The 60,948-nt window shown below is 35.1% G+C and overlaps 1 pseudogene; it reads right to left on the bottom strand.

The window, feature by feature from the left end:
- Positions 1–572: 572 nt before the first annotated feature.
- Positions 573–36,588, bottom strand: LOC126001818 (phosducin-like protein 3; annotated as a pseudogene).
- Between the last annotated feature and the right edge of the window lie 24,360 nt (positions 36,589–60,948).

The following is a 60,948-nucleotide window of genomic DNA, read 5'->3' as shown; positions in this document are numbered from 1 at the left end:
ATTAAGAAAAATCAAAATCTTGAGGAAAAAAAAAAGTGCTGCTTGAAGTAGAATTTATTCCCCAAGGGGATTAATTATCCTGAAATATAAACTTTCACTCTTATTATTTGTTAACGAATAACTATTAGCAAGGTCATTTTTGAGCAAATTTAATGTATATTTTATTCCACCATTTTTTTGTTTTTACCTTTTTATTAAAGAAATACTATCAATTTTAAAGCTTCCCCCAAATGTGATAGGATTCCCAGCAGTGATCAATTCTGAGCTCGATGAGATTTTATTTATTTATTTGTTTGTTTTTTGGGGGCTACACCTGATGACGCTCAGGGTTTACTCCTTGCTATGGGCTCAGAAATCGCTCCTGGCTTGGGGGACCATATGGGACGCCAGGGGATAAAACCGATATCTATCCTAGGCTAGTGCTTGCAAGGCAGACGCCTTACCTCTCGCGCCACGGCTCCGGCCCCTTAGTGAGCTTTTAAACGTGATTATAAAACCAAGGACTCAAGCTCCAGGTTCTTCTCACAATCCAATGCTCCATCAGCTGAGGAGCCACGTCTCCCAATGTGACCTTAGTCCTCAGAGTCGCTCCTTGCCTGCATGGGGACCGCAGCCCGCAGGGACCACAGCAGGACGTCCTCGATGTGCTTTTTAGGGTTCTCCTCCAAGTCTATCTTGACTGCCCCAGATTCAGACAACTTCCACTACAGCTCATCTCTCGTCAGATTCATGCCACTGAACATCAGCGGGCCCACGTACTGAGCCTTGATGTCCCCTTCCAGGTAAACAAACACTGTAGGCAGATTCTGGTCTGGTAATTGGGAGATGGTTTTGACAAACTTGACGTTGGGAAACTTTTGAGCAAGTTCACTGAAGTGATGATTGATTAGGGCACAGAGAGGAATCTCTTGTTTGTAAAAGGTGTAGGACAACCCACAAGCCCTTGCCAGCAATTGTGACTTCCTTTACATATCATTCTCGGAGATTTCCAAAACCTCTCCAAACTGATTCTTGAGTTGAGTTGTTTTCCACTCTACCAGTCTCTGTTGTCTATACATTTCAGTAGCATGTTCATCCTCCTCATTAAGTTGATCTTCATTATATTTGCGTTCATCCAAAGTCATATCTTCATGTTTTTACAATTGACTGCTAAGGGACTCGCTGTTCCTCTTCTGCCTCCTGTTCTGAGTCTTGCAGACTGTCTTTGGAGACGAGATTTGCTTTTTGCATAAAATATCATTCTACTCTTTGTCCACATTGGGGTCCTGCACTTGGCCTGGGAGAGGTGCCGCCTTTATTCTACCTTTGAATGAGGGAAGTTTTAGATAGTTTAATGTAAAACTTACTGCCTGTTCTCTTAAGTTATAGTTCTCTTAAGTTTTCTTAAGTTATTGCCTAGAATTTAGATCAAATATTTATTTGATGTGCAACAATTCTAGGTTTTGCAAACCAGGGTTTTTTACATGAGGAACAAATGGGGTTTAGAAAAGGCAATTCATCAAAAATCATCATCAACTCATCAAAAAATCATCACCAAAGAATGATTCATGCTCTCAGGAAAATGCTACCAGACACATCATTTGTGCCTTTTAATGGTATGGTCATTGGCACCAGATGGACAGAGCCTTTTCCTAAGACTGATACATGCATATTGATTGTTCCTTCAAAGTTGGGATCAACAGAAATGATCTTCAACTATAATTCCACAAAGGATTAAAATAGAGATAATCACACCTACCTCGTTCTCACCACAGCTACTCTTCTTTTTTTTTCCTTTGGTTTTTGGTTGGCAATTCTCAGAATTGACTCTTCCTTTTGAGTGCAGGGATCACTCCTCTTGGGTTCCAGGAACCATGAATAAAGCCTTGGATTAAATTTAGGTTAACTATGCACAAAGTAAGTGTCTTACCTGCTGTACTATCTTTATAGTACCCCTCTCCTACTACTTTTAACTTTATCAATGATCTGATATTTGTCTTATAATCAATCATATTCACAAATGCAGTTTACAGGTTCAAACTGTGCCAGCTCCATAGAATCACTCTTTTCAGGAACAAGATGTAAACTAAACCATGAAAGATTATGGCTATAGTTGCCATTGTAGCACAAAGCTGGCCATCTCAGGAGAGGGTGGGCCAAGCCCCTACCCTGCTGAAGCCATGCCTGCTGCATCTATCACCCAGAATAACTGTTTCTTCAATAACCTGCCTTCTCACTGAGCCTCTAGAGTTCCCTGTGGAGAAGCCAATCTGACCACATTTCAGGTATGCCAGTTGTTGCCTTCTTTGAGGAAAGTCGGGCAGCTCTAACTATGCTCACAAATGCAGTCATCATCTTTAAACTGGGAACTTCTTCCAGAAGACCTTAAAGCTGAGTATAGACCCCTAAAGAGCTTACTAAATCTTCTGACATTGTATTAATGCCTTCATTACTATTTCTTTCTTTCTTTCTTTCTTTCTTTCTTTCTTTCTTTCTTTCTTTCTTTCTTTCTTTCTTTCTTTCTTTCTTTCTTTCTTTCTTTCTTTCTTTCTTTCTTTCTTTCTTCTTTCTTTCTTTCTTTCTTTCTTCTTTCCTTCCTTCCTTCCATCCTTCCTTTCTTCCTTCCTTTCTTCCTTCCTTCCTTCTTTCCTTTCTTTCTTTCTTTCTTTCTTTCTTTCTCTTTCTTTCTTTCTTTCTTTCTTTCTTTCTTTCTTTCTTTCTTTCTTTCTTTCTTTCTTTCTTTCTTTCTTTCTTTCTTTCTTTCTTTCTTTCTTTCTTCCTTCCTTCTTTCTTTTCCTTCCTTCCTTCCTTCTTTCTTTCTTTCTTTCTTTCCTTCTTTCTTTCTTTCTTTCTTTCTTTCTTTCTTTCTTTCTTTCTTTCTTTCTTTCTTTCTTTCTTTCTTTCTTTCTTTCTTTCTTCTTTCCTTCCTTCCTTCCATCCTTCCTTCCTTCCTTCCTTTCTTCCTTCCTTCCTTCCTTCCTTCTTTCCTTTCTTTCTTTCTTCTTTCTTTCTTTCTTTCTTTCTTTCTTTCTTTCTTTCTTTCTTTCTTTCTTTCTTTCTTTCTTTCTTTCTTTCTTTCTTTCTTTCTTTCTTTCTTTCTTTCTTTCTTTCTTTTTTTCTTTCTTTCTTCTTTCCTTCCTTCTTTCTTTCTTTTCCTTCCTTCTTTTTTTTCTTCCTTCCTTCCTTTCTTTTTTTATCTTTATTTAAACACCGTGATTACAAACATGATTATAGTTGTATGGTTACAGTCATGTAAAGAACACCCCCCTTCACCAGTGCAACATTCCCTCCACCAATTTCCCAGATCTCCCTCCTCCCCACCCCCCTACACCTGTATTCGAGACAGGCTTTCTACTTCCCTCATTCATTCACATTGTTATGATAGTTTTCAGTGTAGTCATCTCTCCAACTGCACTCATCATTCTATGTGATGAGCTTCATGTCCTGAGCTGCACCTACCAGCCCTCATTTTTCTTTCTTTCTTTCTTTCTTTCTTTCTTTCTTTCTTTCTTTCTTTCTTTCTTTCTTTCTTTCTTTCTTTCTTTCTTTCTTTCTTTCTTTCTTTCTTTCTTTCTTTCTTTCTTTCTTTCTTTCTTTCTTTCTTTCTTTCTTTCTTTCTTTCTTTCTTTCTCTTTCTTCCTTTCTTCCTTCCTTCGTTCCTTCCTTCCTTCCTTCCTTCCTTCCTTCCTTCCTTCCTTCCTTCCTTTCTTTCTTTCTTTCTTTCTTTCTTTCTTTCTTTCTTTCTTTCTTTCTTTCTTTCTTTCTTTCTTTCTTTCTTTCTTTCTTTCTTTCTCTCTTTTCTTTCCTCTTCATTTCCACTTTATTTTTTCTTTTTATTTTTTCAATAACTGCTTTTACTTATCTGGAAATAAATGTATATAATAAACTATGTCAACTATGTGATGCATTTTTAAAATAAATAAAAATATTGGCTGTATTTCTTTTTTCTCAATGTCTCAGTACATGTATGCTGCTATAACAAACTACATTGCTAATAAATAACAGAAATAAATTTCTCATAATTCTGAGGACTGAAAAATCCAAAATTGAGGTATCCAAGTATGTTTGAGCTGAGGATTTACTTTCTGGTTCTAAGCTAGTGCTTTTTCACTAGTGCTCTATTACCTGTGGTAGAAAAGGACCTCTTTGGATCTTCTTTTGTAAAGCACTAATCCATTCATGAAGGCCCCACTTGTCTTTTTTTTTATCGAGGCACTTAAATTCCTAACTCTAATTAGCATTGTCATTTTGAGTCAGAATTTTATTTATTTAATTTATTTTTACTTAAGGAACTTAAATTTATTTATTTATTTTTATAAAATCTTTAAGCACCATGATTACAAGCATGATTGTTGTTGAGTTTCAGTCATAAATAGAAAGCCCCCTTTCACCAATGCAACATTCCTACCACCAATGCCCCCTTTCTTCCTTCCCCACCCCTGCCAGTATTCAAGACAGGCATTCTACTTCTCTCACTAATTAAGATTGTCATGATAGTTGTTAGTGTAGTTATTTCCCTAACTGCACGCATCACTCTTTGTGTTGAGCTTCATATTGTGAGCAGGTACTTCCAGTCTTCTCACTATTGTCTTTGGGCATTTTTACAAAAATATGTTTAATTTTTCTTAAAACTCATAGATGAGTGATACTATTCTGTGTATATATCTCTCTCCCTCTGACTTATTTCACTCATCATAATAGATTCTATGTACATCCAAGTATATGAAAATGTCATGACTTTATCTCTCCTGACGATTGCATATTATTTCATTGTGATAAGTACCACACAGTTTCTTTAGCCATTCATCGATTGAAAGACATCTTGGTTGTTTCCAGAGTCCAGCTATTGTAAATAGCGCTGCAATGAAGATAGGTGTGAGGAGGAATTTTTAAATTGTATTTTTGTTTTTCTAGGATATATCCTTAGAAGTGGTATTGCTGGATCATATGGGAGCTCAATTTCCAGTTTTTTGAGGAATCTATTGTTTTCCAAAAAGGATAGACAAGACAGCATTCCCACCAGAATTCCTTTCTCTCTACATCCCTACCAGCACTGATTGTTCTTGTTCTTTGTGATGTGTGCCATTCTCTGTGGTGTGAGATCATACCTCATTTTTGTATTGATATGTATCTCCCTGATGATTAGTGATGTGAAGCATTTTTTCATGTGTCTTTTGGCCATTTGTGTTTCTTCTTTGAGGAAGTGTCTTTTCATTTCTTCTCCCAATTTTTTTAAGGGTTAGATGCTTTTTTTCTTGTTCAGTTCTGTCAGTACCTTGTATATTTTTGATACTGAGCTCCTTATCTGATGGGATTTTGGTAAACAGTTTCTCTCATTCTGTGGGTGGCTTTTGTATCTTAGGCATTATTTCCTTTGAGTTGCAGAAGCTTCTCAGCTTAATATAGTCCCATCTGTTTATCTCTGTTTCCATTTATTTGGAGAGTGCTATTTCCTCCTTGAAAATGCCTTTAGTCTCAATGTCAAGGAGTTTTTTTTTTTTTTTTTACCTACATATTGTTCTATATACCATATGGTTTCTTGCCTGATATCCAGGTCTTTAATCCATTTGGATTTGCCTTTGTGTATGGTTATGCCTTTGTGTTAGATGGGGGTCTGAGTTTGCCTTTTTGCAGGTGGCTAACCGGTTGTGCCAACACCACTTGTTGAAGAGGCTTTCCTTGCTCTATTTTGGATTTTTTACCCCTTTATCAAAAATTAATTGGCTGTATGCCTGGAGAACATTCTCTGAACACTCAAGTCTATTCCACTAATCTGAGAATATGTCTTTATTCTAATATCATGCTGTTTTAATAACTATTGCTTTGTAATACAATTTAAAATTGGGGAAAGTAGTGGCTCCTCCCATATTCCTTTTTCCAAGGATTGTTTTAGCTATTCATGGGTGTTTATTGTCCCAAATGAATTTCAGGAGTGTTTGGTCCACTTCTTTTAAGAATGTCATGGGTATCTTTAGAAGGGTTGCATTAAAACTGTACAATGCTCTGGGGAGTATTGCCTTTTTAATGATATTAAGCCTGCCAATCCATGAGCAGGGTATCTGTCTCCATTTCCGTGTGTCCTCTTTTGTCTCTTGAAGTAGGCGTTTGTAGTTTTCTTTGTATAGGTCCTTTACATCTTTTGTCAAGTTGGCTCCAAGATATTTTAGTTTGTGTGACACTAATGTGAATGGAATTGTTTTTTAATATCCATTTTTGGATATTATTGGTGTATCATTATTGGTGTATAAGAAGGCCATTAATTTTTGTGTGTTAATTTTTAGCCTGCCACTTTGCTATATGAAATTATTGTTTCTAGAAGCTTTTCAGTAGATTTTTTCAAATATAGTATCATGTCATCTGCAAACAGTGAGAGCTTAACTTCTTCCTTTCCTATATGGATGCCCTTGATATCTTTTCTTACCTAATCGCTATGACAAGTACTTCCAGTACTATGTTGAATAGGAGTGGTAAGGAGGGCAGCCTTGTCTTGTGCCAGATTTTAATAATATTAATCCTGCCAATCAATGAGCAGGATATGAATCTTAATTTCTGTGTGTTCTCTCTTATTTCTTGAAGCAGGCTTTTGTAATTTTCTTTGTATAGGTCCTTCACCTCTTTAGTTGACCCCAAGATATTTGAGTCTGTGGGGTTCTGTGTAAATGGGATTGTTTTATTAATGTCTATTTCTTTTCTATCATTCTTATACAGCAGTATGTATAAGAAGGCCATTAACTTTTGCATGTTAATTTTTGGCAGAGTGTTTAGGGTTTTCTAAACATAGTATCATGCCATCTGCAAAGTGTGAGAGAAAGGTGGATCAAACACTCTGGAAAATAATTTGGAACAATAAAATCCCATGAATAGCTAAAGCAATACTTGGGAAAAGAAATATGGGAGACATCACTTTCCCCAATTTTAGACTGTACTACAATGCAATAGTTACCAAAACAGTAGGGTATTGGAATAAAGACAGATCCTCAGATCAGTGGAATAGACGAATATTCAGAGAATGTTCCCCAGACATACAATCAACTATTTTTTGATAAAGAGGCAAGAAATTCAAAATGGAGCAAGGAAAGCCTCTTTAATAAGTGGTGTTGGAACAATTGGTTAGCCACTTATGAAAAAGCAAACTCAGACCCCCTCTAACACCATGCACAAAGATCAAATGCAAATGGATTAAAGATCTTTATATCAGGCCTGAAACCATAAGGTATATAGAACAACAAATAGGTAAAACACTCTATGACATTGGGACTAAAAGCATCTTCAAGGAGGAAACAGCACTCTCCAAACAAGTGGAAGCAGAGATAAACTAATGGGACTATATTAAGCTGAGAAGCTTCTGCACCTGAAAGGAAATAATACCTAAGATACAAAAGCCACCCACAGAATGGGAGAAACTATTCACCAAATACCCATCAGACAAGGGGCTAATATAGAAAATATACAAGGTACTGACAGAACTTAATAAGAAAAAAACATATAGCCCCATCAAGAAATGGGGAGAAGAAATGAACAGACACTTCCTCAAAAAAAGAAATACAAATGGCCAAAAGACACATGAAAAAATGCTCCATATCACTAATCAGTTTAGGTCTCCTGCATTCAGTTGTGTTGGTGCTATAGTTCAGATAGTTCAGGTAAGCAGTAAAACACCTTTTCATCACCAGGGTGTCCAAGACCCTTGCTTCCTGTCTCGATTACCATAAATCTGCCTCTTCTTACTGTCCCCTTTCCAGTTTTTCCCTTCCCTATTCTCAATTCCATTGTTCAAGTTCCACAGCAATCTAGGTGCACCCTTCTTTTGATGCCTTGCTTCTTTCCCTTATCCTCTTACTGGACATGCTGCAGTCTTAATTTCTCTGGATACATGCCCACAAGAATGTGTAACATTGATTATAGTTGTAGCTACCAGGAATTTCAGTTTTCTCTGGTGTCCTTAGTTTAGTGCTCCCCTGTTATCTTTGAAGTTCCCTAATAACTTCTTTTTATATAGAGTTTTGCCTCACTGTTTATTTCTCTCTAAATTAATACTTCTATACTAGGGCTCTGTTAACTGGAGATAATGAGATGGATGGTAACAGTATCCAAGGATGTAATCTATAATATTATGATTAAATCTGACTTTTTTGGGGTGGACCTCTCAGGACTATGACCATCAGTAGTTCTTAGTTTGTTGCCCACTTTCTTAATACAGGAAGTGTAGCAAAGGTGGAATTGAGTAGTATAAGTCTAGGATGAAGTAGGAGAAGGCTCCAAATAGGACAAGACTCTGTCAATCTTTTCTTTTAATGAATAGATTATTAATTTAGACTAATTTCAAAACAATTAAATTTTCTCCTCCCTTCAGCCAGAACAGTAGGGGATTTTTCTTTCTCTTAAGAAACTGTAAGAACTTCGAGATAATAGCTTTTCAAGTTCCTTCTAAGACTATGGCCCCAGAACTTTTGGATTCAAACTATCCAATTCTTGGTCTCCAGGTATTGGTCAAAATTACTCATTAATTGTTCCTGTGTTGCTCATTCAGCAGTTCCTTTTTCAAATAAACTGTTCTTGGTCTTGATTTCCTGCAAGTTTGCTTTTCTCTGTAGACACTCAATTTAGGTGGGAGTTTGGCCTCTAATCTCAATCTCTAATAAACCCAACTGTTCGTTATTTTTTCTTGTTTTAAGGACAGTGTAGTGTCTTCCAAGGTATTTATGTTTTAAAAGCTGAAACTAGAAGTTGAATTTTAAATCATATCAAGTAATCCTAGAATAACATCTTGCACATTTGCATATTCAGTTTTTTTACTTTTGAAATATTTTTCTCTTCCATCACTTCGTGGACTACCTCAAGAACACCAATTTATCTATACAATAAATTGTCTTTATGAATATTGTTAACCTAAAAATTCAAAAAGCAATGAAAATGCAAAAAAAAAGCGATTCAAAAGTCACATTTCTGGATATGTGGATACAGGTAGAAAAACAAAATATGCCATGCAAATAGGTGGGGCATTAGGTAGAAAGCAAAGCGAAGAATAAGGGAAGTCTTGTTTGGTGTTGACAATTTTAAACAATGCTGGACTGTGATACAGGCATTCAGTGTTGCACTCAGGAACTGCAAGTAGGCTCACTGATCTGTGTCTGCTTAAATGGGCATGGGGCACTCAGCACAAAGTTCCCGTAAGATGGCAAAGTGATGAGGCAAGGGGGACATTGTAAAAAATCTGATTAATTTGCTCTAAAAAATGTGTAGACTGGGTAGTATTTGGCTTACAGGCCCCTTAATTCAGGAAAACTGTTTATCTGAGGAAAGAACAGGTTGGATTTCTTGGTTGGGATAAAGAGCTAATCCAATCCATCTACCTCTCTCCCCCACCTTTCTTTCTACACATGTATATAAAACAGTATATATATATACATGCTTGTAACTTGTAACTATTCCCTGTCTTTAGTGTAAACTATTTGTGACTATTTGCTTTCTTAGATGAGAGGAGTGGTAGGGTGAAAGAGAGAGGAGCAAGATGTATACTTTGATTTTTATTAACAGAGTTTTTTTTTTGGCTTTGATCTATTTGGAAGTTTGTCTAGCATATTTTTCTTAATGTGCTTTTACTCGACCTAGGGTCCCTTCCAATCCACAAGATATTTGGATCATTCCTCCTTTATAAAGTTATAATGCTAGTTTAGCTGGACTGTCTTTGATGAAAAGAAAGCAATCACTACATAACTCACCAGTCACCGGAATTTATTTTAGTTTCCTCTCAGATGTGGTTATGTTGCAGAAATACTCAAATTTAAAGACTTTTCCAATAATTGTGACACTTTTTAGCTACCATGGAAAAGTAAGCAGAGGTTTGAATAGTGGCATTTTTGTCATCTTTTATTTTTGTTATAGATGCTTAGTTTTGGATCATTCTTCCTTCTCATTGTTCTCTAAATCAGAACCATAGTTATTCTGGCCTTTCCTTCACCTTCTCTTCAGTCTTCTCTCTGTCTTGGGTTATCAACAAAGTTTTTGGAGTTTTTTTTTTTTTTTTAAGTCACTTTCTTCCCCAAGGTAGAACTTTTGCTTGTTATTTTGTGTTGGTGTGAGAATGAATGTGTATATGGGGTGTTTGGGGGAAAAGGTAATAAGTTAAAAAATTCTATTCTCAGGCCCAGAGAGATAGCACAGCGGTGTTTGCCTTGCAAGCAGCCGATCCAGACCAAAGGTGGTTGGTTCGAATCCCGGTGTCCCATATGGTCCCCCGTGCCTGCCAGGAGCTATTTCTGAGCAGACAGCCAGGAGTAACCCCTGAGCACCGCCGGGTGTGGCCCAAAAACCAAAAAAAAAGAAAAAAAAGAAAAAAAAAAAAAGAAAAAAAAATTTTATTCTCAAATATTTTTACCTTAGTTATGCCCTAAAACTTAGTATACACAGCTACATACCTTTTCTTATTAGAGTCTAATTTCTATTTTTTTGTTTAGCATTTTATTTCTATAATTTAGTTTCAGAGAAGAGTGTTTCTGTAACCCTACATTTTATTATGTTTTCTCATTATTCTTTTATTATAATTCAAATTTTGTGGTGATCAAGTATTCCATTGTTTATTTTGTTGCTTAGATAATGATGATGAGAATAATAGACACACTTTTTATTTTGATAGTGGTGGGGAGAACATTCAATTGGACCACCTGGTGGAACTTGTGGACTATTTCTAGCTCTGTGCTCAGAGATAATCCTGTGATTTGGAGCCTGAGACTCAGGCAGAGAGGAGTCAAACTGGAGCTGTATATGGAAGGAAAGTGTGTTAATTCTTATGTTATGTCTTCAGCCCAGGAGTGAACATTTTAATTTGAATTAGCTTTCATTAGATTGATTTAAATGACTAAAAAATGAAACTATGTGGGAGTTGTTAGTTTTTAATTTTAGTTATTTATGTCAATTTTGCTTAGGAATGTTTTAAGGCTCTATTCATGACCAATTAGTGGTACTTTATTTACCACCATTCATTTAATTCTCTTAGTGTATTCCATTCTATTAAATTTATTTTAAAGACATAAATAGTTACAAGAGTCTGTAAGAAATAAAAAAAAGGCTCTCTAAGGAATTCTATGTTTTTTTTAGTTACCATTTCCATATGTATCTCTACCCCTTTTCCAGATATATAAAACCTGATATGAGTCTCTGAAATAAACTCACACAAAAAAACTTATTTCTATTTGAAGAAGAGAAATTGTTTTTCTTTTAAGCTATAGAGAAAATAAATTTAGGCCAAATCTATGAGATCAATGAAATATTATGCCTGAGTCTTTGTTTTCTGAAGCACAAATTTCTTAAAATCTTCACATTTATTGAATATATCCTTGGAAAAACCTATTCTCATATTCTTTTTTAATTCAAAGTAATAAATAACTGGTGGAAGACCTCACCCAGGGGATATTTTCGGTTAATCAGGATTAAATCCTTACATACAAGAGTTGGCTTGTGGAATGCAGGACTTAGTTATCAGTAAGCTTATAGGAAAAATTTTTTTTTCACTTTAAAATCCTTTGAGGCCTTAAATCACATAGTTTGGTAAATGCCTTTGAATATGAGTCTAACATTCTTTGCATAAGGAAACTGTCAATGGCTCTTTATTTCTTTTCAGGTTTTTCATTCTGTTGGAATTAAGCAACTATTTTCACATTCACTCAGCAAAAATTACAAAGAAAAGATTAGAAAATTAAAAAAATTAAGCAATTTAATCATCTTTCTGGTTGTAATCTCTATATTAGGTTTTTTATATACTTTAAATTTGATGATCTTATATAGGAAACTATTAAGAATGAGAATAGAAACTACATTTGGGGTTTCCTTTGATTTGAACAAATGCATGTATCAAAAAAATAGAATATTTTTCTATAGATCAACTTCTAGGAATCCTTTGTATTTTCTTTATAGCTTTTACTCAGATTTCTGTAGTCCTAAATTATAGTTTGTTCTCAGCATCAATTCTGATACTGAGTGATTTCAAATAATCTGTTGATCATATTGTTGTTATTATTATTATTGTGACAAATACTTCTCTGTTATTCTTACAGCTTCCAATATGGTCTTTAGAAACCCTTTAACTTCTGTTTGTTTTTATGCTTCACTTGGAAATGCCCAGGGGGTAATCTGTCTGTGCACTCAACAATTGCTCCTGGCAGAGTTCAAGGGACCCTATGGGACCCTATGGGATGCTGGGAATTGAATCTGGGTTGGCCACATGCAAGGCAAATAGCCTACCTCTGTGTAATAAATTATTGTTCTAATACCCCCCCTTTAAATTTTTTTCTATTGAAATGGTTCAAAAGTCAGGTGCAAATACCTCATTGCTAGCCAACTTTGGTTGTACTTAAAGCTCTTCTAGTTTTAGGAAGAGAACATTTATTTAGCTCCATGCCAAGTATTGTAAAGAAATAAAAAAAAGTAAGTTTCATTCAAACAATGAAATCTTTGGCAATTTTTCATGTCCCCTCATGTTCCTGAGTCTGTAGTTTTATCTGCCAGTGTGTGTGGTTAGATCTGTGAGCAATAGAAAGCACATTATAAACTCTAACCAAATAAATGAATAAAACAGAATATGTGTTAGACTAGATTCAGATGATGATGGAAGAGGATCTTTTCTTTACTCCCAAGAGAAACAACTGACAATTAGAGAGAGGGACCCAATACTGATTGTTCAGAATGAGATTGAGATATGCTTTGCATCTCAGGCACCAATACAGACAAAAAGAGGATACTGAAGAGATTCACAATTGATTGGACAGCAGGGAAGTGAAGAGAAATGCCTGAGACTGAGATCTGAGAATGAACAGAAAGACAGCAGGACTGCAGAGCCAACCTTGAATCCTGGGCAGAGAGATTTGAAATGGTGTGGTGAGGCAAATCCTCGATCTAGGTGAATACAGAGGAACTGGAGTGCTATTCACAGGTTGGAGAAAAACAGAATAATTCCTCCAGACTACACAAATTCAGGACTAATACAGACCACATGACTAATTGCCTTGTACAAGCCAGACTCACATTCAATCTCCTGCACCCCAGGTGATTCCCTGAACCTTGGCATAAATGATTTTAGAACAGAAAGCTAGGATTAATCCCTGAGGACAGCTGAGTGTGGCCAAAACATAGATAGATAGATAGATAGATAGATAGATAGATAGATAGATAGATAGATAGATAGATAGATAGATGATAGATAGATAGATAGATAGATAAATGCCAAATAGATATGTAGACAGGCCAGATAGATGATAGATTTGTGAATACACATTTGCATACAAATATAATTTTAAAAGAACTTCCATACTATTCAATTATTCCATTTCAGGCTATTTGCATGAAAAATAAAAATACCAATTTGAAGAGATACATGTATTCTCCTGTATATTGCACCACTATTTGTAAAATCAGAGACCTAGAAACCTAACTCTTCCAAAGAAGATAAAAATAATATATATGAAATATCTAGCAAACTGAAATTTGGGGGGTAAAAAGGGGATTAGACCAAAAAAATCAGTGCACAGTGACTATATATGGCTCTGTACTCAGGACAATTACTGAAAATCAAACCTTGACCGACAACATTCAAGGCAAGAACATAAAGCCTGTATTATCTTTATGGTCCTCTAAATATTTTTAAAAGCTAAAGACAGGGCATGGAGCAATATAGTACAGTAGGTAGTGCTTTCTTCTTGCACTCAGCCTACCTGAATTCTGTGCCCTGAATCTCATATGGTACCCACTAGAACTAGGAGTGAGCCCTAAAAACACTGCTGGATGAACACTGCTGGATATGGGCTAAATCCAAAAAAGAAAAAATGAAATCCTGTCACTTGCAACAGGAGCCTAGAGAGTACATATTTAGTGAAATAAACTTTATGGAGAAGGACAAACACTATTTTTTTTTTTTTTTGGTTTTTGGGCCACACCCGGTGACGCTCAGGGGTTACTCCTGGCTATATGCGCTCAGAAGTCGCTCCTGGCTTGGGGGACCATATGGGACGCCGGGGGATCGAACCGCAGTCCGTCTCCTAGGCTAGCGCAGGTAAGGCAGGCACCTTACCTCCAGCGCCACCGCCCGGCCCCCAAACACTATATTTTTTAATTCAAATTATAAGTCAAAAACAAAAAGCTAAACTACATTAAAATATTTTTTGAACTATAAAACAATTAAAATTTAATATCTGTCCAAGTTTTGAGAAAATGAAATAGGGAGTATTGAAATTGAGGAGGATGAAGTAGGATTTACATTTTAATATGAAGTCAACTGAGAAATCTCATTAAAATAAACAACATAAAAAAACATGCAATTTGCATCAACATGGGGGGAATGGAAGATAATGAAGAAAGCCAGAAGAAAGATAAATACAGAATAATATCAGTTATGTGGTATTAAGAATAACGGCATGGAAATATGCCACGGTCCAAATGGTAGTTGTCTTGAACAACATTGGCATCAGAATATAGTGAGGACAAGGAAAGAAACTGAGTGGAGGAGGAGAAACGCACATATGAAAAGATGGGGCCAAGCAGTCTTAGGTGCATTGGCAGAGAAAAAAAAAAGACAGAACCAAATATCCAAACCAGTCACAATGGAATCAAGAGACTCAAACTCTAACAATCTAAACTGTAAATGGGCCTGTTATTCTGGCAGACTGGGGAGCAAAGGGTGGTGGTTGGGATACACTCTGAAACCATGGTGGAATAGACACTGGTGATGGGATTGGTCTTGATTCATTGTATGTCTGGTACCCAACTATGAAGGACTTTGTAAATGACAATGGTTTCAATAAAATAAAATAAAAAATTTAAAATACATAAAAATAAAAATATATTGACATTGAAACAGATACAAGATGAAAGTAGAACTGATTTGTTTTAAACACCTTAAGGAGCCTCGTATTAGCACAATGAATAAAAGAAAGGGAAGTAATCACAAACTATGTCTGAAAGTAAGAAGATGGCTGACATAATTTTGTCATTTACAGATCACTGTAAGAATTTTACTTTCTTCAACTTGAGTAAAATGGGAGGCTATAAAGCATTTTGAGTGGAGGTCTGGCTTGACTTAATATTGGATTTTCAAAGGAGAATTTTAGGTTTTTGATGTTATGATTTAGTTATTACAAGACAAACAACTCAGTTTTGGACAGTGTATGAAGAGGAATATGCCAGGTTTCACTAAATTTTCTATTCCTTGGGGTCTTAGAGTGATAGTGACAATTAATTACTACCAGTAATTACTGACTTAATTACTACTTTTTCATTGATTCCCTCCCCCCTTTCCACTCTGTTAACTTCCTCCTAGGCTTGTAGAGTATCTGTTCCCTGCCAGAACCCAGCTGCCATATACTAGGTCTGATCTACTATAACAAAACTTTAAAAAATGCCTGTCAACTGAGGGATGGGAGGGATCCTGAGGACATCAATGGAGGGAATGTGGCACTAGTGGTAGGATGGAGATTCCGTTTATTGTGAATTAATGAATACTATCACTTGGATATTATTATATAATGTAGTTTTAATTTATAATAATCTCTGTATACTTATTAGAACTATTCTTTTAGGATAATTTAATTCCTTTCATTATTTTTCAAAAAATATATTGAAAGCATATTATAAGAAAAAATATTTTTTACTTTCTTAATGACTGAATTTCAGTTTCTGGCTGAGTTATAAGCAGCCAGGACACTACTCCTAACAGGTTTGTACTTCCTTAAGGCTCTTTACAGAAAAGTTGTTAAAGGAATATAAGATTACTTACTGTCAACTAAACCCCTTAAATGCTCACTCAAGTTAGAAGTGTTTGGGATGGGGAAGACAGTAGGCAAAATGAATATCATTTCAAACTGAGTCAGTCTTGTTTTTGTTTTCCATCAGAATGGATTCTTTTAGTCAAGACCACTTGACAAAGTCAGAACCCAATCTTAAGGTTAATAACAGTCTCAATTTTGGCCATTGCCAAAACATTTCCTTTGGGTCTACTTGCTGAATGTCCCTTTAGGAATGACATGGCCCCGCAACCCCGTAGTTCAGCAGTTGAGCCTCTTTACCCCGGGCCTTCAGCACCAGAATCATAATTATTCTCCAATGATTCTAGTTTTGCACTTTTTTTTCACCTCAAATACTATCTAATTACTGAATCCTGTACTGGGAAAACCTAGGGGAAATGCTAGAAGGAAACACAGCTGAGAGCCACTGTGGTTTGATAGCACTCCAACTACTTTGGAAATATTTGGGCAAAAATAAGATTTTAAGTCAAACTACTTTAGTATCAGACCCCAAATTGCAGGTTCTACATTTTCTGTTATCATGATATGAACCAAAAGGGAAAAGAAAAGGGAAAAAGACAGATAGACAAAAGGAGAGGGGCAAAAGGGAAAGCTTTTCAGAGTGGGGAAATAGAATCTAAAGAGAGGAAACACTTCGCATGAGTAGCAGGAATGAAGGCAAGAGAGAAACATGAAGGCATATCTCACATTCTCTCCTAGTTCCTTTGCTCAGCAAGGAATTTTTCCTGTCAAAACACGATATTCTCCTTTTCCCTTAAATGACCTAGAGGGATCTTTTGGGGTTACCAGGACAGGCTTTCTGTTATTACTTATGATAGAATGATCGATAGTATTCTGTGGAAGGTCAACAACATGTGACGATCACGTATGGCAGACCCAGGAGGGAATGGAATGTTTTCCTCTTGACCCAGTGTTTGGTCCTTGGAGACGGCCCTTATCTTGTCTTGCTTAAGTCTTTCAACACTGAAAAACTCCAGGCTCTCTTCTATCTCAGGGCCTTTGTAAATACTGTTTTCTCTCCCCAGAGAAACCTTTCCTTATCCTCCTGATGATATTAGGTTTGTATTTTTTTCCTTCACGCCATATGTTTACATGTTCTGCAATCATCCCTAAATTCAATTTATTCTTCTTTCCCCAAGCTCCTAGAATACTGTAGATCTGAATTTACAAGTATACATTAATCATTTGAAGAAATCTACCGACATTTACTTTCTGTGGCTCAATCACTGTAGTTTTGTGGGGAGGGGGGAGGACACACCAAAATGTATTTAGGGCTTTACTCCTAACTCTGAACTCAGGCATCTATCTTAGCAAGGCTTAGGAGACCGTGGGGTCCTGGGATTAAAATAGGGATACCTGTGGGCTGTGTGTCCTACTCACTTTACCATCTTCCAACGCTCACTCTCTTCTTAATTACCTATACGTCCTTTGAGTTTGTTTGCCCCAAACAAACTTCTTCTTCTCCCTATCCCTCTCCATCTCCCTCTTTTTCTCTCCTTTATCCCTGTTCCTGATCTATATTTTGTGATCTATCCTAAAGTAAGGATTTAATACAAAACATACTTGAAACTATTATGTTCTTCTAATTATTTTATTTAAACATCATGGTTACAAAGTTGTTCATAATGCATCTGGGGGTTCTTTTCCCACAGTTACAAAGTTGTTCATGATTGAGTTACATCACACAATGTACAAACCCCTTCACAGTACATAATGTACAACCTCCTTCATCCAACAGTTAGGGTGTTGTTGGAGAGGGGAAAAATGCCTTTTGGCTCCATTCTAAACTAGTGCTATTATAGAACTAAAGTCTAGAACATTTGTGATCAACTTTCCTCAGATTCATGTAATTCCATCTAACTTGAACTACTAGGTCAAGTTTGATATTTAGTTCCTAAACAGAATATTGATAGGTAAGGTGGGTGGATAATTCAAAGGGCTGAAGGCCAGGGGTTAGATACCTGGCATTATATGTCCCCCTAAACCCCTCCAGGGTGATTCTGGTGATCCCTAATGCCAAACAGTACGGGGTCAAGTATGACTTGAAGTAATCCAGGTTCCCTATGATTGGAAGTCCCTCTCCCCCTAAAAAGGAAAATTTTAAATTAAAGGTTCAATATGCAGTTATAAGAGATAGAAAGGAGAGAGTGAGAATGAATGAGCCAGGTGCCATGAAAATATGAAATAACTTCAGGACCTTTTGCTAATATGCTGAAAATTGAACTGGAAAACTTATGCCAAGGACATTTTATGGACACCTTGAATAAAACTTCTTTCTAGCCTAAGAGCAAAGAGTCAAGGTTATTTCCTGTGAGTGAATGTTCAATAACTTCTATAAAAGAGCTGTTGATGCAGTTATAATCTGGGTCAAGACTAAGGTTATCTAGAATCAAAATCTACTGAATCCTTTCACAGTTGTACATGAATTGGCTGGTCAGTTTCTGAGATACTAAACTAATTCTGAGAATTGTGTTTACTCTGTCTTTCCTCTCTCAACAACTGATCCCTGTTGGCATTTCATTCAGACAATAGAATCATGTTGATACTTTCTTTCATACTGAGGGGCTCATAAAGGCTAGCTCCAAAAAAAGTGAACCTAAGGCCTCTCAGAAATTTGTTTCTACAATTGCTCTCAGAGAATGAAATCTGCCACTTAGTCTTACAGCATCAGGTCACTGATCTCTACTGTTTTCTAGTCATTGCAGGTCTGTTCTAGAAACTGGAAATTCACCCTTTTGAAACCCTGGTCCTGTGTTGGTTTCTCTTCCCTCTCCTTATACCATTTTTTTCTGAATATCTTGCAGATATTTGCTAATATTGTCAGTTATCAGATCAACTACTATTTCTCAGTGAAATTTATTAGTTTCTGCATTTGCCTTATATTCCTAGTACTACAGAAATTTTAGAATGACAGAAATTTGAGAAACAGTAACCCCCAGACCGCAACAATGTCAACAAACATGGGTGGTTAAGAAAGTAGAACTTCAGCACACTTTCTACACTCCCTTAATAATACTTCTTCCAAGGCAATTATTAGTTAATTTAAAATGGATTAGTGTTTGAAGATATTGCTCAGTGGTAAGCATGTATGTTTCTTATGAAACTCTTGAACCAAAACTAAATAGCATAATATTAAAGTTAAAACAAAATAGGCAGATAGATAAGATTAAAAGACATTTAACCAAACAAATTTTATTACAGTGTAATTCATACTAGAAATTGTTAATATTTAACAGAATAACAGTTATGACAAACCTTGCTACAGCAAGAATTTTTAATAATATATCTTTCCTGGGGGTTGGGTGGGGGAGAGAAACCCCTGCCCTATGCATACACAAACTACAGAGGCAGGGGCTGCACTCAGAAGACTCCACATGCCAGGACTTCTGGGTGTCATCCACTGGTATGTTGGGGGCTCTGGGCAGGACAGCTAGCCATAGGCCCCCTGGGCTGACCACTTAGTCCAGGGGACTGAAATCCCCCCACGCCAGACTGGTCTTCAGGGCTGGGCCTGGTAAATCGGGCCCTGGGGGGGTGGGTGGGGGAGAGAAACCCCTCTCATATGCTTACACAAACTACAGAGGCAGGAGCTGCACTCAGAAGACTCCACATGCCAGGACTTCTGGGTGTCTTCCACTGGTATGTTGGGGACTCTGGGCAGGACAGCTAACCATAGGCACACTGGGCTGATCACTTAGTCCAGAAGACTGAGATCCCCCCATGCCAGACTGGTCTTCAGGGCCGGGCCTGGTAAATTGGGCCCTGGGGGGAGGGTTAGGAAAACAAATCCATGTCATATGCATACTGGACCCCATTCAGGGGCTCTTTTCTTACTATTATTCATTTTCAAAAGCACGCAGATGCAAATGCATCCGCAAGACATATATACTTTTTAACTTTGCCCCAAAATGTTCTTAATTCTTGATTGTTTCTTTAAAAAAAATGGAATGCTCTAGATTTGGAGGATAACATTCAAATAGGTCCCTAAAATCAGTGTATATGTAGATGTGACTTTCTATACAGTGGTTCTCTCTGATTGCCAAGCCTAATCCATAAACAATTCAGCTATACAATGTATATAGCTCCTCTGATATATTTTCCCTCCCCCACACCAGAGCCCCTTCTACTCCCTCATCTTCCAATCCGGATTCATTATCTTCTCCTTAATTAACTCTCTTTACCCTCAGTTCTTAACTTGTTAGACACCAAGACCGACCTTTTGCCCCAACAGATTCTGCCCTTTCGCACACCCCTACAAAGCTCATTATTACTTCTTAACTCTTTCACCCCCAACCATCAGTGCATCAATAAAATTACTTTCTTTTTTTTTTTTTCTGGTCACACCCAGCAGTGATCAGAGGTTCCTCCTGGCTCTATGCTCAGAAATTGTTCCTGGCAGGCTTAGGGAACCATATGGGATGTCGAGATTCGAACCACCATCCTTTTGCATGCAAGGCCAACTCACTACCTCCATGCTATCTCTCCGACCCCAATTACTTTTCTTTTAAGATAAATGATATATTTTCTTTTTTTACATTTATTCAAATATTTTCACATGCTGCCAACTCTTCTAGAACACTAAAACTTAAATGCTAAATTTTAACTCTGATCATACATAATGCATTTGTATAATTACATATTTTCAACATATTTTCTTTTCAAAAATCACAAATACCTGTAAGAATTAACAAGATATAGTTGAAAATAATGCAATTCAAGTGGCATTGCTCTTAAAAGATGTTTTAATTTGTAATCTCTCAGTTTTATGACCTAGTGAATTCTAAACTCAACTTTACTATTTTGAATGGCACAATTCTCACTATTAATATAATGCCTATGACCAGTTTAGTCATTTTTAATGCATCATCATGAAACAAGTTGGCATGCATTCAGCTCCAGTTAGAAAAAGTTGCAAATTCTTTTTTAATTAGTGTTTAGATAAAATAAAATTTTACAAACAGAATTATCTTTATGGACATTTGGTCTATAAAGTCATGAAGGATCCCATTTGATGTTCATTGTTGGTTGAATGCTCTGCTATCACTGTCTTAAATTTTTTAGCTATTTTAAGGAATCTAATAATTTATTTTTTTCTGGATCCTGTAAATTATCTAGTCAGTTCTGAATCACCAAACCAAGTAAGTTGTCAAGTCCTCAGGTGATAGTTAAGGTTCAGAGAAAATTAGTATGTGTAAACAATGGAAATGGCAGGTATAAAATATACGATGGAATTGCAGCAATTTAGCTTTAACTTATTCTAACATCCCAGGATTTTCTCTATTCAAAACAGATGCAGAAGAAGGGACATTTTCTAATTTTAATTTATTTTATTTATTTTTGGGCCACACTCAGCAGAGTTCAGGATTTACTCCTAGCTCTGCACTTAGAAATCAGCTCCTGGGGAGAGGGGCTGAAAAAATAAAAAGAAATTTGCTCCTAGCAGGCTAGAAGAATCACATGAGATGCCGGAAATTGAATCTGTGTCTGTCCTGGGTCAGCCATGAGCAAGGCAAATGCCCTACTGCTGTGCTACCACTCCGGGCCCAGAAGGGACCTTTTTCTTAAATATGCATATAAGAGAGGATTTATATGGAACAAAATAACAGAGGTGCCCAGTAAGTAGACCTAAGAACTAAGGTTCTCCATTCAAAGGAAACTTTATTTTCCAGAAGCATCATTAGATAATAGATGCATGGTGATGTCAAAATCAGCAAATGTGTTCATACATAATTCTGTACTACCCTGCTGACCTCACTGACCATGGATTTTGATGGGTTAGAATCAGGATTTCTGCACACAATTGCAAAATTTATAAACAATTTTTGTATCTATATAATCTGCTTAATGATCATTGTCCAGGTCTCATAGCTATTAGTACTCTTTGATGTATTCATATATAATATATGGATATATAATAACCATATATCAATATATATGATATATATCCATATATAAATATACACACATATGGTAAAGATAACAAATACATAGACTATATAATCAACCTAATAAATTTAATATTTTTATTTTTACCATGGACATTTTTAGAAACCATATATATGTATATTATCTATATACATTCATATGCTTCTTAAAGGAAGAAACTTATACTAAATGAAGCCAATTTTTCTGTTTGTGCATGATATATCAGATAAAAATGTATATACAAGATCTATAAGAAAGTTTCAAAACTAAAAAGAAAAAATGTCTAAGGACTCCATTGAAAAACAGAGAAAAGACAGACATTTCCTAAAGAAGACATAAAAATGGCCAACAAACATATGAAAAACTGATGATTGTCACTCGAGATTAAGAAAAGCAAATCAAAACAGCACTGAATATGATCTCATGCCAATGTGTATGGCATAGATCCCAAATCTAGCCATTCTTGTAGTGATGGTGAGTTGAAATTTCCTATTTCAACATTTATAGAAAGACAGGGATTTCAAAAAAAATAATTTTTTATATATTTTATTTAAACACCTTGATTACATACATGATTGTGTTTGGGTTTCAGTCATGTAAAGAACACCACCCATCACCAGTGCAACATTCCATCACCAATGTCCCAAATCTCCCTCCTCCCCACCCAACCCCCGCCTGTACTCTAGACAGGCTTTCTATTTCCCTCATACATTCTCATTGTTAGGATAGTTTGCGATGTAGTTATTTCTCTAACTAAACTCATCTCTGTTTGTGGTGAGCTTCATGAGGTGAGCTGTAACTTCCAGCTCTTCTCTCTTTTGTGTCTGAAATGAAAAAAATAATTTTAACATAATCTTTATAAAATTCTTATATGAGTCAGTAATATCAATTCTTGGAATCTATAGTCAAAATGCAAAATTAATGGTTAAGAGATCCTAAGAAATACAATGTGACATCACTACTTTTGAGCACAAGGGAAGAAAATAAAAGAAAAATATATTTTATAGGATAATTTCAAGAGGAAGTATTTAAGTTAATTCTGAGAATCTAATTGTAAATTTTTATTTATCTAATTCATGTTTATCACAGGTAAATTTGACCAATTTTGACAAGTAAATTGGAGTAACTCTTTAATCTTTCTGTCCTTTCCCTTCATTTCAAATTTAAAAGTCTTGTTAACTTTGTGTCTCAAATCTTTGTTGAAAACTTTTACACACTACTTTTTTCTTCAGTGGTATTAGGCTAATGTTACTGTTCATTATGAAAACCCTGGGTATTCAGATTCAAGTCTCCTTTGTGACCATACTCCACATCATGGCTAATGTGATTGTTCTGAAATGGAAATAGGGTTGGGGTTCTGTGACTTACATTTGTCATTAACTTTCTGTTTCTTAGTTTGAAATGAAATACGTTTTGGCAATATAGTCAAGGCTTAAAAAATACAGTGTGCCTGCTTGCTTTTCAGATTCATTCTTGTCATCTCTTTCTACTAAAACTCCCTAGTCCAATTTAATCCCACTGTTCAATTATCCCATTAATTGTCACAACCCTGAAAGCTTCCTGTTTTGTTACTACTACCTGGAACATATTTCTAGACAGCAGAGAGATATCTATCTATCAGAGAGATAGATAGCACAGCAGTAGGTTTGCCTTGCAAGCAGCCAACTCAGGACCAACAGTGGTTCGAATCCCAGCATTCCATATGGTCTCCTGTGCCTACCAGAAGTGATTTCTGCGCACAGAGCCAGAAATGTGTGCTTCCAGGTGTGGCCCAAAAAGCAAAAATAAATAATAAATAAATAAATAAACATGCCATTTTATTCTTTTTCTGAAGTTCAGATTTCAAATTGATACAATGTTACTTTACAGAATCTCAGTAGAAAAGATTTCATTAGTTATGATAAAATAATTAAATAGATTAATATGTTATGTTATATCCCCTTTTATAATAATTAAATAGCATATGCTATCTTCAATAAGAAATTTTACTCATTTTTTTCCAGCTGGCCAGCAAATGAAAAATAAATCACTTACCTTAAATTGAATACTTTACCCTCTGATGTTTGCTAGATAATGAATACATTTTCAAATTGCTTCTTTAAGTATTGCTTTAGGCAACAGTTCAATACACCCCAATATTCTTAAAGACAGAAACTCTATAATTCCTATATCATAAATATCTTGAACAATATTTGCTACATTTCAAATGGTTGTATATTTATTTCTAGTATGCAATATATGCAGAATTATACATATTAAATTAAATAGACACTTAAATATAAAATTATTCGATTTTTATTTAGCATATATTGAATGAAATTTGTTCTTTAACCCATCTCTTAAAAATATGAAGTACAGAAGTTGAGGTTTATAGACTATGGGGTTTGTTTTAGAATCATAGGCAAGTAATATGTAAATTTTATTGAAAAATTGGGCACAGATAGATTACAAATTTCAGTTTATCAACTAGTGAAGGGAGACAGGGATAAAGAAGTGGAGTAGAGGGGCATAGGGGCAGTGGTAGAGGGTCATAAATACTTTGGTGATGGTGAATTGCATTAAAAGCATAAGTACTAACACTAGTATACCATGTTACCTTAACTATAATTAAGAATTATGTTAAAAATTGGAAAAAGACCCTAACCAGCTTCCTAAAATATTTCTAAAAGTACACGAATAAAATGTTTTAGTTTATACTACTTCGTTGTGGTCTATACCACATTTAGCAATGAAATGGTTCTAGAAACTCTAAAAAACTCATTCATTGTACTACAAATCATGAAAATGGTGAGTTGCTTTAGATTTTCACTGCTGATGACCACTGTCTTAAGAGCCATCCTGACGAATTTGTGTTCTTTAAGCAAATTAGAAAATTTGCCATTATGCCTGGTCACTTTGTGTAAACTCCAGAGATGACACAGCATTTTCCTCTCATCCCTTCTGGGAAAAAGCAAATGTAATCCAGATGTCACTGGAGACTGCCCTGACCCTTGAAGAGTGTGTCAAACTCCCAAGGTCAGAACCAGGAATGTCCAGTGGCCTCCCTGTGACCTTGGTAAATCCCTGACAAACATCTAATAGATCTGTTGTTTTCATTCCAGAATACATGCTGGTCAAGATTTAGCATCCTGCACAAACTTGTGAGAAAATTCTTCTTCATTTCTGCTTTTGCAGGAAACCCAAATGCACCAACCATATTATGATTTGTAGATGTAGTGAATTCTGGGAGAACACCCTGCCACCTTCTCACCTTTCTTTCTATCCTTATCTCTCTTCTATTTCCCTCTTTCTTTGTTCCAATTCCCTCACTGTGTTTACATTCTCCATCTTTGTCATGCCTTCCCTCAAATAAACTCTGCTTAATAAGTCCACTTATATCTATTTTTTTGTGCTATGCCTACAGATAATATCTGTAATCCCTATTATTAAATTCACTACTCTTAGGAGTCAGAATCCTTCTGTAGTATGCTTGTAATCTCAACCATAGATTAAGATCTGCGGCAGAAGATTATGGCAAATACTTATCTCATGAATGACTAAGATGAAAGTGTTACTAATGAAGCACTCTTAGAAGACAGGGAGGAAAAATCAATCAAGAGTGTGTTTTTAAGTAAAATTCTGTGAAGAGTAGGTTCAGTTTAATCCTTACGTACTAGGTATGAGCTGTTTTTGAGCATGTGGGAAAAAAACCAATGTCAACTCTACTCCAAGACACTTCTGGTTTGGAAGCAAAGGGGCTTGACTAAAGCCATTTCTTTGAGGAGAAGTCATGTGCTAAACAGAAACATACCAAAAAACCAGAGAAGGGCACCAACGGCATTTTAAAGCATCTCCATAAAATTCTCCACATGACATTTCTCTCCCTTTGATCTGAAATTTAATTTTCTTCCCTTAACTATGTCATTATCTTCATTATAATTATAATGCAGCAGAAGTAACACTATGAATTCCAAGGTCAGGTGGACAGGAGTTATAGCACCATACTTCTTCACTTGTGTGGGTCTTGCACTTAGATCTCAAGTATCACATAACAGGGAATCACCTGGAGATGGTTCATGAATGGCCTACCTTGAGTCTAAGCCCTAAGTTCAAAAATATAAGCAAATATAGATTTGCAATAATGTAGAATTCTAAAAATTCTGTTCCTCAGTCTTACAGCTGATTTCCAGACATGATGAGCAAAAGTCATTCTAAGTTCATCATTTTTGGTCAAAAATTAGACTCTCTGAGCATAACAAATGATCATTGTCTGCCACTAAATTGTGGAGCAATTTGTTACATAATATGTATAGATGATTGAAAGAATTTTATAGGAAGTCTGAAGAAATATAATAAAATAATAGAATATATGATAGCCTGGACATTATTTTTTGACCAGGGAACTATAAATATTATTTTTCCTCAGATAATTGGTTAGATTCCTGAGTGTCCCATAAAAGTATACTAATTGAACAGTTTTAAGTTCAAGGTCAAATTCTAACTTTTATCATAAGATTCAATTGATGACTGAATTGATGACTATACATATATATCAGGTTGTTTTTTGAGGAATAAATAAGAAAAATTAGCCAAGAGTATATAAAACACAGATGCTGTGTGTACAGACACAGAGACACTACCTCTGTTAAGTTTGTGGGTCTACTTCAAAGATCCTGCTGTTATATCACATACTTCTTGCTCAGAAGAACTTGCTCAAACAGCTCTTGTTGCTAACACATGAGAAGCACTGACCTTTACTTTGGACTTTTACTATATGAGAAAACCTTTCCTGACTCTATAAAGGATCTCTGAGGATACTTTCATGAACTTATTTTTCCAATACTAAGCAGATAATGTGTGCAGCTAGTATTTTAAAGACTATTTGCTGCTTTCCTCTAAGAGTTGATACAATTAAATAATGAGGCTTTCTCCATCCTAAAAACCATCATGACTGTTGGAAGCATTGTAAAAACCATATTTGGTAAACCAGGAATGAAACGTATCCTTATTAAGTTATTCAGCAATTTTGAAGTTTGCATTTGGAACCATTCAAAGTTCTTTTTAAGCTATTAATTTCACACAAGGCAAGGACATGTCTAGACAAATGTTCCTTAAGGGAAGTATTTTAAATTAAAGCCTTTTCTGAAATGGCTATATACTCTTGTGCCCGAAATTTTACTTTGAACTCACTATGATATTTACTTTCTTGAAAACAAGCTAATGTTCTGTGAATTAACCAGACTTCAGAGAGTTCTGATTTTTATAGTGACAAATTTTCAGGGGTGTGAAAAAAAAAACCAACTTAGTTTTGTTAACAGAAACACTTTGACAGAATATTTTTATGAAGATATTTTTAATTTAGTGGAATTTATGGGCCTAAGGACATAAAAGATAATGGGGAGAACAAATTCTGGTCTTATGAAGAGCCCAAAATGAATATATTTTAAAAAATCAAAATCAGAACATTTTTGATTTGTAGTGGCAGATCATTTGGTTATTGTAAAAAATAACATGGCAAGACCACAGAATTTAAAAATCTTATTACATTGCAGACTTTCTCAATCAGTTGTTCTTGTCTATATCAATATGATTCAAATAAATTGTTTATGACACAAGTTGATTCAGATGAGCTTAATATTATTATGAAGTTGGAATAGAAATGCTTTATTTTTCATATGTTAGGGTTTTGTTTTTTTTTTTGAGAAAACACACTGGAGACAGTCAAATTCAGAGTTATCTTATATTTCTGTCTTCTCCAGCACTGTCACTAGAGAAGAAAGGTTACTTAGTCCCCTAAGTGTCATCATAACTCACATCCACATATAAAATCGTGTCCTGGTCTGCAAAGAAACCTATGAAATACCCTACTGAAACATCTTCCACATGAGATAGATGATAATTCCATATATAAAAAATTTTGAGCCATCAAGAGCTTTGGGTCCCTCTAGTCTGCTAACCCCTTAATGCCTGTAACAAATTGTTGCTTCTTGCTGACTCCATACCAGTCACAATTCTAAATTTTGAGAATACAGTAGTGAATAAAACAGAGCAATATCCTTGCTTTTATAAAGCATATGTTATAGAATAAGGAGGCAGATGACAAGGAGATATAAAAAACAAACAACTATATCCAATTGTATTAAGAATTAAAACCCATAACACAAAAATGTAAATATGGATAGTAAGAATAATGATTTTACAGGAAGTGATTTATAAAGGCCTCACTCATAAGGGTCAGCTTGATCACTGAAAAGAATGATAGAAAGATCAGAGTGACTGGGGCAGAGGGATAAAGGGGTGACCAGAGTGGAAATCACAGAAGTAGTGGATTAAACCTCAGTGAGTCCAATAATCAACAAGTCTTTGGAAATAAATAAAAGATATCAAAATTACTTACAATGTATGTAATGCTTTTATTATGAAGTGGGAAAAGATAAATATGTAAAAAAGAAACTATGAGACCCTAAGAGACAGTAGTCTGTAAAAGCCTTACAGAGAGAAATTAATAAAATAAGGGTGAGAGGGATAATTCTGCTATTTATATTTTTATAAAAACAAGGAATGAATAAAAGCCCCCAGTTTGGTAATGAGAGATCTTTGTAAGAACAGTCTCTTTGGAGTGGTGAGAGCAGTGATCAAGTTGCAAAGAAGGAAGATTACCGTATTTTCCGGCGTATAAGATGACGGGGCATATAAGATGACCCCCTAATTATACAGTTAAAACATAGGTTTAGGCCTATATTCGCTGTATAAGACAGAAGGTTCCTGTGATGCAACTGTATGTACTACAGTGAGCCAATTACAACAAGCAAAGGTTCAAAGGTTATACTGTCATAGACTTCCTCTCTGACTCTGGCCAATCTGAGCAGGCTTTTTACAATGTAGATTAGGGTCCAGAACATTGTCTAATTTGCATGCATAAAAAGCCTGCTTGGATTGGCTGAGTTAGAGAGGCAGTCTGAGCAGCTTTGCAGTGATTGGTGCAGGATCGAGTTGGAAAATTCGTTTTGTGGCAATATTCAGACAATTTTCGTTTAGCTGCATATTGAAACATTTTTCAGGATATACTCGGCATATTATAAGACGACCCCCGATTTTCGGTTGACTTTTTTTTGTTTCAAAAGTCGTCTTATACACTGGAAAATACCATAAATGGTTGGCTGGAACTAGGGACCAATAGTAAAGCACCAGCCTTGAGTGCTAGAACTTTCACTTTATTATGGCACGGTGCCACCCTGCCACTTCCAGCACCACTGGATGTATTCAAGCACTGAACAGTCATATCTACACTGATGGGCAGTGCCTGGCATGGCACAAACTCTCCACCTCTGGAGCGACCTCTAGAAATATTTTTCAAAAAATGTGAGTGAGTGAGTGACTGTGGATTAAACCAGGATGCACATGGAGATTGCTTATTTCTTCAGTTAATCTTTCTTCTCCTTGTTTTATATTTATTTGGTTAAGTTGATCACAAATCAAAAAGAGAGGTATTGGTGAAATAATCCAGTTGATAGAAAACTTCCTTGGGCCTGGTTGAACCAGGTTTGATCCCTAGTATCTAAAACGGTTCCCTAAGCCTCACCAGGAGTGATTCCTGGGCACAAAACCAGGAGTAAGCCCTGGAATGAAACAAAAATAAATGAAAAAGAAAAATAGGATAACACATTGGAAATACAATTTATGCAAACACTGTTACTGTTCCTCTTGCTTTGGCTAATAAAACGGCACAAAAATCAAAACTAAACCAATGCTCACAATCTGCTTTGACTAGGAAATAGATAGTAGCCAAAGACACAGGAGGGCAAACCACAAATTCTCCTTTAGATGGCTCTAAACATAATAATATTATAATAATAATAAAAATATTACCCTCCTATGATTATCCAGGTTCTTCCTCAACCCCTTCATTTTAAGTTGATAGGAATATTCTGTTATTATAGTATATAATATATATATATACATATACTATATAGCATATATAGTATGCTCAACACAATGGAAGTAATTCTTCTAGCAAGTATATTAAATCATTAGTGGGTAATCCTTAAAGGAATTATACTAAGTGAAATGCCAGATGAGAAAGACAAATATTGCATGATGTCAGTTATATCTATAACTTAAGAAACAAAGCAAATAAAATAAAACAAAACTCTTAGAGACAAAGAACAAATTGGTGGTTATCAGAGAAAGATATTGGTCTGGATGAAATGGATAGAAAGGGGTAAATTCTGTGGTGGTGGCATTGGTGTTGGAAATGAGAACTTTTGGTAGGGATCATGCTAAGGTATATAGAGTTGTTAAATTATAATGTTATTTACAGGATACACATCAAGTTATGACAATAAAAAATGAACAAAACAAGCATGTATTTTGGCTAAAGGGATTAACAACACCTTTTAGCTTTTTTTTTACAGTGATTATAAAAGGACTTCCTATGTCAATTTATAAAAATTTTTAAATGATTAAAAGTTTGGCACACCTAAGCTAAGCTAACTGGCAAGAGTTCTAATTTTGTGCTTTGTTCAATTCCTAGGGCAGTGTTGACATTTAATAAATGTTATGTATTAATATTTATACTTTCCATGTTCCTTCATTAATTTTTATACTTTAATTATATGATTACACTGGAAGTGAACCAGATTATTAGATGATTCTAAAACGTCTCACCCTAAAAGTCTAAGAACAACATGTTAAAATCCAGAGCATGCTCTCATAAGTGACCAAAGAAAGCACATTTACAGCTTACATATAAGGTGTGACTTGCTTTTCTCTCCTGAAATGAGGGAGCAATGAATATGCAATGATGGGCAGGGGTAGCTGGCTTCCCAAGATGTGTTATATCCTTGGGTTAGTCATATTTTGCTTTCACCCCTTAAGAAGCTATACACATAACCCCTACCAGAAAAAAGTAAAAAAAATTTATGGTAGAAATCTGGGCCTGACTCACTAGTTCTAGTGCTTTCTCAGACACTGCTCCATAATAACCTAGATCATCACACAGAAAAAAGAAAAAAATTCAAGCAAATTGGATCAATCTGCTAGTGAAGTTTTTGTTAGGGAATATTAGGAATAATTGAGTATCTCTAAGGTAACAGGGCTAGAATGACTGGAACTGCTGTCATGAGAAAACAAAAGTGTTTTAGAAAAGGGTTTAGTCTTAATTTCTTTTCTTTTTTTGTTTTTTGAGTCATACCTGGTGAAGTTCAGGGGTTATTTTTTGCTCTGCACTCAGAAATTGCTCCTAGCAGGCTCAGGGGAACATATGGGATGCCAGGAATCAAACCACCATCGGCCAAGTGCAGTCTAAATTAGCTAAACCAGTGTTGTATGAGAGTGAAATTATTTACAAAATAAAATATAAATATAATCAAGTATATTATATTTAGATAAAATAAACATTATTATATATAAATCTAAGTATAACAAGATACAATAAAATTCAGAGGGAAAACAAAGATTGACATACATAATCAACCATTAAATAAGTTGTCTCTGGGTCAGGTGATATTACAGGGATCACAGCCAATCTACCTTCAATTACCAGCACAGCTTAGCCTATGAGCATCTTGTCCTGTCATCCTGAAGACGCCAGAGCATTGGGCAAGGGCTGTGACTCTGGAGTCCTTCACATCAATGGTGTTACCCTGGTGGTCCCAGGCAATTTGGGGTTGTAGTAGCATAGCAACCTTGACTAAACTGGTGTGCCCCTGGGTCAGTTGAGCATCACGTAAGAGGTTCCTCTTCAAATAAAGTAAAATAAAAATATTATCTCAAATTATCAGTTTGAGGCAATATTTTATTAACTTTACTAAAAATGTTTCCCAAAATTTTCAGAGAAAATATGTCCATTGACTTACATTCTGCTTTGAGGCACATCAGAACATTATTCTCCATTGCCCCAAACTATGGTCTTTAAAAGATAGTTTATATTAAATACCAAGAGGAGTATGTTATTAAACTCACTTGGTTGGAATGAGCCTCTGATATGTGTTCCTCCATTAGAAAATAAATTAGGCAATCTATTTTGGAAAAAAAATATCTTACTGGAAAATGTATTGTATTTATATAGTAAATGGATAAATATTCAATCTTTGCCCTATTGCAAATAAAAATAGTAAAAAAATAAGAATGTATAGGCTAAAAACTCTAAGACTCAGAACAAATTTATTAAGAAAATGTAAAATTGTGTGTTTATCAGAGAAAAACGATGATCTTTTTGACAAAGAGATATATCCTTAAACATATTTGATTGAGGATGGGAAACAGTATAGTGTTTAGTTGTTTTATTTTTTGCCTTTGATCAGCTCTTGCCTTGTTTTTGCTAAGATAGGAAATATTATCCATAATTAGAAATTATTCTAAATTTCTAATATGTGCATATACTAAGTATAGAGTGATACAACATATGAACATTTTCAACTCCTTTCTTTTTCAATATCTTCTACTCCATGGAACTGAAGCCTCAAAATCAGCAATATTTGTAGATCATCAGTATCAGTTTTCAAAACAAAAAAAAGACTTTATTCTTTACATTATTAAGTTTAAGATTATTTTAAGTATATATATATATATATATATATATATATATTTCCATTATGTCTTATGGCTTAGTTTTACTGGAAGATACATCTATATTGATATAAATCAAAATATATGTACTTGATATGATTATGAACCAGATCTCTTCTCAAGATGACAAAATAAAGTTCAGTTCAATTTCTAAACCAAACTATGGTGTTAAGCATAATTTTAATAAGATAATAGATATGGGAAGAACACTAGTCAGACCCTCTATGGGAAACCAGTATATTTCTTCTCTAGGAACTTAAGGAGAAAGTTTTTATTTGTTTATCAATACTTTTCTTCCTCTGCTATTAGATGGATTTGCATGGCTTTTATTTTTGTCTGTATTTTGTGGGATTTGCAAAGATCAATAAGAATATTAAATTTGTTAGTATTGATTTCCTTTACATAGGAGAAGGAAACAGTTCATGTTAATTTTAGTCTGAATCTCAGCTAGCTATTCGATCACCATGTTCTATATTACAATTTAAGTTACTATCTGTGTACACTCTGGTATTTGTCCACATTTTAAAAAGTATTTTCTGTCTTCAAAAACCATTAGTAGAAGCAAGTAAAAATTAAGATTTTTCTCCTTAGTTAGTTTAAATGACTTATGGATTCAGCTTTGTGGCTGCTTTAATTACAAATGCAGTTTGGGACAATGTAGTTACAAGTATAGCCTATTAATAGTTATAAGCACTACATTCTTTTAATAAACTAGTTTCCATCTTAACTTCTCCTTAAAAGTAATTGGAGAAGAAAAAACCAGCCAGGGCAGCAATTTCAGTGGACTACAAGAATTGGGTGCCATGAGGTCAGCAAAACTCTCTTTCTCAAAATTGTCTTCTGTAAGCACTCAGAATAACAAATGTTAGTCTGATCAATCACCTCCCCAAAACTAGTCCGCATATTTAGATTCCCAATTCCAGACATCCTTTTTCCAGCTTCTTCTGAAGTTGATTCTGGTACCTAACCAGAATGTGGGTTCAAACTAGTAGGAAGTAATTAGGCGTTGATGGACTGTACCGTCTGCTGGCATGATGGAAGATGAGAGTCTTGGAGCTGAGGTCTTCGACTCAAAGTTCAGTATGGCAAACCACCCACAAGATCTGTCTACTGACAATCCTTTAGGAAAATGCCTACAGAAAGAGGCTAGATGAACCAAAGAATAAACTCTACTAGATTGGTTTCCTTGAGTAGAAATAGCTTCTCTTTCTTTACATAACTATACACTTTTGCATATAGGTGAACTTTCAGATATTCATGAATAAATACATACCTCCTTCTGGGTTTGTAACTTTTGGTCAATGTCTTATCTATAAACTAATTGCCTCTCAGATGTCATCAGATTAAAGCCATACAGCATTTTTACCTTTATTTCAGAAAATAGGTTGTATCATGGAGAGTTCATCACGCTCATAGAAACTTATTTCTCTGCTCACAAAACTTTGATTTTACCATGTGTCAATAAAGACACTATTTTTATGCTTTGATAAAGATAATATGCACATGATCCAAAGTGGAATTTGGAGAAATAAACATAATCTTTCTTTAAAAAGTCATACAGATGATTTATAGGTATATGGAATACTACTTGTCTATATAAAAAAATGAAATCATGCAATTGCTGTTACATAGATGAAACTGGAAGAAATAATGCTGAGTGAAGCCAATCAATGGAGCAGGATAAGTGTAGAATAATCCTTTTTCATATCTGGAATATAAAGAAACAAAGCAAAAAAATAACAAATGGTCAAAGGCAACAGAACCTGTGATTTGGTCTATAGAACTGAGCTTATCAAGGCAGGGGGTTGGGGGCAGTATCCTGAGATAATGTTAGAGGGAAGTTGACAGGGGTGGAGGGTGTGGTGCTGAACTGTGGTATGCCTGAAGCACTATCATTCACAAGACTGTAAATCACCATGACAAACAACAGAAACAACAACAATCGCCTAAGGGTACAAAGGCTCAAAGGTGGGATATCTACATAGTTCTGTCATACATACAACCTTGAATACAACCTTAAAATGCAATCTCATTAAATTATTATTTTCTATATGTACATAGTATCAGTAAAATGGCATTTTAATAGTTGACAGTTTTTAATAATAATTGTTATAGGATTAATGATCAGTGTGTTTTAGGCATTATATTATTTAGTGTTCAGATATTTTGGAATGAATAAATAAAGTGCTAGAAATGAAATACAATAAAGGAATTAGTTGATTCTAAAGTCCTTGCTCTTTTCATCATAAAAGACCAATTTTCTAAATGAGTAACCTCAAATTTGGCAGCACATTCAAATTATCTAGAAAGCCAAAAAAGAACTGAGGACTAGGCTGAGTGCCCTAAAATTCTAATTTAAATGGCATAGGCTGCAGTGAAAGCATGAAAAAATTTCAAACTCTTCAGGTATGTTGAAAGTTGAGAAACATTAATTTTAATCCCCTCTTTTAAAATAAACATGTCAAAGCTCTTATTTGCTACACTTGAACAATTCTAACAAGAAACCCCACTTCAGTGCAGTGTTTTAGGATGAATTTAGACACTCTATGACCAAAACACCTTACACACTAGAGTTACATTGATGCAAAAAGCAGGTGATATAGTCAGATTTTTTTAATGTTATGAAGGCAATACCTCAACGCCTAGTTATAGACATATTTAGGAAAATAGCACCAGCACCAATTAAGCATATTGTTACTTTATATGGCTTCCTACTTCAAAATCTATGTGCTAATATGGTTGAATAATTAGGCGGAACATTGCCTATTAGCAAAAACGATGACTTTCTGCTATTAATCTTAGGAAATTGCCAAATGTCTTAAGAAGTCTGTTTGTCAAATTTGAGGTTTCATCTTAATTCAGGGGCCAGCCAGCCTTACATGAATCTGATCTATAAGTTCCCTGCAGACCTATCCACAGTTACTCCCTTTTATCCACTGCAGCACATTTGGATCAAATGTGTAATAACTTCATACTAGTAAATTTATTGTCCAACCTACAAAAAAGCCACATGAAAGGAGGGAAAATCTGAGATCTATAATGTGGTCACTGTTCACTCAGCCAAAACTAACTCTTTGATATCTTTATGTTCTTAACATCTGCATTTTGCTTAGTCTCCAGAGTAGTGGGAGAGGTAATAGAGGAGACAGATGAGAAAAAATGGAGGAAAAACAGCCCTCCAAAAACAGTATAATAAATTATTATAATGTATCTTCATTAATCATGCTTAGCTATGGTTTCAATTATTTATTTTTCAGTGGAGGTTTCAGGGTGAGTGAGTGAGACTTTCTTTCAAGCTGCTTTATGATTCTTTAAAAATCTGGGATGGAAAATTCTCAGGCTTTAGCACTGAGATTCTAATTGAAAGTTTATTCCTCCTAAAGCCAGCAAGAGGAAGCAGAAGGATCCCATCTTAGAATTTACAAATCTTTTAGTATGGATAAGAAAGTTGGATATTAGTTCATGTTTTTTCTCCAAAAATGAACATGATGTTATTTTCTTCCTCATGTTTTTAAAATTAAAATTATATTTATTCCAAAGCCATACAAGTGGCATAAAGAAATTTGCCTTAGGGGGCAAGAACAATAGAAAAGCAGGAAGGGCCTATGTCTTGTATGTGGCTTACCTGAGTTCTACCCTCAGTATCTCATACTCTTGTTCCCCTGAATACTGCCAAGAATAATTTCTGGGGGCCGGGTAGGTGGCGCTGGAGGTAAGGTGTCTGCCTTGCAAGCGCTAGCCAAGGAAGGACCGCGTTTCGATCTTCCGGCGTCCCATATGGTCCCCCCAAGCCAGGGGCAATTTCTGAGCACATAGCCAGGAGTAACCCCTGAGCGTCAAACGGGTGTGGCCCAAAAACCAAAAAAAAAAAAAAAAAGAATAATTTCTGAGTAAAAGCCAGGGGTAACAACTGAGTACCGCCAGTAGGGCCCCAAAACAACAACAACCACAAAAGAAAAGTTAAGAAAAGGGAAATTTTCTAACAGAATACATTTTTTTTCTGATAGAAATACTATTTACCAGATATTTTTTTCCTATATCATAGAGTCCATAGTCCATGTACAACAGAGTAGAGCTATTTATTCCAAAGTCAGTACAATTAGCATTTCAGTTTTCATGCTTTGCACCAGAGTTCAACTTCTAGTCACAACATGACTTGAATAGTTTGGAAATGAGCTTTTGATCCATGCCAGTTGAGGGTGGCCTTTTCTGGAAGCCCACAACAGATGGAATGTCTGAGATCCTGATGGTTTCTCTCTGGAGTTTTTAAGACAGTCCACACTTCTTGAAAGATGGTGCCAGATTCACCAAACTTTTCATAAGTCTGGTGCAGATTGTAGACCATGCGTAGGGCCAATCACCAAGCCAGACTCATTTGGTTAAAGTATATAATTTCATTTGTAAAACTGACTGCATCCGGCAACAGGATAAATGGAGCTGGGCACTGGCATATAGCATGTGCAACCAGAAAAGCACAGGGCTAGCAGGAAGAGCTAGAACTAGAGCCAAGGCTCAGAATGGCCACAAGGTGGGCATTCTAGCAGTAGCCAGTGGAGCTAATTTGTACTTCTAAAAAATTGTCTTTTAGCATTCCAAGTACTTTTAGTACTTAAAACATTGAAGTTTTAGGGGCCAGAGTGGTGGTGCTAGAGGTAAGGTATCTGCCTAGAACATGCTAGCCTAGGACGGACTGCGGTTCGATCCCCCAGCGTCCCATATGGTTCCCCAGCTAGGAGAAATTTCTGAGAACATAGCCAGGAGTAACCCCTGAGCATCACCGGGTATGACCACAAAACCAAAGATAAATAAATAAATAAATAAATAAATAAAATTTAACTATAAATAATAATATGAATAATAATAATTAAGATAATAATCCCAATGCTTTAAATTAGATGAAATTAAAAAAAGAAAAAATTTGCCATGATCTCTTAGAAAAGTTAGTAAGTTAGAAATTGATAGAAAATAATATAATAAATGATTAGAACAAATAATCAAAAAATACTCCCAAATCTGGCTAATACTAAAGCACATACAAATCAAATCAGAATTCCAATCAGTTATACCATTTGATGTTAGAAAAAAATTAAGAATAACATTTGTCCTGGTTTTCTCTTTAAGCCAGTGTTCTCCCTTGAACATGTATGAATACACATTGCTTGCTTGTCTTCATGTTTCTTTTGCATGTATATTTCCTCTCTGAGAAGCCTATGTCCTCTTTTGAATACAACTCTGTCATTCTCTTTTCTATACATCTTTCTCAATAAGTTTCAATAAAAACTTTCTTGTTTCTCAGAAAAAAACATCCTAAACTGTATTGACCAGTACAGTTGGCTAAAGTATGGTATGAAGGACAAAGACACTTATTCAACAGATACTGTTGAAACTCTTCTCCCTATTTGTGAGACCTTATTAATTAGTCATCCAGTTGAAATCAATAAAATTAAAAAGTTTGACTAATAATAGACAACCATTTATACATGCAAGAGAAATGTTGAGCATAATATATTAGGACATGTAGGACACAAATTGTGAAAATTGAGATAAATAGATTTGTGATTAAAGGATTGGTCAGATTAATGTTATAGAGTTATTATTAAAGTTTAACTTCCCCAGAAAGGTTGAAGTAGATTAGAAAATATGCAAAGAGAAAAGCTCTTTTGCCCTCAGGATAGTAAATGAACAGAAAAAGAGACATGAACATTCACATGGAGCTTTTGAATAATAATATATGGCTAAAAATAAAAGGTATAGAGAGAGATGCGAAGAGTGAAATTTGATAAAGACACAGTGTGACCTCTATATTTGTGAGCTTTGCATACATAGATTTAATACACCACAGATTAAAAGCAGCTAATTTGTACTGAGGTTAATAAATACTGAACATGCACAAATTTTTTTTTCACTATTTTCATGTGTAGGACTATTTCTATAAATTGCATTCCTTGATATACTACAAGTAATTTGGAAATGTTTAAAGTATATGGGAGGACATAATAGGTGATTTGTAAATTCAATATCATCTTATTTAAGGGACTTGGTAACTGGGGGTTTATTATTCTCAGGGTATTCTGGAGCCAATCACTGTGACTACTGAAGCAAAACTGTATAGAGAAACAGGTTGTGAGACAACTAAGTACTAAATAAAGAGTTGGGCATCATTCTATGGGTAAGTGAAGTCATTTGGAAGGTTCTGAAGAAGGAAGTAACAGAGGAGAGTATAATTGAAAACCTATTGGACAGAAAATGTAAACTAAAATAAAGGAAGAAGGATAAGGATCCGACATAGAGCTATTATTTATTGAATACATTTTGTGCTATCTCATTGAAAAGGATGATGAAAAACTTTATAGCTATACTGATATATAAAACAAGGCCATATCCCAAGGAGGTACTATAGTCTGATGGAAGAAATATGCCAGTGAATTGTAAAGATATGTAATTATTTTTATAAATTCTATGGAAGCATACTGGAGAAAATATTTCATCTCAGATTAATAGACCAACAGGGTTTTCCTTAAAAGGCATAGTGAGAAATCACATTATGAGGCATGCTGAGAAAGAGCATAAACAAACATTCATATAGAAAGGGAATGATAGGCAATTGTGATGAGTTTCCACAAACTAGAGCATATAATTAAAGAGTCAGAGATGACTGGAGAAGCAAGCAAAATTTAAAAAGTGGCAAGAAGTTCAAACTGTACTAAAGACAACAAAAGAATTGGAACTGATAAGCAACTTAGAAATATGATTCAAACAAGCAATATGAAGTGGCTTAATTAGAGGTATATATATATTGATAGAAGCAAGTTAGCAGATTATTTAAGTTGTCCAGGTAAGAAATAATGAAGTAGAAAAGTAAAGCTTTCTCAAGAAGATGAAAATAAAAGAACAGATTCAATCAGTATTTGGAAGATATAAATAGAAAAATTGAGTGATACTTATATGTGACTATAATAATGTAAAGCAATGGGAGATGGTGACTGAAAGATTACTGACCTGCATACTAGTGTAGATGATGGAGAGGAACGACAGCTTTGGGCAATAGGTCTCAGAATGGAAAGATTCTATTAGGGACCTTATGTTTCAACTGTCTGTGAGTTAACCAAGTGGATATATATATATATATATATATATATATAATAAATACATATACATATACATATATATATATCTTATATAAAGATATAATGCAGTTGTGAATGTGGTTTGGAGTCCAGGAGACATTGCTGAGCAATCTCTATGAATCATCAACAGATAGGTGACTGCTGAAAGTAGAAATCAAAAAGATTATTCACAGAAAGAATAAAGAGTGGGAACAAAAACTAAGATTACTGGCTGGAGTGATAATATGGTGAGTAGAGTTCTTGACATGCACACGGCAAACTAGGTGCAATCTCTGACATCTCAGGGGCTCCCTGAGCATCACCAAAAATGATTCCTGAGAACAAAGTGAGCAGTAACCCCTGAGCACTGTCAGGTTTCATCCTACGATAAACAAAAAAACAGCAATAACAAAATTCTTAATCCTAAAGAACATATGAACTAAAGGACAAAAATTAGAGCTGTTTATTTTATTTTATTATTAATTATTATTATTATTATTATTATTATTATTATTATTATTATTTTGGTTTTTGGGTCACACCCGGCAGCGCTCAGAGGTTACTCCTGGCTCTATGCTCAGAAATCGCTCCTGGCAAGCTCGGGGGACCATATGTGATGCTGGAATTCAAACCACTAACCTTTTGTGTGCAAGGCAAATGCCTTACCTCCATGCTATTCTCCAGTCCCATGTTTATTTTAAAAAGAAATAAATCATTGAAAAATCATTTGGTAATAGGAATAAGTCAAGGATTAAATAGTGAGTTTGATGGTGCCTGAGATTGCTCAAAATCATTGGAAAATTTGCATTCTTTGGAGACCCTAGTAAAAGTAGTTTTAGTGTTGACAATACTCATTCTTTTGTGAATGCACAAGCAGATTAAAAATTAAAATGGCAATAATTATTCTTTGGCAATCACTGTTAAGAATACTATTTGAGAAGGCTTATGAATCAGTCAATGGAGATGAAAAAGGCTGAAAATATTTTAAAAAAATTTACAGATTGAGAAGCTGGAGAAAGTACAGTAAGTAGGATATTTACTCTGCACACTTCCAATCCAGTTTCAATCCCTGCTATCCCTATGGTTTCCTGAGCATTGCCAGGGGTAATTTCTGACTTAATGTAGGGACAGGAGTAACACATGAAAATTGCCATAAAATTGACATGAAAATGAAATTTTGTGGCCCCAAGACAACAAATTTACAGATTGTATAAAAAAATTCAGAGACAGTGGAAATAGTATGTCATGATTAGCACTTAACAGTGAAAGGGATACATTTGATTTAAAGTTGTTTGATAATTTCTTGTAGCAAACTTGAGGCTAAACGCAATAGCAATTACCTAGTGAGCTGCCAGTCTTTAAAAAGTAGGAAACAAAGTCATATTCTGAGAGTGATGTTACAAGGATGACAGCAAGCTTGTGATTATATATCAATCTGTCTAATGCCCAATGTTGGAAATAGTAATTACTTAGGTGTAATAAAAGGATTTGTGAGTCGTGTAGATTCTATAAATAATTAAATAGAAAATTGTCACAGATCCAAATTACATGTTTCCCCCAAATAGTTGACTACTTAGGTGTAATAGTGAAGCATACAGATGTTTTGATTCAGTAGGTTTGATGATTAACAGAGCAAGTCAGAAATGAGAAAGGAATTTGGAATTCTGGCAAGAAAGCAGAAAAAGGACATCTGTCATGTCTGAATGTCTTAGCCAAGGAATCCAGAACAGAAAAGTCCTTGAACTAACAGACAGGCTAGAAGTTAAGGTATAAAACTTTTGATCATTTCTAAATTCTTATTCAAAAATGCCCTCTCCCACATCAAACCCAAAATTTCATTTCCAGCAATTTGCTATGCTTAAATATATAAATGTATATTCACTTTAGCATTTTTCGTGTTTTGGCAGAAGACTGAAAACAAAGGATTGTCTATCAGTAGACATTCTAGTAAATAAATTACAGTGCAATAAAGTAATGACATTCTAAACAGCAGTTAAAAAGAACAAGGCGTTCATATGAACTAACATGAAACAATGCCAAGATGTGTTACAGAAAATATCTAGATGCGAAAGAGCATGCATTGAGTGTCATTGTTTGTATAAAATTAAAACAAGTTATATACACGCACCTAATGGTATAATATCTCTGAAAGGACAATGGTCAAGTAAAGACATTATCTGACTGGGGTAGTGCCAAAAAAGAACTGCTTAATTTTAATATTTTACATTTACACACATAAAAATACTTGGGGGGGGGGCTGAAGCAATGCAGCAGACCCAGGTTAAATCCCTGGCATCCCATATGGTTCCCAAAACTGCCAGGAGCAATTTCTGAGTACAGTGCCAGGGAGTGACTCCCTAGTGCCGCTGAATATGGTTCAAAAATAACAAAAATAATACTTGAACAAAATAATTTTAAATTTTCACCTTTCACCATTGAATACTATGTAGTTTAATTAGATAAAAATGTACTAGCTTAGAATATGCAACATTTTTAGTGATACCAAGTAGCAACTGGGGTGCAGGAAAATATAGGACAAATTCTGATAACACAGGAATTTGAAAAGACATTCAAATTGTCCCATTGACAAATGCTAAATGAATAGAACATTCTATAGAAATATATTTCTACTTATTTGGAAGATTAAGGAATAAAATAAGATAATAAGTATTTAGATGCAATTCAACTAAAACTTAAATATATCTTTTATATATTAAACTTTTAGTGCTCATTAAATAGTCTTTGACTCCAGAGAAAGACCTTCACTTAAACATCTGAGAGTATACTTAACTTATGAGAGACTGCCTTATAGAGAGTGAAAACTGTTACCATTTTCTCCACTTATCATAAACTGCAAAGGGTTTTCAGCTGCTAAGTGTATAGACAATGTCCACGTTACTGCTATTATTCTGAGCAGACATGGACAAGATTCTGTAATCATTTTTTTTCTAAATAGGACTGTACAAGAATCCAGAGTCAGGTTATGTGGTGGAAACATCCCAAAGTTCAACATAAAGCTATACAATATGGACTACAAGCTTGGGATTTTACAAATATACTTGGAGGTATCCAGAAAGAAAATAGAATGTACCACACAAGCAGCTTTTGTAATGCCCAAGTCTGGTATGTATTCGTCATTCAAAACTAACAGTGTTCACTGCCAAAACCCACATTGTTTTCTGTGCTGATTTATATTGTGGTTGGGACAGGGGTACAGGGAGGAGAGAAAAAAACAGACAGAGAGAGGGAGAGGGAGAAGAGAGAGAACTAGGGAGAAAGAGAGGAACTGACTAAATTTTGTATCAAATACTGATATCTAGTGTTTTATTCTTTAACTTACTGGAATAAAGATTATTTTGATTCATTTTATTCATAATCTGCAGCCAAGCTCATCATTAGCCTATCTCTGTGCTAAACCTCACATTTAACTAATGCACCTGTGTCACCGGTGCTGCGTTAATGTTTGTGTGGATCTGTGTTCAGTTCAGAAGATGAACCCTCCTCTCAAGAAAAACTGGCACAACACTATTTTCTATTTACAGCAAGAACACGTCCATGTCTCTTAGCCAGCACTCTCTCTCTTTTGGAATGCTGTTTATCCCTAATAATTAGAAAACTAAGCGTTCATTCAAATATCCCTTCAATAATGCTCTTGCCGCTTCTCCAGATATCATTCTTCATGGAACCTTCCCTCCCACACCTATTACAACATATCTTACAGGATTCTAGAATGATTCATTGTTATTTATATCTATAAGTTATCTATTTCATCACTGGACTATGAGGTTCAGGAGGACAGGAAACTTATTGTTTTATCTCTGAATCCACAACAGGTGACAGTGGCTTACTGTTGGAATCAATTTCTCTTGGCTTCACATTCTTCGTGTTTAATTCTTCGTGTTTAGTTATTTAAGAATGACTTCAGTCATGCATGTTTACTCTAAGAATTAAAAATAATGTGAGGTGCTAAAAAGAGGGGAAAACTAAGCGGAACTCTAAACGAAGAAAATATAAACTCCGTTCTACTCTGGGTGGTCATGTTTTTTCAGGTAGTTTTTGGAGAAAAGTGTCTGCAGAAAGGATACTGATACAGACTTGTAATGAAAGGCAGGCTAGGGAATGAAATGAGATCATGCTTGGGTTTCCTTGTAACTTTCTGATTCCAAATTCTAATCTTCCTGAGGTCCAGCTGCACTCTTCAGCATTCAAGTAAATGGACTTAAAACATTTATAACCTCTAGATGGAATCCTCCCAGTTTTTTTTTTTTTTTCCCAACAGAATCCTTTCTACCTAGAAAAACTGTGGGTCATTTCTGAATCCTTAACTTTCGTCCCTCTTTTCAGTTAGGAGATCAGTGTGGCAAATAAAAAAGGAATTTAGGTGTAAAGGTATGAAGCTGCCATCAGCAGTACTTTAATTCCTGGTACCACATTAAATTTTTTTTAATTCAACAAATCTAATAGGTCCTGAATTTTGGTTTAGTCTATGACTGTATGGCCTTGAAAACATTACTGTTTCTTTTATAATCTACTTTTAAAGTATTGCCATATTGTTACCTTTGTAATTGGGCTAATAACACTTGTCTTAAAGAAATGCTTAACAATTAGATAATTGCAGTCCCAAATACCCATTTAGTGCCCTAATAATGCCTTTATTGCAATTGAAAGTACAAAGTGATTGGTTTACATATAAATTCCCACTTACTCTAAGCACCTGGAATCTATAATAATTTGTATAGGCACTTTGGGTTATATGTATGTAAAATACTTCTTTTTTAAATGTTCTGAAAATACATGTCCAAAAATAAAACAGAAAACATAAGAAATAGAGGCATGGTAAATAAAGGTTATTTTATTAGGTCCCACCTTTTTTTTTATTTTTATTGTGACCAAAGTGCATTACAAATCTTTCACTGCATCATTTATAGTACATAGTGACCATGAATGAGGGGCATTGCTATCCTCCCTCCATCCCTGTTCCCAGTATGCATCCCATATCTCGCTCCTCTACCCCCCAGTATGCTAGTGCAACTGGTCTCCACTTCACAGCTTGTTGTAGATTGAGCATCTATTCCACTGACATTGGAGATAAAAAGGATAAGAAAAAGGGGAGAAAAAATTTGGTGACAACTATCATAAAAAGAAAGAAGAGAGAGAGAAAGAAAAAGAAAAGAAAAATGGAAGAAAAAAGAAAAAATGGACCCGGCAAATAAAAATAAATCTCTAAATAATACCTACAAGAGTGAAAAAGAATGAGAAAAGTGAAAGAAAAAAAGAGAAGGAAAATAAAGTCAAAAACTAACAAATCAAAACAAAACAAAAAAAGTATGGGTGCAGAAGTGGTAGGGTTTGGCGTTCCCCCCACTTTTTTTTTTCTTTTTGCATAGGCACAGTAAGCATTGGGGAAGAAAGGGAATTCCAGTGGCCTGAGAGATTCAGGGTTTCTCCATCCTTGAAGCATACCATAATGGGATCAACCCCTGGCTCTATATATACTCATTACCCCATCCCAAAGGCTTTTTTTGTGATGTCAGGTCCCACCTTTTTTATACATATTTTATATATTATATAGAGAGATATAGCACCTGTTTTTCAAAAGAATTTATTTAAAGGAAAAATAAGGAACTTTATAAGAGGGAAGAATTGAACTAAATTAGAATTAAAGAAGACTACAAAATATCTTTATGGACAATTGCAATGAGACAAAATTCTTCTAGACTATCAAAAACACGGTTATTATGGAATGTTTGGTCTGGCTAGCAGGGGGGTGGATGGTGGAGAAAGGCATGGCCAAGAATTGCATTTTTGTGATTCATTGCTCCCCCAAAACAGTGGATTCTGAGAAATATAATTTAGAAGAAAATACTTATAATAAAAATATTGTGGTAGCATACCAAAATGATGTTCACTTAAGGAGGAAGACCTCAATTAATTTCACTTAATAAAACATAAGTTTGAAATTAATAAGAATTTATCTGTAAATCAGCATATTATATGAGCTCACCTACTTATTTCTTGGTTCATAAATATATTCACTCAACTCAACTAGACTTATTGAGTGCCAACTATACACAAAGTATGTATGGTAGGGATGTAGGTAAGTTACTATACTCAAGGTGATCTCGATGTAATAGGAAAGACATATAATTAAACAAGTACACACAGTAAAATATGATATATCCTCTATTGTACATTTTTCTAGTATACTGTGGAAGCTTAAGAAGATACTTACAAAAATAAAAGTTTTAAAGAAGTACTCTTGCAAGGTAAAGAAAGACTAGACATGTTATCAAGTTTGGGAATCAGTATATCCAAAATAAAAAATTACTAATAAGGAGAAAACTTTAAGTTTAAAATGTACTATCTAGAGATTAGGATGTACTACAGGGGTCTCAAACTCAATTTACCTGGGGTTCACAGGAGGCAAAGTCGGCGTGATCCTTGAAAGCAAAGTCAGTAGTAAGCCTTGAACATTAGGGGGTGTGACCCAAACAACTAAAACAAAACAAAACAAAAAAAGATTCCTCTAGGGAAGGGCCACAAAATGTTGTACTAGGACTGGGGATCGAACTGCGATCCTTCCTTGGCTAGCTCTTGCAAGTCAGACACCTTACAGCTAGCGCCACCTCTCCGGCCCCTCTTTCATTTTTCTTAAAACCATAGATGAATGAGACCATTCTGCGTTTTTCTCTCTCTTTCTGACTTACTTCACTCAGCATAATGGATTCCATGTACATTCATGTATAGGAAAATTTCATGACTTCTTCTCTACTGACAGCTGCATAATATTCCATTGTGTATATGTACCACCATTTTTTTTAGCCATTCATCTGTTGAAGGATACCTTGGTTGTTTCCAGAGTCTTGCTATGGTAAATAGTGCTGCAATGAATATAGGTGTAAGGAAGGAATTTTTGTATTGTATTTTTGTGTTCCTAGGGTTTATCCTAGGAGTGGTATAGCTGGATCATATGGGAGCACGATTTCCAGTTTCTGGAGGAATCTCCATATCACTTTCCATAAAGGTTGAACTAGACGGCATTCCAACAAGCACTGGATAAGAGTGCCTTTCTCTCCACATCCCCACCAACACTGCTTGTTCTCATACTTGTGGTATGAGGTGGTACCTCATAGTTGTTTTGATTTGCATCTCCCTGATGAGTAGTGATGAGGAGCATTTTTTCATGTGTCTTTTTGGCCATTTGTATTTCTTCTTTGTCAAACTGTTCATTTCTTCTCCCCATTTTTTGATGGGATTAGATGTTCTTTCTTGTAAAGTTCTGTCAGTGCCTTGTATATTTTGGAGATTAGCCCCTTATCTGATGGGTATTGGGTGAATAGTTTCTTCCACTCAGTGGGTGGCTCTTGTATCCTGGGTGCTATTTCCTTTGAGGTGCAGAAGCTTCTCAGCTTAATATATTCTCATCTGTTAATCTCTGCTTTCACTTGCTTGGAGAGTGCAGTTTCCTCCTTAAAGATGCCTGTAGTCTCAATTTCATGGAGCGTTTATCTACGTATTGCTCTATATATTTTATGGTTTCGGGTCTGATATCAAGGTCTTTAATCCATTTGGATTTTACCTTCATACATGATGTTAACTGGGTGTCTAAGTTCAATGTTTTGCAAGTGGCTAGCCAGTTGTGCCAACACCACTTGTTGAAGAGGCTTTCTTTGCTTCATTTAGGATTTCTTGCTCCTTTATCAAAAATTAAGTGAATGTATGTCTGGGTAACATTCTCTGAGTATTCAAGTCTATTCCACTGATCTGAGGGCCTGTCTTTATTTCAATACCATGCTGTTTTAATAACTATTGCTTTGTAGTAAAGTTTAAAGGTGGGGAAAGTAATTCCTCCCATATTCTTTTTCCGAATGATTGCTTTAGCTATTCGAGGGTGTTTATTGCTGCAAATGAATTTCAAAAGTGCCCGATCTACTTCTTTGAAGAATTTCATGGGTATCTTTAGAGGGATCGTGTTAAATCTGTACAAATCTTTGGGGGAGTATTGCCATTTTAATGATGTTAATCCTGCCAATCCATGAGCAGGGTATGTGCTTCCATTTCAGCGTGTCCTCTCTTATTTCTTGGAGCAGAGTTTTATAGTTTTCTTTGTATAGGTAGTTCACGTTTTTAGTCAAGTTGATTCCAATGCCTCATTAAGAAGATCATCCACTATGATCAAGTAGGTTTCATCCCAGGAATGCAAGGATGGTTTAACATCTGTAAATATATCAACATAATACACAACATCAACAACATAAAAAGTAAAATGCACATGATCATATCAATAGATGCAGAGAAAGCATTTGATAAGGTCCAACACCCATTCTTGATCAAAACTCTCAGCAAGATGTGATGAAAGGAACCTTTCTCAGTATAGTTAAGGCCATCTACCACAAGTCAGTGGCAAATATTATCCTCAATGGAGAAAATCTAAAAGCCTTCCCTCTAAATTCTGGCACAAGACAAGGCTTTTCTCTCTCACCACTCCTATACAACATAGCACTGGAAGTCCTTGCTATAGCAAACAGGCGAGAAAAAGATATCAAGGGAATTCAGATAGGAAAGGAAGAAGTCAAGCTCTCGCTGTTTGCAGATGACATGAGACTCTACTTAGAAAACCCTAAAGACTCTACTAAAAATCTTCTAGAAACAATAGACTCATATAGCAAGGTGGCAGGCTACAAAATTAACACACAAAAATCAATGGTCTTTCTATACACCAATAGTAATAAGGAAGAAATGGACATTAAGAAAGCAAACCCCATTCACAATAGTGCCACACAAACTCAAATATCTTGGAACTAACTTGACTAAAAATGTATTTTTTAAAGTTTATCTATTTTCTATTTCTTTTGGTGTATTTCTAATAAATTTGAATTAAAGAAATATTTTAAAATATGAGGAAAGGCATAAAATTAGCTATTTTTGAAAAAAATATTTTAATTATGGAACAATCCATTTGTATATTTAAGAAAAAATGATAGTGAACCTAAAGGTAAAATCTATAGATAAGTTTTGTGCACAGAACAGCTGGGTCAACATGTCAAACTAATAATTTGAGAAGATAGTTCATAAAATATGTTTATAAAATTATGTTTTCCTTATACTCTGAAAAATGTATTCTTCTAATAAGACAAATGTATGACTTACGCCATCTATTCCTTTAACAGATATTAAAAAAAAGATACATGGGGCTGGAGATATGTTAGAACAGCTAGGCACTTGCCTTGCATCGGTTTTACTCCCAGCATTCCATATGTTCCCCTAGCACTGCAAGGAGTGCTTTCTGAATGCAGAGCTAAGAGTAACGCTTGAGAATGGATGGGTATGGCTAACATTAAAATAAAATAAAGAAAATAACATAAATGCTGCTTACAACATTAGTGAATTGGTCTACAGAGAGGCTGCTGCTCTGTATTGAAATTAATTATGGGACAATTTAGACTACTAATATATTGACATATATTCCAAAAGGTCCCAGAGCTATTTTTTGGGTAAAGAATTCCTTTGGAGATATACAGAGTCAGGTGGAGAAAAGAATATGATTGACCATAGTTCCTAACTATCCATTCAAGATATTCCTGGAATACAGACCCTATAAGAACGAGTTTGATAGAAATAGTATCATTTTGCTTAGAGATTAATATTTATTTAACTTCTATAAATCTATGTACACACTGTTGCCAAGTTATGTGAATTCTCCAAACACTGGTTTATTCATCTGTTGGGGGGATAAAAAGCTTTAATGACTGAAGCGGATTGAATGGTCATTTGTAGTTCTGGATATGCCCATGACCTAATGCCTGGAATCTGTTTAACCACATTTAGTAAAAAGGTATTTGCAGATGTAATTAGGGATCTGAAAATATGATCATTTAAGATTTTGTTGGGAACCAAATCTAACATATATGGATTTTTTTTGAGTTATAGCCTGCAGTGCTCAGAGTTTACTCCTGATTCTGTACACAATAGTTATTCCTGGTGCTGGGTTTGAACCTAGCTAGGTTAGCCTCACAAGCACCTTAAGCTGCTCCAATATGTTTCCAACACCAGTAAAAGAAGAGGAATGATCCCAGGAAGAAGAAAAGTGAAAAAATATAGTGATAAATTTGGCCATAAGCTAAGAAGTACCTGTACCATTAGAAACTGAAATAAGCAGTAAACAGTTTTCTCAGAGAAATATTACAGAACCTTATAGTTAGCCTTGACTTTCAGGCCTACAAAAATATGAGAGAATATACTTTTGCTGTTTTAAGTCCCCACCTTATGGTATCTTGTATTAGGAAACAAATACAAAGAATAAAGCAACTGGTGGGAATAAAAGACTTCAGAAGGTAACTCAAATATTTCATTTTGTTAGAACAGAATACTTTAAATAAAGGACAATGATTTTGAAATTATTACATTTCCCTCTATATATGTATATATATGTATATGATATAGTTATACACATATGCTTAAATAGGCATGAATATATTATATACAAATCAGTTTATAAGTGCATAAATATATTATATGTATAAAATGTATTATTTATGTTTATATAAACATGTACATTATTTTTCCCAAATGCTAATAATATTGAACATTTTAATTTCTAAAATTTATTGTGTGGCAAAAATATTGCTAGGTTTTGGAGTTGGAATGATAGTATAGCAGTAGGGCTCTTGCCTTTCATGTGGCTGACCCAGACCTGATCCTTGGCACTCCATGTGTCCTTGAAAACATCAGGAGTTATCCCTATGTGTAAAGTCAGAAATAAGACATAAGTTCATTCTAACAGGTGAGTAGAAAAGTATTACTAGTTTAAGCTTTCTCAGCTATTAATAAAGGTACAGGTATCTAATTTGTGTTTCTATGATGCAATAGATATCAGCCAACTTTTCATATTTAACTTGATTCATCTTGAAATGATGGAGGTTTACATGACTACAAGATGCTTCATGGAATGAAGACTCACTGTCATATATCCCAATGTGGAGGCTCATCATGCTGGCTCATCATTACTTCTAGGATGTTCCAAAAAGAAAAAAAATTAAAATCTCAAGATTTCAAGTATTTTTAATGCTCTTATATCTGATAGGAATTTATAACAAGAGGACTATCATTAAATAATAAAATTAGCAACAGGGAGAGACTGAATGGATCTGTCAGTTTTGCGTGTTTCTCTTCTCTTCTGTCTCCTAAGAAAGTTAAGAAAGGCCCAGCAAGGACTGTCTCCTAGAGGATCCAGAATCGCTTCATAACCACGTGCCCTTTCTAACTAATGAACCCCACCATAACAAGCATGATAATGGGGAAAACTCGCAGGTAAACACCATGCAAAGAGAATGAAGATGTTAGCTCTGATAGCCCAAAAAATACTAACCACCTGATTAATCTCTCAGATAAGGAGTTTAGAATAGAAATATCGAGGATCCTCATGGAAATCAAAGAAAACATAGCTCTAGCCAAACAGAACACAAAGATAGAAATCAGAAAACACCAAACTAAAATAACAGATCTGAAAAACGGTAGCTGAACTGAAAACCTTAATGGAAAGCCTCTCCAACAGGGTAACAGCAACTGAGGACAGAATCAGTGAACTGGAAGATGAAATGCAGAACAACTCCATACACCAGAAGAGACTAGAAGAGAACCTTAAGGAAAATGATCATATAATGGAAAAAGTATTCAAGGAATGTGAAAAGATAAAAATAGAAGTGTTTGGTAAACTCAACAGAAACAATATAAGAATTATTGGAGTCCCAGAGGCCCAGGAAGGAGATCCCCAGGACGAATCAATAGTCAAAGACATCATCACAGAGAAACCCCCAGAGCTAAAGACTTCATGCAATCAAATTCTGCATGTCTGAAGAGTTCCAGCTAAAAAGGACCCAAAGAAAAACACTCCAAGACACATCCTAGTTACAATGACGAATCCTACAGATAGAGATAGAACACTAAAAGCAGCAAGATCAAAAAGGGAAATTACATTCAAAGGAGCATCCATAAGATTTATAGCAGACTGAAACCTAACTACAATCATATTTGTAATCAAGGTGTTTAAATAAAGATATTAAAAAAAGAACTTCCAGAAAATAAAGAAAAATAAAATTAAAATTAGAACTTATTTTTGTTTATTTTGAGCTACACCCAGCAATATTCAGAACTTACACCTCACTCTTGCCCAGGGATCCTGCTTAGTGGGCATGATAGCTCATATGAGGTGTCAGAGATGGAAATTGGATGGCAGAAAACATGCTTAACCAATTGTATTATCATTTTGGCTCCATGAAAACATTTAAAAGGAATATCTTGCAAGGTAGAAGGTGAAACTGTAGGTCCTACCTAAGCAGGAATAGATATGCTTCATGCAAGGTGAAAGGGAACCTTAACATTTATTGATGTCCTTAGGATAATGAAGGTGATAGGATATTTAAAAAGGCACCAAGGCAAAATAATTTTTGTTAGTTTTTTATTCTATCTAGCCAGCACCTCAAAGTAAAGTTAGGATATAAGGGAAGTTCTATGTAAAATGTTGAATTTTTGTCTTGCTATTCCTTTTCTCAGTACAAATACTTTACTCACAACTAAAATCTTTTTATCTAGACTTTCAAAAATTTTGGCATGCAAATACTCTTTCTAAATTGGAAAATTAACTTCGGAGATGAAGATTCTTTTATACTTATAAAGCCTACTCACAATATGTATTTTAGGGCAACATATATTCTTTAATAGTTTATTTAAGAACCATGGTTACAAAATTTTTCGTAGTTGGGTTTCAGTCATCGAATGTACACTACACTTTACCAGTGTAACTTTCTCCTGCCACCAATATCCCTGAGGATGACCATATCCCTCAGGATGATTATTTTTAAACCAACATTATTCCAATTGCAATAACTGACAATTGTCTATACTCAGTTATAATAATGTTACCACTAACTGTATGCATCTTATTATTAGTCAATATTATTAGTACGCATATACTATATTTAATATGCCAATTTTAGAAACATTTCTTAATTTTTATTTTGATCATAGTGGCTTACATATCTTTCACATTAATATTTTAGGTACATATTAACATTGAATCAGGGGAATAACCACCACCAAATTTGTCCTCCCCCCTTCCTTGTTCCCTTTCTGCAACCCATATCCCCCACCATCAACCCCCAGGGTGCTAGAGTAGGTGGTCCCCTCTTTGTCTAGCTTACTATCAGTGATCATACATCTGTTTGGTCCTGGTGCCCTCCCTTGTTAGAAACATTTTTATTAGGGAAATCAATCACACCAAATTTATATTAGAAAAATTATTTGTTTAGACATCTTTATCTGTCTCAAAAAACACAAATTTGGGTGACAGAGAATTAATAAAATCTAAAATAACTGGCAAAGCTTTGTGATAAAGTAGTAGATTTGAATGAAGCATAGAGCAATTTTTAATAATATTTTTATTTAAGCACCATAATTACAAACATGTTTGTAGCTGAGTTTCAGTCATTAAAATAACACTCTATTTCACCAGTGCAACATTCCCACCACCAATACCCCCATCTTTCTCCTCCCCTACCCCTTGCCTGTATTCGAGACAAGCATTATACTTCTCTCACTTACTAACATTGTCATCATAGTTGTTAGTATAGTTATTTCTCTAGCTGCATTCACCGCTCTTTTTGTTGAGCTTCATATCATGAGCTAGTCCTTCAGCCCTCATCTCAATAGTCTCTGGGTATTATTACAATAATGGCTTTTATTTTTTTAAAACCATAGATGAGTGAGACTATTCTGTGTCTATCTCTCTCCCACTGACTTATTTTACTCATATATAAGAAAATCCATGTATAGGAAAATTTCATGACTTCATCTCTCCTTGTGGCTGCATAATATTACATTGTGTGTATGTACCACATTTTCTTTAGCCATTCATCTGATGAAGGGAATCTTGGTTGTTTCCAGATTCTGGCTATTATAAATAGCACTGTGATAAATATAGATGTGAGGAAGAGATTTTGAACTGTATTTTTGAGTTCCTCCTAGGAACAAATATAATTGGGAGTGATATAGCTGGATCATATGGGAGCTTGAGGAATCTCCTTATTGTTTTTCATAAAAGCTATAGTAGAAGGCATTTCCATCAGAAGTAAATGAGAGTTTCTTTCTCCCCACATCTCTGCTAAAACTGATTGTTCTTGTTCTTTGTTATGTGTGCCAAGTAGATTTGAATTAAGCACAAAGGCATTCTGAAGACTACACGCAAGCCAGTTTAACTATCAGCAGACTAAAAGTTGAGGGGAGATAGTTAATAACAGTTTTCCCTTACCAAAGAATAAATTTGAATTAGAATTAAAGTGTCTGAGTACGATAACTGCATGTAGCATATCTGTCTACCTATTATCTATCTACATCTATCAAATGGAAATAAAGGTAAATATAGTGCAATATTAGGCAACAAAAGAGTTAATGAGATGTAGTTTTTGATATTATTCTTATGAATAAAGTTTAAATGGCAGTAGGACACTAAGAAATTAGAAAACATTGAAAAACAAAATGCTTAGATTAAAATGTTTGCTGGAATAGATAGATCAGTTAGTCTGGACCCTTTGGAGACTTTTAAGCATTCCAGAATACCTCCAATTGGTTTAGAATGCCAAGAATGTGCACCAATTTTGTATTTAAAATTCTAGACTTGCATTTGCTAATCCAATTAAGTCTAGCTTTGCCAGACACAGAGGCTGATCTCCACTTCAATCATAAAGCTGAAACAGAAAGATTCAAAAAATGTGTGTGAAGAAAATTTCAGTTTAAGGTCAGATATTGTTTATAAAAATGACCATAAATATTGAAAGTTTCTAATATTCTGCTAAAATTGATCATTGCTACCTTAAAAACTTTTCCTATAAAGATGATATGAAATGGAAAAAATGGATAGAAAACTGTTAGTATTGAAAATGTGTATAATAGTCACAACAAATTTATATTTAAACTTATAATAATGCCTATATTTATATTTAGTACCATTCTTCTCAAAAGCAATTATCTAGGGTATTTTTATTGGTCCCAGGATAAGTTCTGCCCATTCATGGTTGTCACAGTCAGTCTTCTGTAGATAGCAAACTTGGTTTTTGTACAAATCAATTGGTTTTCACAGTCAGTCTTCTGTAGATAGCAAACTTGGTTTTTGTACAAATCAATTGGTTTTCACAGTCAGTCTTCTGTAGATAGCAAACTTGGTTTTTGTACAAATCAATTGATGACCTGTCTTCTGATTTCATCTTATCGTTAGGAGGTGAGGTAAGACAACCTGCTCTTAGGCCAAGTTGTTGCCATTTCTTCGTTGTCAGGATGTCATATCAAAACTGACACATGTTGGTGCCAGAGCAGTATTAAGAATGTCCCAGAGGAAGTTTGGTTGTTCCTGGAGCTGTTGCGAAGAACTGTGTTGGTTCTATATCTGAGATTTAGGGTTTGGTTGGATGGTCACTCATATGAACATCGAGTAGAAATAAAAAATGATCAAACTTGAACAACAAATCCAAAGCCAACTACAACAGAAACGATACCCAATATACAACAGGCTAGACACAGAAGGGACCACTTGTACTAACAGCCCGGGGGGCAAAGGAGGAGCGATATGGGATGCAGGCTGGAAATGGGGATGGAGGGAGGACAACATTGGTGATGGGAATGCCCCTGATTCAATGTCACTATGTACCTGATATACTACTGTGAATGATTTGTAATACACTTTGGTCAAAATAAAAATTATTGATATAACAAAATACATTAATAATCTGGCAGAGCTAATTTCCTGTCAAACAGCATTTCAAATATTAATTATCTCTGCAATGTCCAGGAATCATTTCAAAGAAAGTTCTAAGGAAAGTAAATCCCATAAAGAAAAAAAGAGCCTAAGTAATAAAGAAAATAAGAGATATAAAGAAAAAATTAAGAGTGAATAATAGATCTTTCCAAAGATAGATTTTTATTCATCATTTAAGAGATGAGTAAAGATGATTGATCCTAACATTAAGAAGAGGTAAGGAGAACACTGCAAACAGAAAGCAATGGCCACCAGGAACAGAATACAGTAACTGGTGTTGGAAAATTCAGCAGGATGAGAAATTAGAGGCAACAGACATCGATGAGTGAGGGCTTGTGGGAAAGTATTTATACTTACAAATTAGTTGAAAATATTAAGTAATCCCCAAAGCCTTTGCTTCACTTCATGCTAAACACCAGATTATAGAAAAGAGTGAGGAATCAAATTATCATATTCAACATAATGCTAGATGACAATATTACGATGTTTCTTTCCTTTTTTTTTTTTTTACTGCAATGTTTCTTCATGTAAAGAAAGCAACAGACATCTAGAGCTAAGGACAAAGAGTACATGTTTTGTAGGCCAGAGGTCCAGTTTTGATCCTCAGAACTGCATGTTTTTCTGAACACCATACAGAGTAATCCACAAGAATTGCCCTAGGAGTAGTTCAAGAGTTCCACTGGATATGGTCCCCACCACAGTGAAATCGGTGACCAAATTCAATATCAGCATCAGCAGAAAAAAGAAAAGTTGATGGAGGATCTCTGAAAGCTTTTTTTTTTTTGCGGGGGGGGGGGGGGCACATCCGGCGGTGCTCAGGGGTCACTCCTGGCTGTCTGCTCAGAAATAGCTCCTGGCAGGCACGGGTGACCATATTGGATGCCAGGGGATCTCTGAAAGCTTAAATAAAAAATTTATGTTGAGATAAGATCCTTTATAAGTAGATACAATAATTAGATCATTGTTCTGGTTATCTATCACTATATAATGAATCATCCAAAACCCAGTGGCCTAAAATAACCACCTAAATAACCTAAAGTAATCACATAAAATAATAAACTTGGTTTAATGTTATTTTCTCCTATGGGCTTGAGGGTTGATTCAATTTAGGTACTGCACATTTAGTGCACATGGTATCACTTGGGGTTTCAAAAAAAAAAAGGGGGTTGGAGTTAGTTCTCATGTTTGGCAACTAATTCTGGTTTTAGACTGAGACCTCAGTTGAAAAATTGACCAAAATGCCTACACAGAGACTGCATGAGACATGGGTTTTGCTCATAGCATGGTGGCCAAGTTGTAAAAGAAAGAATCTGTAGAAGAAATCAGATGGAAGCCATAACTTCAAACCCTCTATCTCTGATTAAAAAGTAATATTATTTCGGCTTTATTATTTTTGACAAATAAAAATCAGAAAGGCTAGTTTCAAGGGACGAGGATTTAGATTCTAACTTTGGAGAAGTAAAATAGCAAAGAATTTGTAAACATATCCAAAACTACCAGAGTAAATGATTGATTTTCTGCATATAGTCCTACCAATTAAATGTGACTTCATGTTGGTAGAAATGTGTCCTACACATCTTGGAGACTTACTAAAGCTATCTGAATCTGCGAGTGATATTAAATATTTGTATCTCAAGTGCTCAGTATGATTAAAATGTAATGACAACTTGTGCTATTATATAAAAAATATAATATAATATATTATATATATTGTATAAAAGCCCCTCTTGTTCCCCCTCCCTTGGAGATGGTAGTGAGGGCAGAACAGGACACATATAGGTGAAAACATGCTTATGGCCAAGGAGGGAGCAAAGAAATTGAAGAAGCAGCGACTGGCCACTGCTCCTGGCTGGCAAAGTGGCTGGTAAGCCTGAATGCCTGGGTAAATACAGGGGAAACAGAGCATGTTAGCAAATATTTATGGAGGGAAAAGGAGATTTACAAATGTGGAAAGGGAAATGATTTGAAAGACTATTCTTAGGTAAATTTTGGTGGTAAGTGTTGAAGTGGGCAGTACTAGAATGTTGTTGGAGGAAATTTGGGTTTAAAAAGTGCACATATATATATAGACGTACATATATGCACACTCCAGTACACAGGTAGATATAAAAGCATCAATATATGCTCAACTATATACATGTACACTATATATCTATAAATACATGCATATATTTAGATATTTATTTACTATATTTATATATCTATTTTCTATATTTATTTTTATATATCTGTATAAATATCCAAAGATTTAATTTTTTTCCCCAAAATGAAGCAGGCCTTAAAGAAATAGCTAAAATACAGGCCTGAGTTAAAAAAAAAAAAAGTGTAAAGTCAGTCTGAATTATTTTAGTGTGCCAGAAAGTAATGTTCTTAAAAAAAATTGCAATCATGTCCAATGACACAGGTATCAGCTTAAAGCAGATACTATAAATCAAATTTGTGACTACTTGAATACCAAACTAATAATAATATTACTAAATATACTAAAAAGTAAGCATACATGAGTCTATGCTACATAAATAAATGAGATAAATAAATAAATGGCTAAATTTTTGTGTCCTCAAAATTGGAATACAAAGAATCTAGGTATATGATTAAATATAATGATTGGGTCAATGATGAATACATTTTTTTTGGTGAAATTAAGATTTGAATTTGTAGACTGAGAAAAGAAGATTACTTTATATAGTATGGACAGGCCACCTTCAACTCACTATACAAGACAAAATGAGCTCTGCTACAATTCATATTACCAATTCTTTTTCATGGTTCTCAGATCTTTAGACTCAGCTTGGAATTATGCTTTTGGGTCTCCCAGATTTCCTGCTTGCCTACTATACCAGGATTTGAATACTGTATCCTACTATTTTCATTTCTCTGAAGAATTCAGATTAAAACATAATAAAAAATGAGTTTTCTGGATAAATTTTGGGATTTCTGGAGTTTTCTAATCTGATTATGGTCCTGATAACCCTGGAATTCGTTTCAATAGTAAAATGCCATAAGAGTTTATGATGAGATCTGTACATATAGGTATACAAAATATCTTTATTGGATACTGTCATTTAGCATTTTTAAAATAGAAACTGTATCATGATATTATGGAGTATTTTGGGAAAATGTTGTGGAATTTTGAAAAAATGTTGTAATTTTAGCTGTTCCTAATTAGTTCCTAATTAGAAAAAAAATGATGAAAGTAAAGGATGGACTCATAAATTCAAATTCTCAGCACAAATCTAAATGACCAGAAAGCATAAATGACCAGTCTGGTGATCTGAAGAAGCACCCTACCTCTTAGAGCAGTAGGAATCCTTACATTGGTTCTATAAATAATGAGGAGCTATTTTTGGAAATTCCAAGGAAAGTGTCTAGATATACCTCTACCTAAAAAAATGGCAAATCAAAAGCAATATTGCATTCTTGGAAGATTACTAGCATGAGCACCACAGTCAAGACATAGAAAGTGCAGGAAAGGTGTTTCCCATCATATTCCCAGTTGGTTCACCTTTTTCATCTGTGAAGAAAAGTTATGATTCCATAATTTAATTGCAGAGGTCTTGATTGCCTCTACATCCTACAATAAAATACTTTGACTATTATTCTGAGTACACTATGCTGACTGGATCTAGTCAGCAAGAAGTAGCTCTAGACTTAATAATGTTTACATGTCCAAGGATAATAAATAAATCTGAAAACCTCAAGGCCTTTTATTTCAATGAAGCAGGAGTTCAGTAGTGTGGAGATAATCCTTCTAAAGCAAAGGACTAGTTGCTGCATATGGTCCCTCTATATGTTAAGGATATTGGAGCAACATGCTCTTCACATGGCTGTGTTACAGAAGCCTATTTACTTGGTGACCCAAAAAGAGAGCCTTTTGGGGGGGGGGGATTTTTTGGGCCACACCCGGCGGTGCTCAGGGGTTACTCCTGGCTGTCTGCTCAGAAATAGCTCCTGGCAGGCACGGGGGACCATATGGGACACCGGGATTCGAACCAACCACCTTTGGTCCTGGATCTGCTGCTTGCAAGGCAAACGCCGCTGTGCTATCTCTCCGGGCCTGAGCATTTTGTTCTTAATGAAATAAAAACCTATCCTGGATACAAATTTTTCTTTCTTACGTGCAATTGTTTTGCTAAAAATATTTTCATAGACTTATAAAATGTCTTCTCCTCTGTCATGTTATCGCATGCAATATGCTTCTAAACAAGAAGTTCACTTAATAGCAAAAACGTGTGTTAATGGGCCCATATTTATGAAATTTATTGTTCTTACCACTTCTTGAAAAATCAGTTCTACAACAGTTTGGTGACACTATCCTTTAAAATTGAAACAATGTTCTTTAGAAAGTTGTACATGCTCTTAGTTATCGTTCAATAAATTATGCTGTTTTTTTTCATAGCTAGTCTTCATGAACCCAATAACCAAGAGACAGAAAGATGAGAGTCATCTCTAATATCCTAGTGACCCACAAATTAAGGTTTTGCTCCCCTTTCCCATGAAATTAAGATTTCTACTGGCCTACTTCTTAAATCCAAAGAAATAAAGGCTTCTGCCATAGGTAAAACAATGATTGCATTGCATTGGATGCTTAAAAGAATGCCTTTGGGCTTCTCATAGTATGTGTTTGACTGGTAAAGAAGGAAGTTACTGTGCTGCGTGGGTGAGTGGTCTGAATTATTAAACCAAAACTTGACTGTCACCCCACAATAGAAGAAAGGAAGAGTATGCGTAGATTATAGAATATCCCTTATACATATTTTGATATTAATATTGTTTATGATTAAATTCTGTGGGTAACTACTACAACCTACTCCCCAGTTCTACTAGTGGCCCATATTCTTCAGGACTGAAAGTTTGAGCTACTCTACCACTTAGCAAACCATGACTAGCTGGAGTGCTTGTTGATTGCCAAGATAACGCAGAGTAGATTGTGAAGGAAGCTACCGATTATGATAATCATAGCCTAGAAATTATGATTATGTGGCCAGTTCAAGAAATTAGAATAACTGTCATGAGTATTTTCCTCCCTTCTCTGTTATAAGTATTCTTATAAACAAATTTTTTCCTTCTCTTATACTTTTATAAGATATACTGATTTTATAGAGGAATAAGGGTGAATATGTCATGTTCTCACCTACCTGTTGGATATAGAATAATAAGACAAAGGAGCTGAAGGTATAAAATTATAGAAAACCCTTGGCTCTGTATCATAAGTATAAGAAAGCCAAGGAAGGGGGGTAAGTGATAAGAAGGAAATGTTCCTTATGGTGACACTATAAGGGCACTAATCTTAAGTGATTGACATTTCAGTGGTACAGAGGTGTGGTAACTATGTACATCAAAACTGTAGGAGTTAGCACTAGTGTAAGCGTATCACCCAGACTATAAAAAGTAAAGCAAAACAGATGAGTTTGCTCAGGAGACAGAAAGGAGAGACATTGACATTGGTGGTGGGTTTGGGGTTAGAACATTGCCTGAAACAGTTATTAACCGCCTTGCAAATCATGGTGTGTAGAGTTTCAGCCTTTAGGATGGGCTTGGATGGTGGTGGACACATGGAGGGACCTTTCTCTGTCATCCCAGGCCACGTGGCTCTGCAACCCCCTTCAGCCGCCGGTATCTGGGTCCAGGAAAGTGGTGGGTATAGAACTCACTTACAGGCAGGCTTCCAGAGAGATAGCGTCTTTATTGGCCCTGGCCCATGTGTGTGGTCTATATCATAACCATTTAAGTACATGCCATTCTTAGCTTGCCCTACGTCTTAACTTCTTTCAGCCATCTTTCCTCTGACCTC

The sequence above is a fragment of the Suncus etruscus genome, chromosome 2, assembly GCF_024139225.1.
Source record: "Suncus etruscus isolate mSunEtr1 chromosome 2, mSunEtr1.pri.cur, whole genome shotgun sequence".
In the NCBI taxonomy this organism is placed as follows: Eukaryota; Metazoa; Chordata; class Mammalia; order Eulipotyphla; family Soricidae; genus Suncus; species Suncus etruscus.
The sequence above is the reverse complement of the archived record's forward strand: the minus strand, read 5'-3'. Positions and strand labels throughout refer to the sequence as shown.